Raw genomic sequence first — 70,491 nt, 5'->3', positions numbered from 1 at the left:
CTGGGTGTGGTGGTGCGCACCTGTAATCCCAGCTACTAGGGAGGCTGAGGAAGGAGAATGGCTTGAACCAAGGAGGTGGAGGTTGCAGTGAGCCAAGATCCCTCCACTGCACTCCAGCCTGGGCGACAGAGCAAGACTCCATCTCAAAAGAAAAAAAGAAAAGAAAATAGACAATGTCTAGCACTGCAATTGTAGAAGAGAATTATTGCAATAAAAATACTATTTGGAGTTTTGACATGATGAAGTTAGCAGATCCACAAATCTTCTCCCCACAAAGTACCTATGATCTGTAGAAAACCATCAAGGCAGCCGGGCACGGTGGCTCACGCCTGTAATCCCAGCACTTTGGGAGGCCAAGGTGGGTGGATCACGAGGTCAGGAGATCAAGACCATCCTGGCTAACATGGTGAAAACCCGTCTCTACTAAAAATACAAAAAATTAGCTGGGCGTCGTGGTGGGCGCCTGTAGTCCCAGGTACTCGGGAGGCTGAGGCAGGAGAATGGCTTGAACCCGGGAGGCGGAGCTTGCAGTGAGCAGAGATCGCGCCACCGCACTCCAGCCTGGGCAACAAAGCGAGATTCCATCTCAAAAAAAAAAAAAAAGGAAAAAAAAAAGAAAACCATCAAGGCAGCTAAAAAAAAGTTTCAGTGCTCTGGAAATTTGCCAAATGTGTATATAAAACTGAGAAGCGTTCATTCATGAAAATTTCTTAGGCTGGACGCAGTGGCTCATGCCTGTAATCTCAATACTTTGGGAGGGCTAGGTGGGCAGATTGCTTGAGCTAGGAGTTGGAGACCAGCTGGGGCAGCATGGTGAAACCCTGTCTCTACAAAAAATACAAAATTAGCCGGGTCTGGTGGTGTGCACCTGTAGTTCAGCACTTGGGAGACTGAGGCTAGAGAATCACTTGAGCCCAGGAGGTGGAGGTTACAGTGAGCCAATATCATGCCACTGCACTCCAGCCTGGGCAAAAGAGTGAAACTCCGTCGCAAAGCAAAGCAAGAAAAAAGGAAGGAAGGGAGGGAGGGAGGGAGGAAGGAAGAATTGCTTAAATGTGGGTGCAAATAGCAGAAGTCTGTGATGTTCCTACCTGGGGAAACTGTCATAACTTCCCAACACTGTTTAATTTGATGAATGTAGGGGCAGATTAAGAAACTATTACCTTTGATTATACTACCAGAAGGATGTCAGTTGATTTTTTTTTTTTTTTTTTTTTTAATAGACGGAGTCTTGCTCTGTCGCCCAGGCTGGAGTGCAGTGGCGCAATCTTGGCTCACTGGCCCACTGGCTCACTGCAAGCTCCGCCTCCTGGGTTCACCCGCCATGCTCCTGCCTCAGCCTCCCGAGTAGCTGGGACTACAGGCGCCCAACTTGATTTAAATACTGTCAGCTAAATTGGATCTCACTGACAAGTGATCAGGGATGTCCAGCAGCTCTGCTAACCTGAAGTCTGACCCTTTTTGTTTGTTTGTTTGCTTGAGACACAGTCTCACTCTGTTGCCCAGGCTGGAGCACAGTGGTGCCATCTCTACTCACTGCAACCTCCACCTCCCAGGTTCAAGCAATTCTGTCTCAGCCTCTCCAGTAGCTAGGATTACAGGCATGCACCACCACACCCAGTTAATTTTTGTATTTTTAGTAGAGACAGGGTTTCGCCATATTGGCCAGGCTGGTCACGATCTCTTGACTTGAAGTAACCTGCCCACCTCAGCATCCCAAAGTGCTGGGATTACAGGCATGAGCCACTGTACCTGGCCAAAACTCAGACCTTTTTGGAACAAGACATGGAACAAAATGATAGATAAGGTTTTGCTAAGGAGGCCCAGGTGGTGAGACAGCAATAGGGGGCTTGATAAACTCTCACATATGCCACATTGAGCAGAGGATGAGCACATCTGTAACAAAGATTGGATTGAGCTGAAGCCACTCATGCATCTCTGGCCAACTGAATATGACCATATATGCAGAGAAGATGCAAGAGATCCTAGTGGAATCTAACAGCTAGAGTAGACTTGAATGTGGCCTGTGGTTGGAAGGTGCTCCTCCGCAAAATTGCAGATCCAGCAGCACAGTGTGGGAGCCTAATTGGCTGTGAGCATAGTCTGACTAACCTCCAGCTGAATGCTAATGTATGAAGTCACAGTGGCAAAACCTAGGAAGCAGGGCTTAAACATAAAATAAGAAGAAAGCAGCCACATATTGCTGAGGAGACAGAGTTCACAAACAAAACAAAAACAATAGTGCACAAGAGGGCGAACTGGAATCCAGAGTTGCTTCAATACATTATCTCAAATGTCAAGTATTCAATAAAACATTATAAGACATACAAAAACCCATCCTCAGAAAAAAGATAACTTAATAGAAATTGTGTCTGATTGTCCTCAGATATTAGATTTAGCAGACAGAGGCTTCAAAGCAAAGCAGCTGTTACAAATAAGTTCAAAAAGCTAAAGAAACCCCTATTTAAATAAGCAAAAGAATGGATTATGGCAATGAATCAACAAATAGAAAACCCCAGTAAAGACAGAGGTTATGAAAAGTACCCTTCATCCAGTTTCCCACATATTTTCTTCAAAGAAGAAACACAAATGGCAAATAAGCACCTGAAAAGATGCTCAATATCAGTTGATCATTAGGGAAATGTAATGATTCCAAACCATACAAATCAAAACCATAATGAGATACCACTTCTCACTCACTGGGACAGTTTTTATTTTGTTTGCTTGTTTTTTTTTTGTTTGTTTTTTTGAGACAGAGTCTCGCTCTATCGCTCAGGCTGGAGTGCAATGGCAGTATCTCGGCTTACTGCAAGCTCCACCTCCCAGGTCCCCACCATTCTCCTGCCTCAGCCTCCCGAGTAGCTGGGACTGCAGGCATGCGCCACCACACCTGGCTAATTTTTTGTATTTTTAGTAGAGACAGAGTTTCACCATGGTAGCCAGGATGGTCTTGATCTCCTGACCTCGTGATCCACCCGCCTCTGCCTCCCAAAGTGCTGGGATTGAGACCATCCTGGCTAACATGGTGAAACCCCGTCTCCACTAAAAATACAAAATATTAGCCGGGCGTGGTGGCGGGTGCCTGTAGTCCCAGCTACTCAGGAGGCTGAGGCAGGAGAATGGTGTGAACCCAGGAGGCAGAGCTTGCAGTGAGCGGAGATCGGGCCACTGCACTCCATCCTGGGTGACAGAGTGAGACTCTGTCTCAAAAAAAAAAAAAAAATCAAAGGGGTAGAAACAACCAGCCTATACTAACAGACAAATGGATTAAGAAAATGTGCTACATTCATACAAATGGAACAATATTCAGCCACAATGGAATGAATTTCTGATACAACATGGCTGAGCCTTGAAAACACTGTGCTAAGATGTAACAATCGCTTCTCCTGAACCTATCTGCGCTGAGCCAACTGCAGCCCCACACAGCATGGAGCTCCCTGCAGGGCTGTGAGACACCAGCAGCTCTTTCTCACTTCTCCATGCAAGTGTGCATGTGTGTGTGTGCGGACACACACACTCTGTCTTGCTCCTCTTCCCTGAATTTACCCCCGGGCCACACTCATCCATGATTCCACATCTTTGTGTCTCTGGGGCCTTCTCTCTGGAGCATATTTTCCATGACTGGCAAAAACCTGCTCTCTCGAGATGCAACCCACTGTCACCCATTCTATGCCATCTTCTGAGTCCTGCAGATGGAGTGTTGCCTCTCCCAGGCTCCCAAGTGCAGCAGAGTCAGCCACTGAAGTCTGTTCTATCTGCAACATGAACCCCTGAGGGTTGGGCTGTGTCCTGCTGCACCCAGGGAAGGCTGGCGGGCAGGGAGCTCGGATCCGGAGTCACATGGACCAGGGTTCAGATCCTGGGCTTCTCCAGTTATACCCTATGATATCTTGGACAAGTCATCCACCTTATTGTGCTTCAGTTTCCTGGTCTATAAAATGAAAACAGTGGTACCTGCCTTGTAACTTGTTTGTGAGGCTTAAGAAAGATAGTGAATATTTGCATTGTGCTAGACATAGGACTTGGAGCAGGGTAAATGCTCAGCACATATGTTAGGGTCCTCACCACTATCATTGTTCCCGGACTGAACCGAGGGTCAGGCTGCTTGTTCTCACGGTACAGTAATGAGATGCAGATGACCTGGGAAAGAAGAGTTTATTTCTGTAAACAGGTACAGGGAGAAGGGCAGGGGCAATTCACCAGACCAACCCAAAGTTACAAAGCTTTTCCAGTGCTTATACACCTTCTAAGCTATATGTCTACTTGCTAGTGTGCATTCATTTAAAGACCCAAGTGATGGATTCCATGTAATCTATAACTAAGGTGTGGGTCAGCCGGGCACGGTGGCTTACGCCTATAATCCCAGCACTTTGGGAGGCTGAGGTGGGTGGATCACCTGAGGTCAGGAGTTCGAGATCAGCCTGACCAATATGGTGAAACCCTGTCTCTACTAAAAATACAAAAATTAGCTAGACGTGGTGGCGTGCGCCTGTAGTCCCAGCTACTCTGGAGGATGAGAAAGAAGAATTGCTTGAACCCAGGAGGCGGAAGTTACCGTGAGCCGAGATCACGCCGCTACACTCCAGCCTGGGCGACAGGGTGAGACTTTGTCTCAAACAAACAAACAAACAAACAAACAAAAGGTGTGGGTCCTGGAGACCTTTCTCCAGAGCCTCATCTACTTGATCTAGATAGGTGCTGGCACCCAGGGGGTCATTACCCTTATCTTGTCTCCAGCTAAGGTATGGAGGTCTGGGGAGTTTCTTTAGACCCCCAATAAAACTTGCTTAATCCTAAACGGGTCCTGGTATGAGGAATGTAAGAATTCCTTCATTGTCTTGACATGTTTCAAGGCCCAGGAGAGGCCCAGGCAACACTCTTGGAGGGCGTCTGTTACATTCTAGCCATTGTGCATGAGCACTGGCTCTTTCAGCCTTTAATATCTAACCATTCAGTCAGTGCTGAAGCAGTTGTTATGGAGGCCTACCTGTTCAACTGTTAGTGAGACCTGGCCTGCCACATCATCATTACTGTCTAAACTCCTAGCACAGAGGAGTTTATCAAATGCATGGCATCTGGGCCAAAGATCTTTTTTTTTTTTTTCTTTGAGACAGAGTCTCGCTCTGTCGACCAGGCTGGAGTGCAGTGGCGCGATCTCAGCTCACTGCAATCTGCGCCTCCCAGGTTCAAGTGATTCTCCTGCCTCAGCCTAGCGGGGAATAGTCCCAGAGTAGCTGGGACTACAGGTGCCCGCCACCACGCCCAGCTCATTTTTGTATTTTTAGTATAGACAGGGCTTCACCATGTTGGCCAGGCTGACCTTGAACCCCTGACCTCAGGTGATTCACCCACCTTGGCGTCTCAGAGTGCTGGGATTACAGGCATGAGCCACCATGCCCAACCTGGGCCAAAGATCCTTTGACATCATACAGCATTAAAGTGTGGGGGCTGCTGTGTGACTCACCATGCGGGTGGCCCAAGCCACATACATCTGGCAGGCCATCACCTGTTGGGGAGATGGCTTTACTCCTCAGCCAGTGAGGGGCAGAGAGGAGACAGGGGAAGGGGCTTACGTGGGTAGGCAGAGCTCTCCAGGGAACAGTGAGGAAGGAGGGGAGGCTGAGCTGCCAGAGTGACCACACACCAGGTTAGGTTTGAGCCTGGGCATGTCTGTGTGTGAGGACACTGGCAGCCTTTGCCTGGGCCCCTGGGGAGTCTTTGTTTATGCACAAAGGCAGAGCAGCTTGGTTGGGAGAACATCACTTCCTGTTTTGTTGCCAGGCCCCGGCTAAGCGGTCCAGTTCTCCTAGAGGGAGCCACCGGGCTGTTCCCTGACACCCCTCAAGCCCCTCTCCCTCCCACCTCTGCCGAGGCTGCCTCTCTTATCTTGTGTATCCTGCCTTCCTGGTGGAGGGTTTTTGTGTCCAGGAAGTGGTGCATGGTGAGCCCAGCCTGATCTGTATCTGCTGACCCCTGACCCCTAAGGGACCTTGGTTGGTGTCCCTGATATGGGCCCCAAGACTCACTAGGCATCGTCAAATCTCCTGCCCTCCTAGAGCTGACATTCTAGGGGGACATAAGTGCACAAAGGTGAATATGCACAACATACAGTATGCAACAGAGAGAGGAAAATAGAACCGGGGAAGGGAGTCTACAGCCTACAGCCATGAGGGTGTAACCAAAAATAAAATTTGAAGGCCCGCCCAACCATCTGAATGAACTTCCTCCTCAGCCAGGGCATTCTAAAATTTAACCTGAAAGACTAACCTGTTCAGGCCATGACAGGAAGTGGGGGTTGGACGTGTCCAGGGTTTACATCAACACAAACTTTAAGTCTGATAAGAAACATTTACAGTCTATTATCTCTACAGCCGGCTATTTAAAGGTTTCATATGCATGATAAAACCTCAGCCTTTACAACCCCTGATGATAAACCAGATATTCCTTTCTACTGATAATAAATAACTCTTTCAACAAATTGCAGTCAAAGTATGTTTAAATCTACCTAAGACCGGCCGGGCGCGGTGGCTCAAGCCTGTAATCCCAGCACTTTGGGAGGCCGAGGGGGGCGGATCACGAGGTCAGGAGATCGAGACCATCCTGGCTCTACTAAAAATACAAAAAGTAACCGGGCGTGGTGGCGGGCGCCTGTAATCCCAGCTACTCGGGAGGCTGAGGCAGGAGAATGGCGTTAACCCGGGAGGCGGAGCTTGCAGTGAGCCGAGATCGCGCCAGTGCACTCCAGCCTGGGGGACAGAGAAAGACTCCGTCTCAAAAAAATAAATAAATAAATAAATCTACCTAAGACCTGGAAGACCCCCCACCCCTTGTACACTTCAAGTTGTCCCGCCCTTCTAGATGGAACCAGTGTAAATCTTACATGTATTGATTGATGTATCACTGTTACTGGAAAGGGGTTCTGATCCAGACCCCAAAAGAGGGTTCCTGGACTTCGTGCAAAAAAGAATTCTGGGTGAGTCCATAGAGTAAAGTGAAAGCAAGTTTATTAGGAAAGTAAAGGAATAAAGAGTGGCTACTCCATAGGCAGAGCAGAGTCATGGGCTGCTTGACTAAGGATACTTAGTCATTTCTTGATGATATGCTAAAGAAGCGTGGATTATTCATGAGTTTTCTGGGGAAGCAGTAGGCACTTTGCAGAACTGAGGGTTCATCCCCTTGTTAGACCATACAGGGTAACTTCCTGACATTGCCATGGCATTTGTAAATTGTCATGGCGCTGGTGGGAGTGTCTTTTAGCATGCTAATGCATTATAACTAGCACAAAATGAGCAGTGAGGATGACTAGAGGTCACTTTTATTGCCATCTTGGTTTTGGTGGGTTTTGTCTGGCTTCTCTCTTTTTTTTTTTAAATAGAGTCTCGTTCTGTCACCCAGGCTGGAGTGTGGCGGCGTGATCTCGGCTCACTGCAAACTCTGCCTCTCGGGTTCAAGCAATTCTCCTGCCTCAGCCTCCTGAGTAGCTGGGATTACAGGCACCTGCCACCACTCCCGGCTAATATTTGTATTTTTTTAGTAGAGACGGGGTTTCACCATAGTGGCCAGGTTGGTCTCGCACTCCTGACTTCAGGTCATCTGCCTGCCTCAGCCTCCCAAAGTGCTGGGATTAAAGGCATTGAGCCACCGCGCCCGGCCTTGTCTGGCTTCTTTACTGCAATCTGTTTTATCAGCAAGGTCTTTGTGACCTGTATCTTGTGCCGACCTCCTATGTCATCCTGTGACTTAGAATGCCTAACTTCCTGGGAATGCTGCCCAGTAGGTCTCAGCCTTATTTTACTCAGCCCCTATTTGAGATGGAGTTGCTCTGGTTCAAATGTCTCTGACATTATGTCTCCCAAAAATGTATAAAAGCAAGCGGTACCTTGACCACCTTGGGCACATGTCATTAGGACCTCCTAAGGCTGTGTCATGGATGCATCCTTAACCTTGGCAAAATAAACTTTCTGAGTTGATTAAGACTTGTCTCAGATACTTTTTGGTTTACAAGAGCTACACAAGAGGAGAGGGGAAGGAAGAGGTTGAGAAAGGGCCACACTTGAGCGTGCAGGGCCTTGGAGGTAGCTGTGATGATGTGGCTTTGACTCTCGTTGGGTTTTGAGCAGAGTGGGAATGGGACCTGACTTGGGTCTAAGGAAACTCTTGGCTGCCCTGCTGTGAGAGAAGCCTAGGGGAAGGAGGAGGCAAGGAGGCAGTGAGGTGGTGACGGTAATGGTCCAGGTGATAGGGACTGGGGCAGAGAAATTCCAGGTAGAAAAGGGCGGGTCCCTGGTGGAGCCTCAGCGTCAAGCTGAAAGGCCTGAAACCGCAGCCCAAAATGAGAACTGATATCCCTGTTTCCCACTCAAATGTCGCCGTTTCCTAAACCACCCATGTCCCTGCCCTGCCCCATCCTGTGCCTATAAGGACCCCAGGCTCAGTCAGCAGAGAGGAGAAGCAGCTGGATGTCGGGGACTATGGCTGGATGTTGGAGAGAAGCGGCTTGACTTCAGAGTGACAGCTTGATGGTGTAACTTTGGAGAAGAGTCTGGCCAGAGACAGACAGACTTGAGGAGAAGAAGGTGGCATCATTTCTACCCCTCAGGGTATTGTGAAGATTGAATGAGAAGATGTATGTCAGGTACCTGGCAATGTTGGGGACACATGCAGAGCTCAGTAAGAGGTGGCTCATTATCTGCTGCCAGGATCACCCCGCTTCTCTTATCTTTGCAAGCCCCATATTCCTGCAGCCTTGGGCTGGCCAATTCCTGTGCATCCTCTGGGTCTCCCTCAGGTGTCTTCTCAGGGAAGCCTTTCCCGATCCACCCCACCCCGTCACACATTGCGACTCTCACCCAGAGCTGTCCCTCCTGCCAGAAGGAAGCCCACAAGGGTAGTGACAGACCCTCTGCCCCCAGCACCTAGGAGAGTCCCTACCTGTAACATAATGTTCCTGAAGCCTTCCCTGGCCTCCCTTCCACCACCACCTGTCTCCAAGTTCAAAGCGCCATGGTCAGTCCCTGCCTGGGGCTCCCATGGTCTTTCTCCCTCCCTCCTCAGACCTGCCCCACGGCAAGGTATGGGTGGGGCTGGGGAGGTTCGAGTCAGATCAGCCTGGATCAGGTGCAGGTGTTGCCCTGAGGCTGTGTGACCTTGGGCAAGTCACTGTGGGGCATCAGTCCCTCCCTTGCTAAGTACACACTCAAACAAGGCTTGTTCCTTCTTTACACTGGGAGCTCTACCACTTATAGTTAACAATTTGCCCAGCCCAAGAGCCCCAGGCAAGCCAGGCCGGTTGGTCTTCCTATTCCTACTACAACTGAACTCCTTAAAATTAGTTAATTTCACAAGCCAAACTATGACACATTCTCCTCAGACAAACAAAACACTAAAAAGAATCAGGGCTCCTTGGGTAAATGACTGATTTCAGGTCTGGGACATGGAGAGCACAAGATGATCTTGGAACAATTTGCATCAGACATCAAGGAAGTAATAACAATAATAACAAATTACGATGTTTTGAAGACATGGAGCCAGCTTGGAGGAGCGCCCACGGGCTAAATCTGCTACCATTTGAGCATCAAAGCAAGTAAAGGAAGTAATGGATTGTAACCCACGGAGTAAAATAAGAATCCATGGATCCATACTGCTAATGAATCAGAGAGAAGGGAATAAATGAGAAAGTATAGCTGCCTCACAGTACAAAGGCAACTCATAAATGGAGAAGGACTAATGGAAATAGAAAAGCAGCCAGTATGGCCGGTTGCGCTTGCTCATGCCTGTAATCTCAACACTTTGGGAGGCCGAGGCAGGCAGATCACGAGGTCAAGAGATCGAGACCATCCTGGCCTCGATCTAAAAAAAAAAAAAATTAGCTGTGCCATGGTGGCATGCGCCTGTAGTCCCAGGTACTCGGGAGGCTGAGGCAGAATCACTTGAACCCGGGAAGCAGAGGTTGCAGTGAGCCGAAATTGCATCACTGCACTCCAGCCTGGGGACAGAGCCAGACTCCGGCTAAAAAAAAAAAAGCAGCCAGTATGGTAATAATTATTTCAGGCAAGAAGTAGTCATGAATGCCAAAACTAGTGGGTCAAGGTTTGAGGAGTGATAGGCTATATCTATGGTTGCAAAGTCTTCATTCATGACATTAATTACCAAAGAAAAACCCAGCATCGATCAGAGAAATGCAAATCGACATCATGTGCCTCCTAGCTGGTGCTCTGAAAACTCAGCATCACCTCAGTGACAGTCCTGCCAGAAACGCATCACCTCATCTCCCCATGAGCATATACCAGTGTGCACTGCACTCCTCAGAAAGGTCAATCAAAGGAGACTCAGGAAACCTGACGACTGAATGCAACTGGATCCTGGACCACAAGAACAATACTGAAGCTCTCCAGTATGGTGTTGGGCCCTTGTGCAATTAGAGCGTGGACTGTGCATTAGATAGTGTCAGTACCCTGTGTGCTGTGATTTCTGCTGTCATGGCTTCTTTCTAATTTGGTCTTGAGGGACAGTGACCATAAGCCAAGATAACCACTCTCTAGGAGAACCGAATGGGTTCTCTGGGTGGGGGTCAGGTGAGATACAATGAGAAAGTAAAATTAAAAGGTACAAAACAGAAGAAATTTATTATTCTTGGGTCGCAGAGAGGTTAGGGATGCCTAAGGGAGGCGGACAAGCAGATGGGGAGCGGCAGTGAGAGACGGTGGGAAGGAAGGGACTATGCCTGTGCTAGGGTCCATGGGAATCATCCTTTAGGATTTCCCTTGGGGCCTGTGGACTGGCTAAAGAAAATACGAGGGAAGGGTTAACTCATTTGCACTACTCTGATACTGGCCATTAGGTGCTATGGCGGTCAGCGGCTGTGGGGTGTGTTGCGCTTTAGGTCAATGAGATAAAGAATAAACGAGTTATCTCACACACTACCATATACAGAGAAGTGTTACCTACGCCAAGGCGAAGGGTACGACTGACTCTCAAACAAGTCAGGCCTAAAAACAGATGCGGAGACAACAATTATATTTACCACGTTTATGACCCTGTATTAATGGAAATGTCTTTATTCCCAAGAAACAGACCTTGAAGGACTGAGGGGCGGCGCTGAGGTTCCCGCTGGCCCCTGGGCGCCCCCTGCTGGCCCGTCCTCCTCCCGCCCCCAGACGTCTGTACAGAGCATGCGTCACACCGTCCCTGGGTTTCCAGCGGTAGCCGTTCACCCGCGCTCTCGGATGCGCTTCTCGCTCGTGGCCTCCCGGGCTTTGTCTGCGTTGTTCGTCCCACGGTCGGGAGCCCAGTTCCGCCGCCCCGCACCCGTCTCCCCCTGGGGGTTCTCCCGGCAGCCGTCTTGCCACCCCGCGTGGCCGCCGGCTGCCAGACGCACAAGGGAGCGCGAGGCGCGGCGACCGAACGGTGTCCCCGGCTCTGAGCGTGGGGAAGGCCGCGGGGCCGCGCCCACTCGACCGCCGTCCAGGGGACTGCAAGGCGCCGCTACATCCGGCTTGACGCTGGCGGCGCAGGCCAATCACGGCCGGGGACGGGTGGGCGCGGGGCTGGACGGGTTTTGTAGTCGGTGCGCTAGCGGGACTACTGTCTCCACAGTCCCCTGGGCGACATTGGCGTCAGTGGCTGCGCCCGAGGCCCCGCCCCTCACAGAGCATGGGCCAATCATAGCCGGGGGCCGGGCGGGCGCCGGGCATGATGGACCTTGTGGTCGGAGCGCGGGCAGGACTCCAGCCCCCAGCGGGCCCCGCGCGCCGGAGGGGAGGAGCCGTGCGGCGGCGCGGGCGGGCGGGCGGCCGTCGGGGCAGGGCGGCGGCGGCGGCTGAGGAGGGCCCGGCCTGCGAGATCCTCGGTGGGAGCCGGCTCAGCCCTCGGCCACCATGTCGGCGCCGTCGGAGGAGGAGGAGTACGCGCGGCTGGTGATGGAGGCGCAGCCCGAGTGGCTGCGCGCCGAGGTGAAGCGGCTGTCCCACGAGCTGGCCGAGACCACGCGTGAGAAGATCCAGGCGGCCGAGTACGGGCTGGCGGTGCTCGAGGAGAAGCACCAGCTCAAGCTGCAGTTCGAGGAGCTGGAGGTGGACTATGAGGCTATCCGCAGCGAGATGGAGCAGCTCAAGGAGGTGAGCCGAGCCGCCCTGCCCCGCGACCCCCACCCGGCGCCAGGGCCTGTGGGCGTCGTCCCTGGCACCAGGGCGGCCAAGGTCAGCTTGCCAAGCGGGGGCCGGCAGGGGTGGGCTGCGGGGGCGGAGGGGGCACGGGCCCAGAGCCGGGGACCTGGGCAGTATGTGGGAGTGGGCCCGGCCTTGGCTAGCAGGCCGGTGCCGCGACCGTTGCAGACGCCGCTAATGCAGGAGTCCGGGCGCCCTGTCGCCTCCTGCAGCTGCCTGCCTGCTTCTGTGCGGACCTGGGCGGCCCGGGCGGGGCGGGGCTTCGTAACGGCTGATGCTCTGCGGTGGTCGCTGTTCCGGGTGTGTCTGAGTGTGGGGTGGGGTTGGGAGGGCAGTGGCTGAGCCGAGAGCTGAGGCCACGGATGCTGGTGACCCGCTGGGAGAGGCCGAGGGTGGGCCTGGGTCTGGGTGGCTGCGGCTCTGTCACCTTCAGAGAAATCACTTCCCCTCTCTGGGCGCAGCTACTTTCGGAGCGTTTCTGCTTCTTTCATGAGTGCCTCCGAGGTGGGGAAGGGTCATGGACAGCGGCCTAAGTGAGTAGGGGCTCGGGGTTGCATGTGGAGGTTGCCCCTGGCATGGGTCCCCCAGTACCCTTGCCCCAGGCCCAGCGCTCTGTCCTCATTGCCGGGATTGCGGTCCCACCAGTTAGCTGACTTCCCTGGCCGACTTCCTGTCCAGCCCCCACTCTCGGGCTCGTCCCCTCGCTGTGGCTGGCTGTGTTCCTCTTGGACGGAGACCTCAGTGGTCTGTGCCATTCCCACTGTGGGGAGAGGAGGTTAGACCACCAGGCTGGTCGAGGGTCTCCAGGCGGCAGGGCAGCGGGAGTCTTGGACAGTCGTTCCCCAGCTTCTCTTCTCCCCTTCCCTGACTCCATAGCGTTGTTTGCAGGAATTGCTTTCTGGGAGGATACACCAGGGTTTGAATCCAGGCTGTGCCCCTTGCTAGTGATGTGGCTTTGGGTAGAGGCCCTCCGTGAGTCTTAGCTTCCCCCTCTGCAAAATGTGAGTGCAGTACTGCGTGCCCAGAAATGATTGTTGTGAGGGTCATGTATTTGGAAAGGACTGGTGTGGGGTCAGGAGTATAGCCTGGTGGTGTGCTCCCTTCCCCCACTTGAGTGTGTCCTGGTGAGCCCTTGGCTTTTGGTTTCCAGGCTTATCCCCTGGCACCTCTGCTCCAAGTCAGCCCAGACAGGTGCCTAAACCATTTGCAGCCTTCCTTGCCTCCCCCTTGTCTGAGGAGACCCGTCTGTGGAGAGCAGAGAATGAATCCAACCAGATGCTTGGATGTCTGGGCAGAGCAAGTGCTCAGTTAGTACCAGTCAGTGGCTGACCCTGGGCCAGCAGGAGCTGGGTCCTCCCCCATCGCCCTCAGGACTCGATTCTGTTGTCTGTCAACAGGTGTTGGCACCTTCTGCAATCCATGCTCCCGTGGTGCTGGAGCTATAAGAGGGGTGAGATGCAGCTGCTCTTGGAGTCCCCATCTTAGGGTGGGGCGTGTTATCGATAGGGAGGCTGGGGGCTCTGAGAATATGGAGTGGGAGTGGACTCAGCCAGTTTCTGGTCTCCTGTAGTGGGGCTCACCCTCTCCAGCAGGCAGCACTATCTGTTGGAGCGCTTTTCCCTCTGCACACACAGAAGCAGCCCTCTTCCTCCTACCAGGTGCATCGTGAGCCGCTCCTGGGCAGCCTCTACAGTCCCTGTCTCTGTCCACAGCTTGGGTTTGGCAGTGTCCTCTGTGAGAAGGAATTGTCGCTGACCTAACTTGTCCCCACTTTGGTGCCCTTCATTTGTCAGGACTTTGCTATTCTGACACAAACGTTTTGGCACAGTGAAGAATCTTGGCATTTTCATGGCATGTATCTGGAGGGTGAGTCCCTAGCGGAATCAGGAAGAGGGTATATCTGTTTCTGTGGGTACTCTTTAGGCGTCTGCTTGCTTGTTTTTTGTTACCACCAGGTTTCCCCATGTACTGGCCACATGGCCTTGGACAAATTACTGCTCTGTTCAGAATCTAGTTCTCCTTTGTAAGGTGGGATAAGAATGTTTCTGCTCAGTCTCTAGCAGAGCCTAGAGGAATGTGCATCAGCGTTTCAGTTTCAGTAGATGTTGCCAGAAAGTTTCTACCAGTTCATCCCCCATCAACAGCATGCCTGTTCCTCACACCCATGCCAACACAGGCTGTTGCTAACCTATTTAATTATGGCCAGTATTATAGTTGAAAATATTAACTCTTTATTTAAAAAAAAAAAAACAGAAGATTTAAGGTTTTTCTCCTGTAGAGCGGTGTACTGCCTTAATTCTTTTTTTTTTTTTTTTTTTGAGACGGAGTCTCGCTCTGTCGCCCAGGCTGGAGTGCAGTGGCGCAAACTCGGCTCACTGCAAGCTCCGCCTCCCAGGTTCACGCCATTCTCCTGCCTCAGCCTCTCCGAGTAGCTGGGACTACAGGCGCCCGCCACCACGCCCGGCTAATTTTTTGTATTTTTAGTAGAGACGGGGTTTCACCGTGGTCTCGATCTCCTGACCTCGTGATCCGCCCGCCTCGGCCTCCCAAAGTGCTGGGATTACAAGCGTGAGCCACCGTGCCCGGCCGCCTTAATTCTTTAAAAAACTTTATTTCTTGAACTAAAGTGCATTTAGTTACTAATAAATTGTGCTCCAAATGGAGTTGCTTGTACTCCTGCCCTGCATTTGTAGATAATAGGATCGTTGAAGGAAGGATGCTGGCCTGCTGGTCCCAGTGTGTGGGTTTCTGATCAGAGCTGAGGAGGGTCTTGTGGTGATGAATGGGAGACAGTGCCAGTCCTGTTGCCTTTCTCATGGGATGGGGGAAGTGTCTGTGTCCTGCTGACATCATAGCGTGGTGCTGGCTGAGGCCGCAAGTGAGGTGGGTGCCCCCTGGTTGTTTTTGCCTAATCATTCTGCTAGTGATTTCTTGAGCCTGACTCAGTAAGGGCCATATCTGTCCCAGTTCCCAGTGTGCCTTTTCTCTTCCTCTCTCTGGAATGGTGGGGAAGAGAATTAGATGGGCTTTGGTCAGCAACCTGGTGTTCCTGGTCCTGCGTGGCCGTGAGACACTTTGCTCTGTGTTCTCAGCTGCAGCTTTAAGAAGACAGGTGTGCTGAGGTGGCAGCTCCTGCCTTCAGGGCACAGGCAGGGACTGTAGCTAGGTGGGCTGAGGCTAAGTGCCCATGTGGTCCTCATGGTCAGGGGAGGGTAATGGGGGTGGTCTGAGAACAGTCTTGACTCCACCTGAGCTCAGGCTCAGAGAGGAGGTCTGGACACCCTCACTGCCTTGGTGTGCCACCTCGGGGCCAAAGTGCCAAGCTCTGGAGCATCATTGTCCTTGTCTGAGAGGTGCACGTGGGTGAAATTGGATGTTGGACTGGGCACAGCACCCAACACGCAGCAAGTGCTTCGTAGGTCTTCGGACTGAATCTCGTGCCTCACTCAGGTCTGTCTCCTTGCTGCCGCACCTGCAGCTTCTCCCTGTTCTTGTCTGATAACCCCTGAGAACACTCTTGTGTCCATTTCTGAACAGAAGGCTGTTGAGAGCAGGGAGGCTCTGGGAGACCCAAGGGCCTTTCAGGGGGCTGGGTGGTGGCAGTGGTCTGCTGTTGTATGAAGAAGCCTGGCTTGGGTGGGAACTGGGGCCCTGTGAATACCTGAAGCACAGATGGGTCTGACAGTTGGGGAGAGGCAGCTATAGGCATCCAAAGATGATGACCATGTGGCCACACTGTTGTCACTAATTGTTGGGCAACTCTCTCCCCACCACGCCTCTCTTTCCCCATTTTTAGAATATGGGGCAGGGGGTCATGAAGGAATCTTTAGGGACCTTTACACTTTTAAAAATGTCTGAAACTCCCATGTCGAGCCCTGGTGCTGTTTCTTCCTGTAGGGCCTGGCGACTGGGTGCTTGTATATCTCAGTCATCCTGGGACCTGGCCAGGGAATCTGCCCAGCCCTAGCCATGCGGATGGTGTGCTCCAGGCCAGCCCTGCCAGCATGTGGAGGCGTGGACCTGGCCACCCTCCACGGGATTCAAGGCAGGCACAGCTGTGATGGAGCAGCTCGTCTTTGGGGACGCCAGGCGAGCATGCTTTGTGGCTTAGCAGGTAGATCCAGAGGAAGGCCAGGCCCAGTGCTGGGAGCCTCTGGACCCCTGGGGGTGCCTGGCACCACCTGAGCAGGACCAACTGTATATGATGTCTGTCCCTGTGGACTCCATACTGACTCCACAGGAGGAGTCTGGGCCCTGCCTGGTCTCCCAGGAGCTTGCGGCCCTGGATGAGCCACTGCCTGTCTGGGCCATGATGGGTTAATAATGATGCCTGTTACCTTGGCCCAGTGCTCTGTGAGCCCCCAAAGTCAGGGAGGGGTGTCCCTGTGCCCTTGTGTCTGAGCATCCGGCCCAGGTCCATATAGGATTCTTGCTAGGTCTCCCTTGTCACTTAGGGACCACAGTCCCTTCCTTTGAGGGAGGAGATCAGTTTCTTCTTTGTCAGTTTTGGGCATCCCCCAGTCAGTCAGACCTGCTTCACCACATAGGTGGACCAGATAGAACTGTTACACACATCGGGGGTAAGAAAGATTTGGTTTCGTCTCAGACAATATACCAGCTGTTTGAGGTGGTGGTGGCTGGTGGCCAGAGCTGGCCAGGACTATGCAGGCTTTGACAGGTAAAGCATTGGCCTTAGACCCTGTGTTGTCCAGTGTTCAGAATGTGACCTCTGAAGCCGAACTCTGGAGCAGGAGAGGGCCCAATGTGGCTGCCTAGCTGCCTCCTTGGGCTCAAACCCTGCTGTCCCAAGCTGGGCTCTGCTCTGCTGTGGGAGGTGGATGGAGAGATGGGGACTGAGTGGCAGGCAGGCGTCCCTTGCCACCCTCAGAGCATTGCAGGCCAGGGTTAGGGTTAGGAGGATGCCACTGGGGGCCCAGCTTCTTTTTTAGAAGTTACTGTGTTTTAAAAAATCATACATTCACTTCAAGAACAGCAGAAAGTGGAGAGAACAGTGTCAATAGGACCTGTGTAGACCGCGCAGGACAAATGTGGGGAGCACTGGGTGTTTCTCCCTGCCAGCTCTTCTTCCCTTGTGAGTGTGTGATGTGTACAAGACACCATCAAACAGGGGAAAGGCTTTGTGCATCTGTAATAGTTGTTTTTTATTAAAGTTAGTTTGTTGCTACTCTGAGATACAGAAAAGCAGGTTTAATTCAAGTGGATAAAGACAGGAAGGTTTCTGTGGATGCAGAGGTTCTGTGGCACTTCTAACTTATACTGTTGTGTTATTATATGAAATAATTGTCATGGTTTGCTTTTTATAGTTGGCTTTTTAATTTATTATTATTATTTATTTATTTTGGTAGAGTCAGGGTCTCACTATGTTGCCCAGGCTGGTCTTGAACTCCTGGGCTTGAGCGATCCTCCCACCTTGGCCTCGCAAAGTGTTGGGATTAGAGATGTGAGCTACCACACCTGATCTATAGTTTGCTTTTTTTTTTCTTTTTGAGACGGAGTCTTGCTCTGTTGCCCAAGCTGGAGTACAGTAGCTCGATCTCAGCTCACTGTAACCTCTGCTTCCCGAGTTCAAGTGATTCTCAATGCCTCAGCCTCCTGAGTAGCTGGGATTACAGGTGCACGCCACCACGCCTGGCTAATTTTTGTATTTTTAGTAGAGGCGGAGTTTCTCCATGTTAGCCAGGCTGGTCTCGAACTCCTGACCTCGGGTGATCTGCCTGCCTCAGCCTCCCAAAGTGCTGGGATTACAGGCGTGAGCCACCGTGCCTGGCTGCTTTACTCATTATTTACTTATTTATTTATTCATATTATTATCATTATTATTATTATTATTATTTGAGACAGAGTCTAGCTCTGTTGCCCAGCATGGACTGCAGTGGCACGGTCTCGACTCACTGCAAACCCTGCCTCCTAGGTTCAAGCAATTCTCCTGCCTCAGCCTCCCGAGTAACTGGGATTACAGGAGCCCACCACCACGCCCGGCTAATTTTTGTGTTTTTAATAGAGACGAGGTTTCACCATGTTGGTCAGGCTGATCTCAAACTGCTGACCTCAGATGATCCACTCGCCTCGGCCTCCCAAAGTGCTGGGGTTACAGGCGTGAGCCACCACACCCGGCCTTTACTAATTTTTTAAAGCCACCTTCTTTGTTGGACATTTCGACATAACCAAAGGTGGAGAGAGTAATAGGGTGAGTCCATGTATGCTCCTGCCCTGCACCTGCAGTTTGCAGCTGTGGCCAGTCTTGTTTCTTTACCGCAGTTCATCCTGTGTAGCTGTGTCTGTAAGTACACCAGTTGTTTTGCTGAGAAAATAGAATCTTTTCTTTTGTTTTGAGACGGAATCTCACTCTGTCACCCAGGCTAAAGCACAATGGCACAGTCTCGGCTTACTGCAAGTTCTGCCTCCCAAGTTCACGCCATTCTCCTGCCTCAGCCCCCCGAGTAGCTGGGACTATAGGCACCTGCCACCATGCCCAGCTAATAGAAAATAGAATCTTTTTTTTTTACAAAACTTAACCATTGTTGAATTTTCACACCTAAGAAACTAACAAAAATTCTTTAGTGTCATCTGTTGTCCAGTCAGTGTTTGGATTTCCCCAGTTTGGCTCATAAATTTCATTTTATAGTTACTTTGTTTGCTTCAGAAGCCAAGCAGGATCTGCAGGTTGCATTTGGTTGAAGGCCTTGTCAATTTTTTTTTTGGAGACAGTCTCGCTCTGTCACCCAGGCTGGAGTGCAGTGGCCTGATCTTGGCTCACTGCAATCTCTGCCTCCTGTGTTCAAGCAATTCTCCTACCTCAGCCTCCTGAGTAGCTGGGACTATAGGTGCACACCGCCACACCCGGCCAATTTTTTGTATTTTAGTAGAGGTGGGGTTTCACCATGTTGTCCAGGCTGGTCTTGAACTCCTGAGTTCAGGCAATCAGTCCTCCTTGGCCCAGCAAGGTGCTAGGATTACAGACCTTGTCATTTTATTTTATTTATTTATTTATTTATTTATTTATTTATTTATTTATTTATTTATTTTGAGACGGAGTCTCGCTCTGTCGCCCAGACTGGAGTGCAGTGGCGCAATCTCGGCTCACTGCAAGCTCCGCCTCCCAGGTTCACGCCATTCTCCTGCCTCAGCCTCTCCGAGTAGCTGGGACTACAGGTCCCCGCCACCACACCCGGCCAATTTTTTTGTATTTTTAGTAGAGATGGGGTTTCACCGTGGTCTCGATCTCCTGACCTCGTGGTCCGCCCGCCTTGGCCTCCCAAAGTGCTGGGATTACAAGCGTGAGCCACTGCGCCCGGCCCCAGACCTTGTCATTTTAAAGACAGCACCATGTGTGGCCTGTCCTGTCCCCTTTCATACTGCGCTGGCATTAGCCCTGGCTACTCTATTTTATGCTGTGGAGCGTGCCGGTAGGCGGAGATTCCCACTTTATCTGCCCCTGCCAGACACCTTACTTTTGTCCTTCTCTTTTATTTCCTTTTTTTTTTTTTTTGAGACAGAATCTCACTCTGTTGCCCAGGCTGGAGTGCAGTGGTGTGATTTCTGCTCACTGCAACCTCTGCCTCCCAGGTTCAAGGGATTCTCCTGCCTGAGCCTCCTGAGTAGCTGGGATTACAGGCGTGCACCACCACGTCTGGCTAACTTTTGTATTTTTAGTAGAGACAGGGTTTCATCCTGTTGGTCAGACAGGTCTTGAACTCCTGATCTCATGATCTGCCTGCCTCGGCCTCCCAAAGTGCTGGGATTACAGGCGTGAGCCACTGTGCCTGGCCTCTCTTTTCTTTTTTAAAATATTAGCCAGGGGCTGGGCGTGGTGGCTTACGCCTGTAATCCCAGCACTTTGGGAGGCTGAGGCAGGCAGATCACGAGGTCAGGAGATCAAGATCATTCTGGCTAACACGGTGAAACCCCGCCGGGCGTGGTGGCGGGCGCCTGTAGTCCCAGCTACTTGGGAGGCTGAGGCAGGAGAATGGCATGAACCTGGGAGGCAGAGCTTGCAGTGAGCCGAGATCGTGCCACTGCACTCCAGCCTGGGCAACAGAGCAAGACTCCGTCTCAAAAAAAAAAAAAAAAAAAAAATAGTAGCCAGGGTGCCTCCTTCAGCTGATGCATCATGGCTTGGCTCTTGTATTGCTGCATTGTCATCACCTATTCTGGTTCATCTGTCGCCCCAGCCTTTACTGTGGAGCTCTGCCCACCTGAGGTGATGTTGTCATCTAGTGAGTGTAGATGCCAAGCACTTCTAAACCAGAAGGGAGGAACTAGTATTGTCACTGTCCTACCACTGGGGGCGCTGAGGTCATAGTGAGGACCACTCATACTCTTACTAGCATGGCAGTGGACTCAGACATTCTTGGCTTGACTTCTGTGACCTGGAGCCGGTCTCTCCCTTCTCTTGGCCTCAGTTTCCTTGTTTTAGGCCAGTACATTCCTGACGCCCTTAGAGGTGGATCAGCTTCTCCCTCTAGTGACAGCATCATGGCGGGCTCGGGCCCAGGACGCAGCTGCTTTGCAGGCATGTGTTGCCTGCTGCCTGGGCTCCCCAACTGCTTTGCTCTGCCCTTCCTCCTCACACCCATGTTCCCTCAGTACCACCCTCACAACATGCAGGGGTGTAGGGCTGGTTGATGACAAGCATGTCCATGAGCCCAGGAGATTCCTTGGGTGTCCTAAAATGTGACCTAAGATAATTATCGGGGAACCTGCCCCGATATTCATGTAGGTTCTTTTCTATTTTCCTTAAGCATCGGCCAGCTTGAGACATAAAGGGACAGAGTACAAAAGAGAGAAATTTTAAATTTGGGCGTCCGGGGGAGACATCACATGTCGGTAGGTTCCGTGATACCCCACAAGCCGCAAAAACCAGCAAGTTTTTATTAGGGAGTTTCAAAAGGGGAGGGAGTGTGCGAATAGGTGTGGGTCACAGACATCAAGTACTTTACATGGTAATAGAATATCACAAGGCAAGTGGAGGCAGGGCAAGATCACTGGACCACAGGACCGAGGCGAAATTAAAATTGCTAATGAAGTTTCCGGCACCATTGTCATTGATAACATCTTATCAGGAGACAGGGTTTTGAGATCAACCGGTCTGACCAAAATTTATTAGGTGGGAATTTCCTCTTCCTAATAAGCCTGGGAGCGCTATGGGAGACTGGAGTCTAGTTCACCTCCGCAGTCTCCACCGCAGTCTCCACCGTAAGAGACGACCATGCCCGGGGGGCCAATTCAGAGACCTACCCCCAGGTGCACATTCTCTTTCTCAGGGAGGTTCCATGCTGAGAAAAACAATTCAGCGATATTTCTTCCATTTGCTTTTGAAAGAAGAGAAATATGGCTCTGTTCCACCCGGCTCACCCGCGGTCAGAGTTTAAGGTTATCTCTCTTATTCCCTGAACAATTGCTGTTATCCTGTGCTTTTTTCAAGGTGCCCACATTTCATATTGCTCAAACACACATGCTGTACAATTTATGCAGTTAATGCAATTATTACAGGGTTCTGAGGCGATATACATCCTCCTCAGCTCACAGGATTAAGAGATTAAAGACAGGCATAGGAAATCACAAGGGTATCGATTGGGGAAGTGATAAGTGTCCATGAAATCTTTACAATTTATGTTTAGAGATTGCAGTAAAGACAGGCATAAGAAATTACAAAATATTAATTTGGGGAACTAATAAATGTCCATGAAATCTTCACAATCCAGGTTCTTCTGCCATGCTTCAGCCGGTCCCTCCGTTTGGGGTCCCTGACTTCCCGAAACAGATAATGGCATCTCATTGTGGTTTAAGTTGCACTTCCCTGTTCACTGATTGGATCGGGCCAATTTTATTACTTCTGTGAAGCACAGTTCTGCTATAACACATCTTTTGAAAATGTAAATTTGTTCCAGACTGATTGATGTATGAGGGAACAGTTTGAACATGATGAGAATTTTGATATATGAGGGAACAGTTTGAACATGATGAGAATTTTGTATTTGCCTACGTACAGTTTTCTCCTCAGAAAACACTAGTGTACACAGCCCTGCACCCGGCCTACCTGAGCCATGTGAGGATACACAGGATACACACACCTACAGCTTCCCATTCCATTTCAGAACACCCACCTACTGCCTCAGGTGGGTAGCTCATGAGTTGCCAGCCGTGACACCACACCCACTAGCAAACCTCAGGGCTTCTTAAGATAAAGTGTCATGTGTATTGTAGCATTTATGTGTCTTTTTTTTGTTTTTTTGAGATGTAGTCTCGCTCTCTCGCCCAGGCTAGAGTACAGTGGCGCGATCTCGGCTTACTGCAAGCCCCGCCTCCCAGGTTCACGCCATTCTCCTGCCTCAGCCTCCCGAATAGCTGGGACTACACGCACCTGCCACCACGCCTGGTTAATACTTTGTATTTAGTAGAGATGGGGTTTCACTGTGTTAACCAGGATGGTCTCGATCTCCTGACCTCGTGATCTGCCCGTCTCAGCCTCCCAAAGTGCTGGGATTACAGACTTATGTGTCTTTAAGCCATTGAACATGTATACAACTGTGCTACCAGCCGGGCGTGGTGGCTCACGCCTGTAATCCCAGCACTTCAGAAGGATGAGGCAGGCGGATTATGAGATCAGGAGATCGAGACCATCCTGGCTAAAACGGTGAAACCCCATCTCCATTAAAAATACAAAAAAATTAGCTGGGTGTGGTGGCAGGTGCCTGTAGTCCCAGCTACTCAGGAGGCTGAGGCAGGAGAATGATGTGAACCCGGAAGGCCTGTGGTGAGCCGAGATTGCGCCACTGCGCTCCAGCCTGGGTGACAGAGCAAGACTCCGTCTCAAAAAAAAAAAAAAAAAAAAAAAACTGTGCTGCCTTTTTATCATTAATTTTAAAAAATGAACTACTGTAAAAAACTTAGATTTATAGAAAAATTTGAAAAATAGTAGAGTTGCTGTATTCCCCACACCCAGCTGCCCCCTTATTATAACATTGTACATTAGTGTGATATATTTGTTACAATGGATGAACCAATATCATGGCATTATTATGAATACTTTATTCAGATTGCCTTAGTTTTTACCCGATGTCCTTTTTCTGTCCCAAGTATTGTCTAGGATATCACATTACATTTAGTTGTTGTGTCTCCTTAGGCTCCAGTTGACTGTGACAGTTTCTCAGACCTTCCCTGTTTTTGATGACCTTGACAGTTTTCAAGAAGATTGGTCAGGTGTTTAGTAGAATGTTTTCCACTTGGAATTTGTCTGATGTTTTTTCTCGTGGTTAGATTGGGATTATGGGTTTGAGGGAGGAAGATCACAGAAGTAAATGCCCTTCTCATCACATATCAAGAGTGTGTATTGTCAGCATGACCTGTCACTGCTGCTGTTGACCTTGATCACCTGACCGCCACTCTAAAGTTTTTCTTTCTCTTCCTGTCCATACTGTATTCTCGGGAAGGAAATTACTGTGCATAGCCCATACTTGAGTAGGGAGTTTGCACCACCTCTTTGAGGGCAGAGTGGTATCTATATAAATTATTTGCAATTTTTCTGCATGGCAGACTTTTCCCTCCCTCCCACTCTTGTTAATTATATCAATGTAGACTCATGAAAGTTCGTTTTATTTATTTTATTTGGGATGGAGTCTTACTCTGTCGCTCAGGCTGGAGTGTAGTGGTGTGATCGTGACTCACTGCAACTTTGACCTCCTGGGCTCAAGTGATCTTTCCACCTCAGTCTCCCCAGTAGCCAAGGCTATAGGCATGTGCCACCACCCCCAGCTAATTTTTTAATTTTTTTAGTAGGTACATGGTCTCACTATGTTGCCCAGGCTCGTCTTTAATTCCTTGGCTTACATACTTCTCCTATCTTGGCCTTCCAAAGTGCTGGGATTGCAGGCATGAGCCACTGTGCCCAGCCCATAAAAGTTTATTTTATACTTTGGGTTATAATCCAACATTACCTCATTTTGTTGCTCAAATTGCTCCAGCTTTGGCTCTTGAGAGCTCTTTCAGATGGCTCTTATACCCCCTTTAACATACCACATCGTGGTGCCTCTTTTTTTTTTAAAGTGCTTCCTTCCTTTCTGGCACTACAAGACGTTTCAGGCTTATCTGTTTCCTGCCTGAGTCCTAGAATCAGCTATTTACCCCAAGAAGCCCTGGTTTCTTTAGTTGAGAGAGATGTTAGAAACCAAGATCTGGTTGCTATGTGTGCTCAGTGCTATTAGGGTGTCTTTGATTTAAGGCCTGTCGGCTACAGAACAAGGAGATTGTTTTGAACATGCAGTTAGTGGCTGGGCGCAGTGGCTCATGCCTGTAATCCCAGCACTTTGGGAGGCCGAGGCGGGTGGATCACCTGAGGTCAGGAGTTCGAGACCAGCCTGGCCAACATGGGGAAACCTCGTCTCTACTAAAAATACAAAAATTAGCTGTTCGTGGTGGTGGGCGCCTGTAATCCCAGCTACCCAGGAGGCTGAGGCAGGAGAATCACTTGAACCCAGGAGGCGGAGGTTGCAGTGAGCCAAGATTGCATCATTACACTCCAGCCTGGACGACAGGAGCAAAACTCCATCTCAAAAAAAAAAAAAAAAAGAAAAAAATGCAGTTAGTGTACACTAACCCATGTATATACACATGTCAATAAATATACCTGTATGTATATTTAGTTAACCATGAGTTCATACTGATGTAAGAACTCTAATCCATTACCACATGGATCGTTCTTACCACCTTCCCTTGCTTATCTGTAACCTCCCACTCCAACAGTGAGACACCTGGCTCCCACCATCCAGCATCCAGTAACTTAATTGTTTCATTCCAGTTCACATGTACAGCAGTAACAGAATTGTTAACCTGGGTCCCCATGGGAAACAATTTTATCAACTAGAGTTACAGTGCTTTTGTGTAATTCTTTTGCCTTTAGTCTTATAGACTCTACTTATTTCCAAAGTTACTTAAGTTAGGGCTGGGCTCAGTGGCTCACACCTGTAATCCCAGCACTTTGGGAGGCCAAGGAGGTTGGATCACCTGAGGTCAAGAGTTCGAGACCAGCCTGGCCAAGATGACAAAAACCCGTCTCTACTAAAAATGCAAAAATTAGCTGGGTATGGTCCTGGGTGTCTGCAGTCCCAGCTACTTGGAAGGCTGAGGCCGGAGAATCACTTGAACCCAGGAAGCCGAGGTTGCAGTGAGCCGAGATTGTACCACTGCATTCCAACCTGGGGGACAGAGTGAGACTCTGTCTCAAAAACAACAACAACAACAACAAAAAACCAACCACCCCGGCCAACATGGTGAAACCCCATCTCTACTAAAAATACAAAAATTAGCCAGGCTTGGTGGTGTGTGCCTGTAGTCCCACCTACTTGGGAGGCTGAGGCAGGAGAATTGCTTGAACCCAAGAGGCAGAGGTTGCAGTGAGCTGAGATCTCGCCACTGCACTCCAGCCTGGGCAACAGAGCCAGACTCTGTCTCAAAAAAACAAATAAATAAAAAAAAAAAAGTTACTTTAGTACTTTATTCCCCCATCCCCTTCAGTGAGGTTGTTTGATACATTTGTAATACAATTAGATTATTTTGTCACATTCTACATTCCAGCCCAGGATCCCTTGATCTCTCAAATGATTTTTTAAAACAATTCACATACTAATATTAAGGTTCACTTTTTGTTTTTATAAATGCAGTGGCATTTATCTGCCATTACAGGATCATACAGAATAGTTTCACTGCCTTAAAAAAAACCCCTGTGCTTCACCTGTTTAAATCCACCCCCTGTCAACCTCTGGCAACCACTGATCTTTTTACCATAATTACGGTTTTGCCTTTTCCAGAATGTCACATAATTGGAATCATACAGTATATAGCCCTTTTCAGACTGGCTTCTTTCACTTAGCATTATGCACTTAAGATTTATCCATGTTTTTTCGTGGCTTGATTGCTCTTTTTTTTTTTTCTTAAATCACAATAATATTATATGGGTGAACCACAATTTATCTGTTCACCTATTGAAAGACATCTTAGTTGCTTCTACTTTTTGGCAAATATGAATAAAGCTGCTTTAAACATTCACGTACAAGTTCTAGTGCAGACCTAAGTTTTCAAACCATTTGGGTAAATACCTGAAAAGTCTGATCGCTGGATTGTATAATAAGACTGTATTTAGCTTTGTGAGAAACTGCCAGACTCTTCCAAATGCGAATACCATTTTGTATTTCCACCAGCATTGAATGAGAGTTCCCTCTCCTCAGGCTCCACCCTCATAGTTCGTCCTGTGGTGGGAAGAACTCTGGGTATTGCAAGGAGATGGCATAAGATTCTCCTGCCACTTGCTGACTGTGAACCTTACCGGCGTCTCTTTCTAAAACAGTGCTATTAAGGTGAAGAAGTGTGATGAGGGTTAGAGATGAAGTGAGGAGAAAACCCGGGCTGCAGCCACGCTCTCCTGTGGCTTTCAGCCCAGCCTGGCCCAGGCTGCTGTGCCCACTGTGCCATCCTCCCCTCGCTTGGAACAGATGCAGTCTGGACAGCTGCTTGGCAGGGCCCCCAAGCTGTCCCCTCCTTCCCTGACTACAAGCTGTTGAATGGAGATTTGTGTCAGGGCAGCCAGCTGCCATGGAAGATGAGGGCTGGTCCCCAGGCCCCAGGACTGGCTTCTGTGTCCTTGGGTGGAGTAGCTAGGGTCTGTGGGGATCTTTGCCAGCCCTGGGCGCAGCTGGCCAGAAGCCTGTCTGCTGACACTGGGGCAATTAGGGTGTAATCTTCTCTAAATGGCACCCAATTCTGGCTAAATCCCTCCTGCCCAGGGATGAATTCCCAGTTTTCTAAAAGCAGCTTAGCATTTGGACGTTGCCCAGGGCAGCTGGGGTTCGCGGTTGGCGATGGGATGGCTGCTTCTGATTGATGTGGGCCTCAAAGAGGAGGGGCCATGGGTGGGCAGAGGCTGGTGACAAGCACCACAGCCCTACAGTGTTCCCTGTGTGGGTGCCTCTCAGCCCTGAGTCCTAGCAATCCCCACATCCACAAGTGTAAATCCTCCTTGGGGAAATGCAGTTCCAAAGCCACACAGTAGGAAGGGTGAGCCAGCACCCCTCAGCCTCCTGTGGTGTGACGGACAGATGGGCCTGCAGAGGGTCTTGGGGCTGGGCTGGTCCTGCAGCGTACAGCTTGATAGATATAGGCTGGCAGAGGTGGGCGGGCGCTGCCTCCTGGCCTGGACCCCAGTTCCCAGGAGGCCCCACCCTCTCTTCCTGGCCTGGACCCCAGTCCTCAAGAGGCCCCACCCTGTCTTGCAGGGACTCCTGCAGCCTTCCCAGGCTCCTGCTTGAGTGCTCCTGGGCCTCCTCCCTCCTCCCTGTCTACCTGCCAGGTGAGGCTGTCTGAGTTCCTCAGGGACCACCTCCACCTCCTGCCCTGTCTCCTGTTACCCCCTTGCCCCTCCCTGTACCACCTCCTCTGGGAACCACCCTGCTGCAAAGAAGAAAAATGGATTTTGGAATGAGAAGGCTTATGGTCCCACTCAGATGAATCCTCTCACCTTGTTGATCCTCAGTTTGTTCACCCATGAAAGGGAGCAATAAAAGTTTTTACTTTGCAAGGCTTGTGTGAAGACACATGATTCACACCCACCTCTGTCCGCTCCTGGGGGCCCTGGACCCCACATCCTTTGTTGCCTGTATCTGCTTAGGAAGTACCTTTTGAATAAAGAGAGGAGGGAGTTGATTTAGTGATGCTGGAGCATCCCCACCCAGCTGGGGATGGATGGGAAGAGCTGGCTGAGGGGTTGGTGAGGTAGAGTCTCCCACATAACACTCATGGGATCCCATTGGGTGGGTCATTGGGTCTGTGAGGGGCCCAGGTAGTCAACAGGTCTATTTCTGGCTTCTTAGCTGACTTGGGTTCCAGTAGAAGCATGTGGAGCTGGCTAGTCTGCTTGTACCCCAGGGTCACTGGGGGACTTTCAAAAATTCTGAAGCTCAGGGGCCACACTCAGACCTATTAAATCAGTCTCAAGAGTGTTTACACTTCCAGAATGATCCGAGGGGAAAGATGAGTGTGGGAACACCATCCTGTCATTGCAGTTTACACCCAGGGGTCTGAGTCCTCCCTGCTCTGCACATCTTGTGTGATTCAGCCCTGGAGGGGGGTACAACTCCCCAAGTGGAGAACCTGGGATGCCTCTCTGTCCCTCTCTGGAATGTGCATGAGCTAAGGAAGACCCAGGACAGGGGCAAGCCTGGGAGCCATTCCTGCTGCTGAGTCATAGGGGTGTGTCCCCTCCACCGGCTGGAGAGAGAATGATAAAAGAGGAGATGCCCCAAAAGAACCTGCAAGGCCTGCCCACCCTGTACCCCTGGAGTTCCCTGCAGTCCTAGCCTCACTCAGCCATATTCATACATATGGCATACATATTCATACATATGCAGCCATATTCATATTCTGCACTCTCAGTACCCTAGCATCTGGCTATTCCCTTGACCTGCCATGCTGTCTACCCACTTCAGGTGTGGGGCCTGCCACCTCCCAGCTGTTTCCATAGGTTCCCCCTGTCTTTCCTCCATTCATGCCACAGATGCTTCCTGGGCCTTGCCACTTGCTGGGCTTGGGCTCCTTACTCCGTTCCTGCACTCACCAAGGAGGTGCAGATGTGTGGTGGACGTGGGCATCCATCTGCCCACAAAGACAGGCCCGAACCCTTCCCGTGTAAGAGGCCTTGCCCCACCCACACTGTGTGTATATCTGGATGGTCAGCCCTGCCTTCTGCCTGAGCTATTTCTCAGTATCAGTGAGCTAAAGCGATGGGGGTGCTGGCTGAAGTGAGGGTAATGTTGGGCTGGAGGGAATTCTGCTGTCCTGGGTCAGCTGCTGGACTTTTCCATCCTGCCCAGTGGGTCTGGCCCTCCTCACTTCCTGGTGACCCCCCTGTCCTGAGCCATACCCCTGGAGCTGTTGCCTACACATGTGGCCATGAAAGAGATGCAGGTCAGGACCTCACGCAGGAGCCTGGTGGGGACTTTGGAAGAAAGCATACCAGCATGCAGACCTGCTTCCCAGTGTAGCCAGGGGCCTGGGCAAAGTGCTTCTCCACAGAGCTGCCCAGCCTCTCGCACTAGGCCGAGATGCCAAGGGTCAGCACCTAAGAGGGGGTCAGGCCTGTGGCTGCTGTTGTTGGTGGGGCAGATGGTGGACAGGTCCATTTACCCTCTTGGCCCCCAGCGACATACTGGCTCTGAGATTTGGCCTACTGGGAACCCACCAGGGAATTCATCTGGAAGGTCTGTGTGGGAGCTTGATGGGCCACCAGTTTGGTGGCCTTTCCCTAGAAGCTGCTGGGAGACCTCTTCCACCCACCTTCCACATTGGTGTGGTTCACTGTGAGACAGAGCTGAGCCCCATTTCGGTCCAGGCTGCGTTTTTTAGGGCGACCTTTGACCTCAACAGGCAGACATTTCCGGAGCAGCTCTGGCTGCTGACTAGATGATTGTTTTGTGCAGCTCTCATTTTTAAATTGAGGTATGATTTGCCTGTAAGACCACACGCAGTTGTGCAGTTGTGTGCTCTCGTGTGGCTGCGCCATGGTGAAGGTTACCCTGAAGTGCTCAGACTCTTCTGTCCACCCAGCAGCGCACTGCCTGCCTTCTACAGCGATTAGGTTTCTTCATACTTGGTGTGTGGTCTTCTGGGTCTGGCTTCTCTAAGAGCCATCACGACGGTTACTTGTATGAGGAGTGAGTTCTCTTGCTGCTGAGCATCATCAACTGTGTCATCATACTAGAGTTACTGCCGTCCACCTGTTGTTGGGTGCTGGGCATTGTGAATGTACCATACTTGGTGTGGACATGTGGCATGTGCTTCCATGTTTCTTTATTTTTTTGTGTTTGTTTGTTTGTTTGTTTTGGAGACGGAGTCTCACTCTGTCGTCCAGGCTGGAGTGCAGTGGCGCGATCTTGGCTCACTGCAACCTTTGCTCCCGGGTTCAAGCAATTCTTCTTGCCTCAGCCTCCCGAGTAGTTGAGATTACAGGTGCCCGCCACCATGCCCAGCTAATTTTTGTATTGTTTAGTAGAGACAGGGTTTCGCCATGTTGGCCAGACTGGTCTTGAACTCCTGACCTCAGGTGATCTGCCTGCCTCGGCCTCCCGAAGTGCTGGGATTACAGGCATGAGCCAACGTGCCCGGCCAATGCTTCCATCTTTCTTGGGTGGTGCCTTCAGCAAGCCCCTCTCCCTACTGTATTCACATATCAACATGTCCGAGCAGGAAGGCCAGTCCTTTCACTCGCGCTTTGCCACCTCAGGTAACCTGCTTCTAGGGAGGGAGGGACCATGTGTCAGGAGGGAAATGATCTCCATAAATTGTGGGAAGTGGGGCCCAGGGACCACCATGACTGGCTTTAGCCAGATCTCAGTTGTTAGGCAGTCCCCACAGTGAGTCCAAGCTTTCTAGGTTCCAGGCCAAGACCAGGAAGGGCTGAGTCCTAGATGTTCATGCACCTGGGAATGGGAGTTTGCAGTTCTCCAGGTGATTCTGAGGCGCAGGTGTGGTTGGGGCACTGGTCAGACAATTGAGCACTGTGGGCAGGGGTCCAGGCCCAGGCCCAGGCCCAGCCACTTCTAGATCATCAGCCTCCTCTTTCTTGCTTTCTCTTCAGACCCTCTTGGGGAAACGTTTGTGGAGATGTGTGTTCTCGGAGTTCAGTTTCTCACCCGGGAGAGGAACTAATACCTCCTATGAGAGAAGCTAATGAGCTTACATTGGTGCAAACTGGGAAGTGCAGTGATGCCTTGGGATAATTGCGCTCCCTCCCCTGGGCACCCAGAGTCCCCTTGCTTATCTGTTAACAGCTGTGTTGTCCTCTGTCTTCCTCCTTCTGGGCCCACATCAAAGCTGGGAGGGTGCTGACGGCCGCCCAAGGCTGGGAAGACCTGGGGGTGGAGAGGGATCATCTGGACAGAGCAGGCCCAGTGAAGATGCCTCAGGACAGGGGACCCCCCCTCCCCTGTCCCCGCCCTTAGTTAGGTGGATCCCCTTCTCCCCTCGCCGCACTGCCTTTACACCATCTTGGATCTGGGTCATTACTGGACTGAACAACAGGCAGAGGTTCCAGCTCATCTCACATCCATCTCCCAACTTATACCTCCCTCCTGGCCCTGGAGCCCTCCCATCCCCCATCCCAGTGTGCCCTGTGACTCTGTTTCTGCTGGTGTTTGTAGCTACTGTAAGTTGTTTTCCTGAATTGCTAACAAGGCTGTACATCTGTTTGTGGGGTGATCTGAAGCATCTGGCCCTGTGTAAATCTGAAGTCCATTTCTTGCCACCATTTCCTGACCTGACACTGTGTTCCTATATCAAGTTTTTGCTGAAGTTCATTGATGAAAATTTGATCTTTCATCTTGTTTCTGATACTATCCATTTTATGAATAACAAGTAATTTAACTCCCGATGATATGTTTGGTTTACTAATCTTTTAAACTAGAATTACATATAGTAAAATGTATAGATTTTAAGTGCATGCGTGTATGTTGGCAAATATGTCATCCCTTGGGTACATCATCTGCTATTCTGCAGCTTTTCGTTTTCCTTTTTTTTTTTTTTGAGACGGAGTCTCGCTCTGTCATCCAGGCTGGAGTGCAGTGATGCAATCTTGGCTCACTGCTACCTCCACCTCCTGGGTTCAAGCGATTCTTCTGCCTCAGCCTCCTGAGTAGCTGGGACTACAGGCGCGTGCCACCATACCCGGCTAATTTTTTGTATTTTTTTTTTTTTTTTTTGAGACAGAGTCTCGCTCTGTCGCCCAGGCTGGAGTGCAGTGGCACGATCTCGGCTCACTGCAAGCTCCGCATCCCGGGTTCACGCCATTCTCCTGCCTCAGCCTCTCCGAGTAGCTGGGACTACAGGCGCCCGCCACCACGCCCGGCTAATTTTTTTTTGTATTTTTAGTAGAGACGGGGTTTCACTGTGGTCTCGATCTCCTGACCTCGTGATCCGCCCGCCTCGGCCTCCCAAAGTGCTGGGATTACAAGCGTGAGCCACCGCGCCCAATTTTTTGTATTTTTAGTAGAGATGGGGTTTCACCATGTTAGCCAGGATGGTCTTCATCTCTTGACTTCATGATCCGCCCGCCTCGGCCTCCCGAAGTGCTGGGATTACAGATGTGAGCCACCTCGCCGGGCCACAGCTTTTCTTTTTAATGCGCAGTAGTAATAGTAGCTAAGGCCCTGAGCTCATCTCTCTAGTGCTATGCATTCAGATAACATTTCAGATACTGTGTCCTTATTGCTGGATTACTTCAGGATTTTTAAAAATAGGTTGATTCTATTTCAGTATTGAATTTCAGAGATCATTTTGTTTCTCCTTTTTTTTAATCAAGATATAATTTACCTTATTTTTAAACCCCATTCATAATGCTTTTGATAGTTTTCATATTTCTTTTTCTTTTTTTTTGAGACGGAGTCTTGCTATATTGCCCAGGCTGGAGTGCAGTGGCTCAATCTCGGCTCACTGCAAGCTCCGCCTCCTGGGTTCACGCCATTTTCCTGCCTCAGCCTCCTGAGTAGCTGGGACCACAGGTGCCTGCCACCACACCTGGCTAATTTTTTGTATTTTTAGTAGAGACTGGGTTTTACCATGTTAGCTAGGATGGTCTCGATCTCCTGACCTTGTGATCTGCCTGTCTCGGCCTCCCAAAGTGCTGGGATTACAGGCTTGAGCCACCACGCCCGGCCCAATAGTTTTCATATTTCACTAGTTTTTAATAAAAATCAGCTTTTACTGGAGTGTAAGGTAAATATGGAAACTATAAAAATCATAATTGTATAGTTTGACAAATTATCAAAGTAAGTGCACCCATGTAACTACCAACAGATCCAGAAGTTGCATGTTGTCAGCTTCCCAGAGCTGCTCTCTGAGACCTGTCAAGGTGTGATCATTCTGGCTTTTGACACCAAAGATTATATCTTGCTTGGTTTTGACTTCTTATAGATGGAGTTGCACTGTACTTTTTTGTGTGTTCACTCAGCATCGTGAGACTGATCCTCATTGCTGCTTGTATTTGTAGGTTATTGGCACTCATTGCCACATGGGATTCATTTGTGTGGATATACCACGCCTTCCTCACCCACTGTCAGGTAGACCAACCTTAGTAGGGTTGTTTTCAGCTTGGGGCTGTTAGAACGCTCATGGGGTGGCCGATGCCTGTGTCTGTTGGATGGACTGGCTAGGGTGACATAGGGCAGGCTTTCTTCTAGAGGAGCACAGCAGTGTGTGGCGAGCTCCTGTCCTCTCCATCCTCATCACGGGCACTTGTTGTGTTACCGATTTACATACTAGCCATTCTGATCAATGTGTCACAGTAGCTCTTTCTTGTGTAAGTTATATTCCCCATGGACCTTTTCCTGTGTTTACTGGCCATTTGGAGAGCCTCTTTTGTAAAGAGCCTTTTCAAGACCTTCTTCTAGTGTTCTTATTGGGTGTCTGCCTTTTTCTCATGTATGTATAGGAGATCTTTATATATTCAGGATATGGAGCCCTTTGCCATCAGGCAGTAGTTCTGACCCAGCGATGCAGCAGAAGGACCCAGCATGGAGCAGGCAGAGATGGCTGTCTTCCATCTGTGCCTCTGCCCTGTCACAATTTTGGCCTCTTGGAGCCTTAGTTTCTTCCTTCATAAAATGGGAACATGGGTTCTGAGAACTTTGAGATAGGCATTAAGTGAAATACTATACTTAAGGAGACTTATAGAGTGGTGGCTATTATTGTTACTAATACTTTTTGAATAAAATGGAAAGAGGCTGAGCACGGTATCTTGTGTGTATAATCCCAGCACTTTTGGAGGCCACAGTGGGAGGCATACTTGAGCCCAGGAGTTCAAGACTAGCATGGGCAACATAGTGAGACCCCCATCTCTTAAAAAAAAAAAAAAAAGCTGGCATGGTGGCACGTGCCTATAGTCCCAGCCACTCAGGAGGCTGAGGCAGGAGGATAGCTTGGGCCCAGGAGGTCAAGGCTGAAGGGAGCCATGATCTCACCACTACACTCCAGTCTGGGTGACAGAGTGAGACCCTGTCTTCCAAAAAAAGAAAGAAAGTGGGAAGAGATCTCATATCCGCTGGGATGGCTGTAACCAAAAAATAGACAACAAGAAGTCCTGGAGAGGAGTGGCAAAATCGGAATCCTCCTATGTTGCAAGTAGGAACATATAAAATGGGATAGCCCTTGTGGAAAATTTGGCAGTTCCTTAAAAAAAGTTAGAGATACCATATGACCTAGCAGTTCCACTCATAATAGCCTAAAAGTGGAAACAACCCAAGTGTCCATCAAATGATGAATGGATAAACAAATGTGATCTGTTCATACAATGGAATATTATTTGACCATGAAAGGGAAGGGAATTCTTATACATACTACAACATGGGCGAACCTTGAAAACATTATGCTAAGTGAAGAGGCCAGTCACAAAAGACTGAAATGTCCAGAATAGACACATTCATAGAGATGGAAAATAGATTGGTTTTCAGGATGGCAGTGGGGAGAGCTGAAGAGTGACTGCTAATGGAGACAGAGTTTCTTTGGGGGGTGATAGAAATGTGGAATTAGGCCGGGCGCAGTGGCTCATGCCTGTAATCCCAGCACTTTGGGAGGCCGAGGCAGGCGGATCACGAGGTCAGGAGATCGAGACCATCCTGGCCAACATGGTGAAACCCCATCTCTACTAAACATACAAAAACTTAGCCAGGCGTGGTGGCAGGCGCCTGTAGTCCCAGCTACTCAGGAGGCCGAGGCAGGAGTATATTGTGAACCCGGGAGGCGGAGCTTGCAGTGAGCTGAGATTGTGCCACTGCACTCCAGTCTGGGCGACAGAGCGAGACTCCATCTCAAAAAAAAAGAAAAAAAAAAAAAGAAATGTGGAATTAATGGTGATGTTCACCCAACTCTGTGAATGTACTAAAAACCACTGAATGGTACACTTTAAAAGGGTGGATATTATGACATGGATTATGTCTTTTTAACATTTTTTAATGGAGGTAACCAGGGAGAGTCCTTTTGCTTGCTAAATCTTTGAGATAAATTTCACTATTATTCTGAAGTAATCCCCAGAAGACTTGAGGCAGCTTCCTTCCAGGTTGGTAGCTGTGATACCCATATCACATGAATCTACTTGACCACTTGAGGAATCTTACCTTCCAACTTACATTCTGTCTTTCTCATTAGTATTTTTATAATTTTCTTTGGATAAATTTTCTGTTTCTAGTTAAGTTAATATCTGGGGGTTAATTTTTTAGGTCAAGATTATAAATGTAATTGCTCTTTTTTGTGTTCGTAACTCAACAGTTTAATTTGGGAGGATTTTATGAGTATCTTGGTGTATTTGAAACCTCTGACCTTTTTGAGGATGTTTCTTAGTGCATTTTCTAGACAAAATCATCACCTGCAAAAAATAGGAATTTAGCGGTACACTTTTTTCTCTTCTGATGTCTTTTAAGTATGGTGAGAGTGTAGTCCTGCCTTCTCCTTTTAAGGGGAGTGTGGGTAACTCAAATGCATCTTCATTTACCAATGCTTCTCCATTATTTATTAATGCATTCCATTATTTGTTATGTTTGCTTTTGTTGATCTATCCAGGTAAGATTTACTCTATTGATGCTCTTTTTATGACATTTAGAAAGAAAAAAAAAGAAAATTACCACATTCAGTTTTCAAGTGCTTCAGTTGAGAAGAGTTCAGGCTGAATTATGGTAAAAGCATCTTAGCATAGATGACATTTTAAATTCCTTTTAAAATATTATTTTGTGGCAGAAATATTGGTAGTTTGCCTTCAGGCAATCTATATGGTTAACTTACTTGTTGGCCTATCTTGTTTCATAGCAGATGCTGAATATAGATTTTTAAAATTGAATTGGTTTACCCTGGTTTTATGTTCCTGGGCAAGGTCTTCTGATCACAGTGAATAACTCTTAAGGTAAGTTGTTACTTCTGTTTGCTGAGATTTTGTCAGGTTTTTGCATCCATGTTTGGCTTGGAGTTGGTCCATGAGTCCCTGCCCTTTGGAAGGGAAGATCTGTTGAAACCAGCAGATAAGTTCATGACATACCTGTTGAACATTCCCATTGAGTTTGTAATGTCTCTTCTCCCTTAGAGAGGACATTACAAACTCAGCAAACTCAACGGGAGTGTTCACCAGATACATCAGGAACTGACAGGGCATGTCTTTCTGTTTTCCTTTCTCATTATTTGTTTGAGTGGATATGGTTGTGGACAGGGACACTTTAGGCCGAGACCTGAGCTCAAGACCTGCTGTGCTACACAGCACCCAGACTCCCTCCTGGGCATGCACTCCCTGGGTCAGTTCTCCTGTGAGGCAGGCCTGCTGGTGCCGATGCCCATCTTGCCAATGGCTGTTGGGTGGAACCAGCAATGTGGTAGCTCAGTCCTCACATTGCCTGTGGGGACTGGACAGGTTGGTAAGTGTTCAGTTCCCTGGTTTTGGGGTATGTACTTTGCACAGACTTGCCAACCTGAATACAGTCATTAGCGGGTTAAAAAAATACACGAACATGGTTGCTTTGTTTTTTCTTTTGTTTGTGGGTTTTTGTTGTATCACTTCCCCTTTGTGAGACTTTTGCTTGTTACTTTATTCAGTTTTTGCAGTCCCAGTCTAGAGAGACTGTTTCTTTTTATCATTATTTATTTTTAGTGCAATCCGCCACAACCCCCAGCACAGTACTGCTTTGGCCATGATCTTGAAGTTTTGATATGATTTGTTTCTATTTTTTGTTTATTTGGTTTCCCGTTGTTTTGTTCTGTATACCTTCTCTAATACAGATATATTTAAGAGATCATTTTTCAATTTTCACATGTTTGAGTGTATGCTAACATTTTTACAGCATATATTTTTTAGAACAGTTTCAGATTTACAGAAAACTTATGTAAAATACTGTCTTTTACTTTGTTCTCCTGTGGTACACCAACACATAAATGGAATTTCTTCCTTTTTTAGATTGCTCTGATGTCATTCTGCATCCTCTTGTGATATCATTTGCTTATGCCCTGAGTCCTGGTATGGAGCCTTCGTGTCTGTGCCAGTTCTGATTTTCCGGCTATTGCAGAGCCCCCGATCTCTCCCTCTGCGTGGTTGACACTTTGATGTATTTTGTACTAGGCTGTTTGGGTCACGATAGGTTTGATTAACCTATGAGTGAGTTTAATGTCATAATGCTATAAATTCTTTATCTCATAATATTGTTGAGCTTGTATTTATGTCAGCTTAATAGGCCTGAGCACCTTGGTGACTGTAATAAGGCTTGATGCCACTTGGTCTCCTGTGGAGTCCTGGCTGTGCAGGGCAGGACTCTGAACAGCACATGCAGAGCTGCCCGGAGTGGAGCAAGGTGTCTGAGGCCTCCAGTTCCTCTCCTGTCCTGCAGACCACCCCAGCTCCTTTTAAGGCCTCGGAAACACCTGATTTCCCTTTGACTCCATCAAGTGTTGAAGCCCTGTGGCTTGTGGCAGTTTTTGGGGGGCAAGTCCGCCATTCGATCAGTGTTTACTGACCGCATGATTGTGAAGGAGGTGGGTGCTGGACTTGAACTGCTGTTTCCTGGCTATGCAGATTTCTTTGCCTATCGTGGTCAGGGGTCGAGTCTTGCTCCAAAGGCTATGCCTCCCTGTCTGCCAAGTGCGAACTTCTGATAGGAATACTGCTTCAAAACAGTAAAGAGTCGACCAAGCCTTCAGGGGCTCCTCACTGGGGGGAATAGAGAGCCTGGGATACTGACAATCCATAATCAAGTGAGTTTTATCATCCTGTGATTCCCCAGGATGGGAGGATTTGTGGTCTCAGCTGACTGTCTGGGCTACAGGCCCTCGGACTTGGGTCTTGGGAGGCCTGATAGTCTGTTTTCCTGGTATCATTGGTATCTACCAGACACAAGGCATGCAGTAAGTGCTAATAAGTGCTATTAGTAAACATTGAGAGGATGGTGATGCCAGTCCCTGGGATTTTTCAGCAAGCCTGGGTGGAAAGATGGGTGCTGAGCAGAGGGTATTCACAGCCTGTCGAGCGGATGAGGATCAGACCTTCCCTCTGCTTGGACCACCCCTGACAAGGAGCCCAGCAGTGTCTCCACCTTAGCAGGTGGTGGGAGGGCCCAACTGAGGCAGCCAGGCTAGGACTAGTGGGATTCCTGGGATGCCCAGGCCCGGCCATTCCCAGGAGGCTGGGCCCACCCTGGGGCAGGCATCATGGCCCTTCAGGGACAAGTGTGGGACCAGCTGGCTATGAGTGGGTGGTGCTGGATCAGCCTAGCAGACGAAGGAATTGAGGCTCCCAGTTTTGTTGTGGAAACTGTATCCTGGAACAAGTCCTGCCTCATTGGAATGCTGAGGCTGGCTCTCCTGGCTTGGCAAGTGTTGTTCCTGTTGTATCAGATGACCAAACTGGTTTAGGATGAAAGAGAATTCCCTGGGACAGCCCTGCCTGGAGGCCTGGTTCCCCTGCCCTGGTGGTGCAGGCCTTCTCCAGGGAGCCAGACCCCAGTGGAAGGTCAGCAAGTGGGGTTGGTTCTCAGTCTTCTGTGCAGACCTGTTTCCACACCCTGTACAAGTTTGTCCGGAGACTGAAGGGGCAACCTCTACTAGCTAGGGCTGATGGCCAGCTCTTATTGTGGAGATATCCACATTCTCTCTTGAGAGTGGGGAGGGAGTGGAGTGACTTTCCTTTGTAGCTGCGGAAACTGTAATTAGGTAGTTGCCACAGAGCCAGGCAGCCCCACTGGCTGACTACAAAGTAAGGACATCTTTCACATGCAGAAGGACAGTGAGGCCACTTTGGAACCAGCACCTAGCCTTGGGGGGACCATCAGGGACCAATCTTGTGGCAGGTGGGAGGGGGCAGGCACTGGCCTGGGGCTGCTCTTCAAGCCCTGCCACTTCTCATAAATGGGCTGATTGTGGATGACCCTGACCTGGTGCCCATGCTGCCTTGGCATCAGGGTGGGCTTACACACGCCCAACCATGGGAACTTGGCCCCGTAGCCCCATTGACAAACAGGCACAGTGAGAGAGGAGCTTACCAAGTCATAGCTGACCAGTGGCAGAGCCAGGACGTGGGCCCAGGCAGCCTGGCTTCAGGTGTGCACAAACCCGTTGGCTCTCCTGCTGTGCCTCTGGGAAGTGGGCAGGGCAGTGGGTGCCTCTTGCACAGTGGGGCACCTCGGCAAAGCTGGAGGCCTATGTAGCTGAGGAGGGAGGGAAAGAGATTCTTGTCCAGGGGTTCAGAGGCCCTGGTGTGAGGACCTAGTTCTCCTTCTGGCCCCGCCTTGTCCTACCTTTTGCTTTTCTGTTCCTTCCACCTGGCACACTTACTCGTCCTCCCAGGCTCTGATCACCTGCCACTGTTTCCTCCTCTGCACTAGGCACAGGTCAGGGTTTCAGCCCTTCCAGCATATATGTATAGTTTTACTTTCACAGAAAGTAACACTTGAAGAGTTGTTCTAAGGTGGTGGGGGTGCCCAGGTGATAATCAGGAGCTTTGCTGGTACTGGCGTCAGGAAAGAATGAAAACTGCAAAGGTAACTGTAACCTGTTGTTGGTTGTAATCTTTTACTCTTCCTTCATCGTCCAGCTTCTGTTTCTGGATCTCAGCCTCTGTTTGGGGTGATGGGGGCCTAAGCGTCTGGTATGGGCTCATTCTAAAGCCACCCAGCCTCCCACGTGCTGCCCCCACACTGCTGTTGTCAGGATCTCAGCATGTTAACACTGGTCCATTGACAATAGCCTCAGCCACATTCTGAGTCAGAGATATGCTGACTCTGGAGGAGCTGCCTCCTTCTTGGGCATCCGAAAGGCAGTGGGAGCCCTGGAGAGGCGAACAAGGAGTAACTCCCTGAACCTGTATTTTAAAGCTCCTATCGTCAGGGGATGGGTGGAGTAGGAGGCCACATAGGCTCTGGTAAGTGAATTATGTTAACTGACTAAATCCCCACAGCACTAAGCTCAGATTGGTGACATTATTAACCCAGGTTTCATATGAGGAAATCGAGGCACATTGTGATTGGCGCCCACCACAGTCACATAGCCCTGCCCCTGCAGCTTATTTCAGAGGTGCTAGCAGGGGATGTTGACTGTGTTTCCCTGAGATGGGGGTGGTAGGCATAGATGGGCCCGTGCTCACAGGTACCCCTGGGACCTGACCCGCCTTCTTTTATCTCCTAGGGGTTAGGGTGAGGTGGGGCACTGGGCTCATCTGTTGGACAGGATCCTTACTGCCGTTTTCCATCCTGAGGCCTGTTCTGCCAGCCTTCTGTCTCCAGCCCTGCACCATCCCACGCTACAGCCAGACTGTGCACCCTTGGCAAGCATTGAGCTCTGTTGTGCCTCAGTTTCTCTGTGTGTGTATGTAAAGGGGGAACATGTTCAGGGCTCTGGTCATGGAGCTGCTAAAACAATCTAACAGGGTGTGCTCAGTTTGAGGCAGCTGAAGATATTAATGGAAAGTGGTGCTGATCCAGATCCCAAGAGAGGGTTCTTGAGTCTCGCGCAAGAAAGAATTCAAGGCGAGTCCATAGAGTAAAGCGAAAGCAAGTTTATTAAGAAAGTAAAGGAATAAAGAATTGCTACTCCATAGGCAGAACAGTGACTTGAGCTGCTGGCCTAAGGATACTTATAGTTATTTCTTGATTATATGCTAAACAAGGGATGGATTATTCACGAGTTTTCTTTTTCTTTTTTTTCTTTTTTGAGACGGAGTCTTGCTCTGTCGTCCAGGCTGGAGTGCAGTGGCGCAATCTTGGCTCACTGCAAGCTCTGCCTCCCGGGTTCACGCCATTCTCCTGCCTCAGCCTCTCTGAGTAGCTGGGACTACAGGCGCCCGCCACCACGCCCGGCTAATTTTTTTGTATTTTTAGTAGAGACGGGGTTTCACCGTGGTCTCGATCTCCTGACCTTATTCACGAGTTTTCTGGGAAAGGGGTGCACAGTTCCCAGAGCTGAGGGTCCCTCCCATTTTTTAGACCATATAGATAACTTCTAGACATTGCACAGTGGGTACCTCGGGCTGTGGCATCTGTAAACTGTTGGGCCATCACAGGGCCATGGCATCTGTAAACTGTCATGGTCCTGATGGGAGTGTCTTTTAACATGCTAATGTATTATAATTAGCATATAATGAGCAATGAGGACAACTGGAGATCACTCTCCTCGCCATCTTGGTTTTGGTGGGTTTTGGCCGGTTTCTAGTAATTACTGCAACCTGTTTTATCAGCAGTTAGTGTTTTATCAGTAATTACTGCAGCCTGTTTTATATCTTTATAACCTGTATCTTGTGCCAACCTCCTATCACATCCTGTGACTAAGAATGCCTGTCTTCCTGGAATGCAGCCCAGTAGATCTCAGCCTCATTTTACCCAGCCCCTATTCAAGATAGAGTTTTTCTGGTTCAAACGCCTCTGACAAAGTCACATGATCAGTTCCACAGGTAATGGGTGCCGCTGTCCTTTAAGGATGGAGTCTGGATGTGGGCAGTTCACCTGAGCCCTTAGGGTGAATGAAGAGGGGCCACCCAGAGCCTGCACTGCCCGGACAGGGACCGGCAGCCTCTTGTCCCCATGGGACTCTTAGAGTGAGACTTAGGGCCTGAGTGAGCAAGGTCCCAGACCCAGTGTGCTGTGTGCCCGTGAACAGCAGGCCATTACTATTTCTGCCATGCTCGTGGATGAGGGCAGAGAGGTAACAGAGATGAGGCACTCGCAGAGGTCAGGTGCTGTTTGCTTCACAGGCCCCCAGGCCTTCCCCTCCCGGCCCGACTTGCCCTCAACTCCCCATTTGGTCCTCTGCTTGACAAAGCCCTGGGGTCTGGTTGCAGCTGCCCTTCCTCCCCAAGCCCTCTCCATTGTCTTCAAACTCCCCGCTGCCCTCAGGGTGGCTCCTAATGCTTCACAGAGAGTCCCTGGGACCTCCTGCCCCCATGTCATTGCTCGTGCTGTTCCCTCAGATGAGGCCGGCCTTCCCACCCCATGTGGTTTTTGAAATCCTTTCCCTGAGCCCGAGTGATTTCTCCCTCCTTGCCAGAGCTTACCTCACCCATCCCCACTTTTGATAGACCCAGCCTCTGTCCTGCAGCCTGTCCCGAGGCCATGCCACTGCCGCAGGACCCGGCCTCCCTAATGATGTCTGGTCCTGGCTCCCCTTAGGCACAGATGATTGTGCTATAGTCACATGGGTGTGGACAAACCTGAAGCCAGCATTCTTGGGGGTCATGTGTTGGCCAAAAGCAAGGATTCTCCCCAAGGCGCCTGGCTGATCGTGACCTCACGCCTGGGCTCACCCAGTGTGTTAGATCTTGCTGGGCCTAGGCAGCTTCAGAGCAGTGGGTAGAGAGTGAGCCGGGAGCCTGTGTCAAGCACAGTGTTTGCCCATAGCCAGGGCAGCCCCTTGGGGGTTATCACCAAGGTGCTGCTTCCTCCTCAAAGCCCAATGAGCCTAGTCTTACGGTCCAGGAGGGTAGGAGCTTGGGCCTTCCACCTATGTGTCCCTTTTGTTCCCCAGAGCAGCTGAAGTTTGTGGTCACGGGTGGGATGGAGGGCACATCTGGGATCCCCTTCCCAGGCTGGATCCTGATGGTAGGTTGGGCAGAGAGCCCTCCTGTGGGTGGGCAGGGGATCATACCCTGCAGGGCACCAGCCTGGGAGGCCCACAGTGAGGCAGGGGAAGGAAGCTGCAAGGACAAGCCCACAGCTGGCGACCCCTTAATCAGGTGGTGAACTCCAGTGCTCTTCATAGTGCTTAATTGCACTCCTGGACCAGTGCTTCCTCCTGAGGGGACAAGAGGGGGCAAACAGCCTGTGGGAGGGGGAGGAGGGAGTGACTCCAGGTGTCCTGGGTTGGGGGTGGGGGAGGTGGATTTTGTCTTCTCTCTCTTTTTTTTTTTTGAGACAGGGTCTAGCTCTATCACCCAGGCTGGAGTACAGTGGTGCGATCATGACTCACTGCAACCTCCGCTTCCCAGGTTCAAAGGATTCTTGTACATCAGTCTCCCAAGTAGCTTGGGAATTACAGGTGCATGCCACCACACCTGGCTAATTTTTGTATTTTTAGTAGAGACGGGTTTTCACCATGTTGGCCAGGATGGTCTCGAACTCCTGGCCTCAAGTGATCTGCTTGCCTTGGCCTCCCACGTTGCTGGGATTATAGGCGTGAGCCACTGTGCCCAGCTGCCAACTAAGCTAACTTCTAACAGCATAGATTACTTATTCATGGAACTTTATATATAAACAGAATCATACAACATATACTCTTTTGTGTGTGGCTTTTTTCACTCAACATTATGTTAGATTCGTCTCTGTTATCTGTATAGCAGTAGTTTATTCATTTTTCATTTCTATATAGTATTATGTAAATAGTTACATAGTCACTGTTTATCTTTCTCCTGATGACAGATACTTGGGAACTCTGGTTTGAGCTTTTATTTTTTTTTAGACGGAGTCTCGCTCTGTTGCCCAGGCTGGAGTGCAGTGGCGTGATCTCAGCTCACTGCAAGCTCCGCTTCCCGGGTTCATGCCATTCTCCTGCCTTAGCCTCCCGAGTAGCTGGGACTACAGGCACTCACCACCATGCCCGGCTAATTTTTTGTATTTTTTAGTAGAGACGGGGTTTCACCGTGTTAGCCAGGATGGTCTCGATCTCCTGACCTTGTGATCTGCCCGCCTCGGCCTTCCAAAGTGCTGGGATTACAGGAGTGAGCCACTGCGCCCAGCCTGTTGATTTTTTTAATTAGGTTGTGTATCTTTTTTTTTTTTTTTTGAGATGGAGTTTCGCTGTTGTTGCCCAGGCTGGAGTGCAGTGGCATGATCTCGGCTCACTGCAGTCTCTACCTCCTGGGTTCAAGTGATTGTCCTGCCTCAGCCTCCTGAGTAGCTGGGATTACAGGCGCGCACCACCACACCCAACTGATTTTTTTGTATTTTTAGTAGAGATGGGGTTTTATCATGTTGGCCAGACTGGTCTCGAACTCCTGAACTCAGGTGATCTACCTGCCTCAGCCTCACAAAGTGCGGGGATTATAGGCGTGAGCCACCGCGCCCAGCCAGTTGTTTATCTTTTTATTGAGTTGTAAGAGTTTTTTATATGGTCTGGATACTATATCCTTATCAGATATGTAATCTGAAAACATTTCTTTTATGGTGTAGGTTGTCTTTTCACTTGATTATGTCTTTTGACATATGAGGTTTTTAATTTTGATGAAGTTCAAGTGACTTATTTTTTGCTGTTGTTAGTTACGTTTTTGGTGTCATATCTGAGAATTCATGGCCAAATCCCAGGTCATGAAGATTAATCCCTACATTATCTTCTGAAAGTTGTGGGGTTTTTTTTGTTTTTTGAGACGGAGTCTTGCCCTGTCACCCGGGCTAGAGGGCAGTGGTGCGATCTCGGCTCACTGCAAGCTCTGCCTCCCTGGTTCACACCATTCTCCTGCCTCAGCCTCCCCAGTAGCTGGGACTACAGGCGCCCGCCACAATTTTTTGTATTTTTAGTAGAGACGGCATTTCACTGTGTTAGCCAGGATGGTCTCAATCTCCTGACCTCGTGATCCGCCCGCTTCGGCCTCCCAAAGTGCTGGGATTACAAGTGTGAGCCACCACGCCCAGCCTATCTTCTGAAAGTTTAATAGTTTTAGTTCTTATATTTAAGTATTTGATTCATTTTGAGTTAATTTTTGTGTATAATGTGAGATCTGGGTTCCGCTTCATTATTTTGCATATATATATCTACTTGCCCCAGCATCATTTGTTGAAAAACTTTTTTTTTCGTCTGTTGCCCAGGTTGGAATACAGTGGCGTGATCTCGGTTCACTGCAACCTCTGCCTCCCGGGTTCAAACCATTCTCCTGCCTCAGCCTGCCAAGAAGCTGGGATTACAGGCAGCCGCCACCACGCCCAGCTAATTTTTTTATTTTTAGTAGATATGAGATTTCACTGTGTTGGCCAGGCTGGTATCGAACTCCTGACCTCGTGATCTGCCCACCTCGGCCTTCCAAAGTGCTAGGATTACAAGCATGAGCCACCGTGCCTGGCCGAAAAACTATTCTTTAACATCAAATTATTTTTGTACCCTTGCCAAAAATCAATTGACCATATATATGAGGTTTTATTTCTGGACTCTATTCTATCCCAGTGGTCTCTATATCTATCTTTACAGTAGTACCACATTGTTTTGATCACTGTAGCTTTGTATTAAGTTTTAAAATTGTGAGTTCTCTCCCTTTGTTATTCCCTTTCAATATTGTTTTAGCTCTTCTAGGCCCTTTGCAATTCCATATGAATTTGAAAATCAGCTTTTCCATTTCTGCTAAAAAGGCTTTGGAATTTTGGTAGGGATTGCATTGAATTTCAAGTTAATTATCTTTTAAAGAGATTTAAATAAGAAAAATAAGTACTTTATATTTGCCTATTTAATTATCATTTCTTCCATGTAGATATAGATTTCCATATGGTATTATTTTTCTTCTGCCTGAAGGATTTTATTTAGCATATCTTTAAATACCAATGCAGATCTGCTGTTGATAAATTCTTTCAGCTTTTGTATCTCTAAAGTATTTCACCTCTATTTGTGAACAGTTTTCAGCGAGTATAGCATTCTAATTAAGTTTTTTTGTTTTGTTGTTTAAAAGATGTTGTTCCACTGTCTCCTGGCTTGTTAGAGAAATCAGCTGTCATTTATCTTTGCTCCTCTTGAGTCATGTATCCTTTTTCTTCTGGCTGATTTTAATATTTTTATGGTATAATTGGTTTTAAACAATTTTATATTATGCCTCGGTGTAGTTTTCTTCATATTTCTTGTGCTTGGGGTTGACAAGCTGCTAATATCTGTGAGTTTATAATTTTCATCAAATTAGGAAAATTTTCAGCTATGATTTCTTCAATTATTTTTTTCTCCTTTGGGTACTCCAATTACTCCTTATATAAGGCTTCTTGAAATTGTGTCATACTTCATGCTTCACCAATGCTCTGTTCAAGTTTTGCTTTTGTCTTTTAGCCTTTTTTTTCTCTGTGTTTCATTTTGGATAGTTTGCTGTGGTTTTTCAAGTTGACTAATCTTTTCTTCTGCATCGTTTTATCTGCTGTGAATCCCATCCACTGTACTTTTCGTTTCTAGAAGTTCTGTCTGGATCTTTTTCTGTCTTCCTCATTTGTGCGCCTTTGCCTGCTCAGTGGTTAGTGACGAGATGCCGGGCAGTGGACCTCACCTGTTGGGAGATGGATGTTTTTGTATTCCTTCATGTGTTCTTGAGCTTTGTTCTGGGATGTAGTTAAGTGACTTGGAATCAGATTGATCCTTTCAGGTTTTGTCTTTATGCTTTGCTCTGTGGTATCAGAGCAGATTTAATCCAGACTAATTTTGTCAGGCCCTGGGAATGCTCCCCCGCTGCCTGTGCATCAGGAGGGCTCTCCTCTGCTGTTGGGAGCAAGTACTGTTTTTGGCTGGTGTAAATGGTGGGGATTGCTTTCTCTGCCCCTCTCAGTGGTCCTTCAGTGACTTCCTCAGCTCTGTGCTGCCTGGTCCTCAGTGGAGATTCTGGCCCTCTGTGTGCAGGTCTGCCGAGCTTGGCTGCCCTGCTGCCATCTTCCGCCATCTTCCAGTCCCTCCTTGACAGGGTCTGCCACGCCTTTCCTCAGTCTCCCATTTTACCGTGGCTGGGAAGTTCTTTTGGTGGAGGGGGTTCCTGGAACTCCCCTCATCCTGTCTCTCAGTATCTAGTGCCCATGATGTGAAAACCACTGCTTATTATTTATTTATATTCTATCATTGTCTGGCTTTTTCTTTTTCTTTCTTGTTTTTTTTTTTAAGTTTTCACACAGAAGGTAGTTCTAATTTCTGCAACAATCTCATTTTGGCTGTAGGCGGAAGTCTGTATCTCAGTGTGTTTGAAAAGCTGCCCAGGAGTGTTCGTGGGCCCCGGGCTGGGAGCTTAAGCAGAGGAAAAGATCCAGGGCTCAGGCCAGGAGGCTAGGACTTGAATGTTGTGTCATGGCATTTAGCTGTCATACCTGGAGAAAGCTTCTGAGGTGATGTCTGCATCCCCAGCTCCAGGCTCGTGGGTGTGTTCAGTTGGGTCCCGCCTGCTTGTCAGGAGGCCCAGATGGTCTGGCGCTGCCCATGCCACCTGCAGCCAGCGAGCCCTTCACCCAGTGAGGGACTTGGGGCCTGGCTGCCACTTGGGTGAGGAGCCCGCGGTTGGGGCCAGTTCCATGTCTGGTTTCTCTTCTTGTGGCCTGGGGTGGCTGGCCAGGGTGGATCAGGTGCTGTGTAGACATTATGATTTGGTCCTTCCTTGGGACTAGGATAAGGAAGAACAGAGCAGAAATCACAGAGCTGACCCGATTGCCTTGAAGAAAAACTGACATCTTCCACGTAGTGGGTGTTGTGTTGATGGGTGGGGGCAGGTGAGCAAGACCCAGCCTCCTCAGGAGTGTGGGTGCCATGGATGTCTGTGCACCCACAGCAGGAGTGTCCATGTCAATCCTGAGTCCCCACATGCAGTCCCAGTGCCAGCACCAGTCTTCCTGCTGGACCGTGTTGTCCTGTTAGCCTTGTTTAGGGGGGTCCCCCGCAACACCACGAGACACACAACACATACATCACAGCACATGTCACCACACCTGCCACAGCACATATGTGCTCTCCCAGGCAGGATCCTGTGATCCTCACAGTGCTGTAAGATCAGTCTGTCTTCCCCTTGATTCCCCTGTTGGTCCCATGAGACTCTATACTCAGACTAGACCCTGGTTTCTTTTGCCAGTCTCCTGTTGGGAGGAAATGAGTTACTGTTTGTTTTGATTTCTTGAAATTAGAAACTGTCCTGCTCAGTAACATCGTTATTCATGGTTTTCTGCGTTTTCCCTATTTTCTTGGACTGAATTCTTAGATTTAATATTAAATAGTAAATGAGTAAAAAATGCTTCTTTTTCTCTTTTAGGAAAACAAAGTCATCCACTTTCAGTCGCCTCTCTCTTGATCTTGTTTTCTGCCATGAGCCAGGATTACTGTAAAAAGATAGGGTCTTCTGTAAGAGCTCTGTGGTGGAGTGGCCAGCGAGACAGGGGCTGCTGGGGGTGACACACTGTGGCCCCTCTGCCCTCTACCCATGGAAGCCCTGTCCTGCCATGCCAGCTATGTGGGGGTAGTGAGCAGTGGAGGGAGGGATGGCACCTGCTTGGAGTCTGGGCCACTCACCTGGGGTGTACACGATGGGAGGCTGGCTGGCGTGGATTTTGGGGCATGGACATGACACAGCTGTCGACTCTCGGGTGTGTGGGCAGGTGGGCGTCCTGGGCTAGGTGAGCACCCCTTTCTGGTCGATCTCACCCATAAGGTCTCCTCCCTGAGCCCCAAGGCCCTGCACTTCTTTGCCATATGCAGCCCCCGCCCCCCTTGTTCCTCACCCCTGTGGAACATGCTGGTATGTTGGCCTCTGAGCCAGGAACTGGGCAGAGTGGGTGGCACACTGTGCTGGCCTCTGTCTGGTTCTTGCCATCACTGCTGTCCTCGGGCCTGGGGCTTGACTGCTCAGCCCAAGTCTCTCCCAGAAGGAGTGAAGGATGAGCCAGCATCAGGCAGCAGGATGGACAGACTCCTTCTGCCTTTCATATGTGGTGGCCGGCGTGCCATCTGGAGTGGGGAGGAGGTGGGGGCTGTGTGGGAGCTCCCTCCGCCGGCCCCCAACTGCTGTCACACATGCCCACTGTGGCTCCCTGACTCCAGCACTTGTCTTGCCAGTGCAGACACTGTTCCTCAGAGACCAGGCTTTCTCTTATTTTGGTGAAGCAGATGAACCTTGGGTGCAGCTTGTTGCATTTGCGTATGTGCACACCACAGATGCACCTCCCAGGTCAGGGGCCCTCCCTTCAGGCCCACAGTCCCCGTTGTTGTTGCTGTTGTTCTGCAGCATGAATGTCACCTGTGAGCTGGGTCTCTATCCTTCGGCACCCCTAGGAGGCCCACCTCACGAGTGTCTTGTCTTCTGATGCAGGCCTTTGGACAAGCACACACAAACCACAAGAAGGTGGCTGCTGATGGAGAGAGCCGAGAGGAGAGCCTGATCCAGGAGTCGGCCTCCAAGGAGCAGTACTATGTGCGGAAGGTGCTAGAGCTGCAGACGGAGCTGAAGCAGTTGCGCAACGTCCTCACCAACACGCAGTCAGAGAATGAGCGCCTGGCCTCTGTGGCCCAGGAGCTGAAGGAGGTGAGGGGGTGAGGAGGGGCCTAGTCTGTGGCTGCACCAGTGCCACCAGTGTCACATAGCAGGTGTGCCTGGTTGGTGGCTGAGCTGGGCTGGCCTCTGGGGACGCTGCAGCTGGCTGGTCTGTCTTGCTTTCCTGGTCTCCTCCTCCACTGCCCACGTGGCAGAAGGGAGAGAGATGGACCCACAAGTTCCGCTGCCTCTGGCTTGCTTCTGTCTCAGTCATGAAGTGAGTCCCATGAGCAAGTCCAGAGCAGAGGAGTGGTCAGTCAGGGAGGGGTGCGGTTAGCCCCTCGTGGAGGCTAAGGGCTGATGCCCATGGGGCACTCCTCGTCATTAGACTCCCCCCTGCCCTGGGAATGTTTTGTGTCACTCAGGGCCTGCACTGTGCCCAGCTGTAATAACATAAACCCCAAATGTTCCATGGAGACTTGACATAGGATGTGCGTGTCTGAGAATTTGGGGTGGAGACCACCGCCAGTAGCCCCAGCTGCCACACCCCTGCCTTGTTCACAGCAGAGTGCCCACAGGGAGGGTCTGGGTGGGTGGTCCCTGGCACTAGAGCCTGTTGGAGTCATGGATACCCATGGACAGCCATTGGTACATGGCACAGGCTCTACATCTGGAAATGGGACTGTGGTGTCCGTCCATGAGCTTGTGAACGTGAAGTCAGAGGAACCAACTTGGCTCTTGGGCCCTGACAGGGCCCTGACACTAAGGCCCTGGAGTCGTGGAGGACTGGGGAGCCCAGGGGAACGATGTGGCCAAAGCAGGATTTGGAAAGGTTGCTGTGGTGCGTGGAGCCTGTGTAGTTTGAGCCCAGCAGGAGGAGGAGAGCCAGGAGTCTCCATCTACTGGGGCAGGTGGGAAGAGAGTCTCGCTGGCTTGAACAGGAGGCTCAGGGAAGGTTGAGTGAGCACCTGAGTGTCTTTTCTCACTGACTGGCACATATTTTAATTGAGCCCTGCCAGGACCTCGGTGTCTGTGGAACCTGAGGACACAACATGAGCAAAGCCTCATTCTCCTAGAAGGCATGTGGCAGATATCAGGGGAGAGCAGTACCCCGTGCCTGTCCCTGGGGCAGGGGCATGTTCACTGTGGGGCTGAGCCAAGGGCAGAAGGAGTGTCGGGAGAGTCCTGCAGGCCTGGGTGGGGCCCTGAAGGAGGCAGGGTCCAGCTTGGGTTTGGTGGCTACACGGGGAGTGGGCTGTGGGGACAAAAGTGGGGCTGACACGACTGTCTTGGGGGCAAGAGGGCCAGTGCCCTCTGAGGAAGGATGAGGCCCCATCACCAAGATGGAGGTGGGATGGTCCCTGGGGACTGCAAGTGGAGCTGGAAGTTGGAATGTGAGCTGCAGTCCTCCTGGCCATGGCCTTTGAGGGTCAGCCCCAGGTTCTCATTGGGAATGGCTGGAGGAGTGGAGCATGGGTCGGTTGGGAATGGGCTGATACTGGCTTTGCCTTTCACTGAGCCTTGGGGCCTGGGCAAGGCCTTATCTTTAGTCCTGGCCTCAGTTTCCCCATCTGTAAACCAGCAGTCTCTGAAGCCCCTTGTAGAGGATGCCCCACAGCTCTTTCACCCCACATTGTCGGAGCACTTGTGAACCCTTGTTCTTGCCACAGGAGCCCCACCCTCTGCAGCAGATAATCTTACGGGAGGTCAGCAGGGCATAGGCCCTGAGGGTATGCAGTGATTAGGGCTGCTGCTGTTGGCTTAGCATGCCAGTACTGAAGGATGCTGCCCTCGGGACCAGTAGCGGTGGGAGTGAGGGGTCAGAGATCGCTGAGGCCCTAGGGGCCCAGGGAGGAGCTTGGCTTAGACTCAGGGTGGGGAGTCTCAGATCCTGAAGCGGCAGTAGATGATCTCATTTCCTCCCACAAGGAGCCCTCTGGTCGGTGGGAGGAGGGGCTGTATGTATGGAGAGATGTATCCTTGGCTGCCCCAGCTGCCATCTGTCTGGCCTGTCTATTCCTGAAAAGCGTGTGCAGGTGCTCTCTCCCCAGCCCAGCACATTCTGCCCCTTCTCTCTTCCAAGAGGCCTATCTCTGGTGGCAGAGGCCAAAGAGGGCTGGGTGACCCTGCTGGCTTCAGGTAAGACTGGAAGTGAGCACAGCAAGTTAAAGATGCTGCAGGTCTTGTAGGGAAGAGAGGCTTTCTGTGGTTCCTGTTTGTGATTCAGGAGGAAATCTTGACACCCCTGCACACCCCTCAGCCTTCCCTCTTTCTCCTGAGGGTCCCCACCTTGGTCCCTGGGCCTGCTGTGTCCCCCATGCCTGTATCCCTGCCCTGGGTTGCTGCAGAGCTGTAGGAACCATCCCAGGTCTTCGCCTTGGGTACCTGGTTCGGGTGGAGCATCTCTAGGACTGACCTTGTCTCACCACCACCAGTCCCAGCCATGCATAGCTCTTGTCTTCTGCTGCCTGCTGTTCTGCTGGTCTGAGCCGCTGTGCCAAGCTCCTCCGTGCCCACCCCCAGCATGGCTTTCCCCAGTCACTGCCCAAGGCTCACACCCCATGGGTCAGAAAGGGTACATTTGAACGATAAAACAGCCTTCATTGTATCCTTTGACCCACCACCCTGCTACCCACAACAGCCCCTTCCCTTTTTTCCTCCCTTGTGTCAACTGGTTGTCTGTCCCCCTCCACACCCCAACACACCATGAGGACCCGTGAAGCTTTACAGTAACAAACATACTTGGCATGTGTTGGACAGTTCTGATTGCCTCAGACCTGGTCCTTCTAGTGACCCTACTGGTATCTTGTCGGATGTGAAGGAACAGGTTTGCAAGGTTCCATCATGTGCCTAAGGTGTCCCGGCTGGTAGGGGGTGAGGTGCTTCTCAGATCCTGACTCTAACTGCTGCGTATGTATGGGCCCTACATGTGGGCAGCCCCTCCAGCTTCTCTCCTGCTAGTGAGAGCATCTTTCCTGCCCGGGCCTCTGGCAGGTGGGTGAGCTTCTGAGGACTGGCCTGGATTGGGCCTTGGTGGGGATGTGGCTCCATTTCCCAGATGGGGAATCAGAGGCCCAGAGAGCCACAGGAGGCCTGGGGTCAGAGCTGCATCTCATACGCACACCAAGATCTTTCTTCATATTTATCCACAAGAAGGAGTAGGGTGAAGGGGCTGGCCTAGGCCATCAAGGCAGAGATGAGAGTTTCCTGGGGTTGAGATTGTCTGGTGGGGACAGGAGAGAGGGCGGCCGACCCCCTGCACAGTGGCTCCTTGAAACAGGCAATTGTCACACCCTGCTTGCTGATGAGCAGTCTGAGGTGTGGGGATCCCACAGAAAGAGAGCTGAGATGGGACCCTGGTGGTCAGCTACAGGCCTGTGCTCCCACCCCCTTCATCTGGGCTGCCCGGTCACACGCAGCAGAGCTTGTCCCCTGTACTTCTTTGGGCTGACATCAGACAGGCTCACTGGGAGAAGGTGCTTACTTGAGAGAAAACTAAACCCCATGGCGACCAGTCAGCCTGTTTGAGCCCTTGGCAATTGGGTGTGTGCTGGATGGAGGTGCAAGGTGGCAGGCCACATGAGCCTGGCTGCCTACGCCCAATAGTGTGGGCATGGAAGCACAGTGTTTGTGTCCTACAGCATCAGCAGAGATGGTGCCATCATCACCCATGGCATGGTATGGCCAGGCCAGCATTTGACCTGGGTGTGCCTCTGTGTTCTGGGTTTGGCAATGGTGCAAGGACAGAACTCCTAGTATACCTTGCCTGGGCCAGGTGATGAAGGACCCTGAGGACTCACATGAGCACTGCCAAGGGAACAGCAGTCTCGTGTGTGCCTCTGGGGGACCCTAATGCTATGAGGCATCCAGCCGGGCTCTCTGCTTCCGTCTTTAGTTGAGCATGTCACTATCTCTCTGCCCAGGCACATGGAAGCTTCTGGGCCCTCGCTTCCCACTGCCTGGAGCACTTTCTAGGTTTGTTGATCTTGACTGGCAGGCCTGGGAGAGTTGGTGGGACTCAGACCTTCCCCTCAGCTTCCACTCTGCCTGAGGAGCCGGCTGGGTGGCCGTATTGAATCAAGTGGCACCTGTTTGCAAACCTGCTGCAGACCACTTGCTTGCCAGTTAGTAAGGAATAAGCAGGAATTGGGCAAACCTTTCTGGCAGAGAGGTACCCAAGTATCCAGCTGGGGTGTGGAGATCCTGGATGTGACTTGGCTTGTGCACCTCCCCTAAGCACACTCGGGGGGGTGCTGCACTCTCACTGGCAGGAGAGAGGCTGGAGAGCCTGCCCACTCCCTATCCACCCCTTGTGTAGCCACTGTGGGGGGTGATGGCTGTGCTGGTGCTGCTTTTCTCCCTCTTCGTCCTAGCATGCACCTCGCTCGCTTTCTCCTCTGGTACGAGGCTTTGCCAGGCCTTCTCTTCCTCCCTGTATGGTATCTCTGTTTCTTTTGGTGTCAGCTTTCTGTCACTTCCTTGGGTCACTTAAAATGAGAGGGCCATATCTGCGTCCAGTTGCTGCAGGTTTTAAATGTAATCTTCATTGTAAATAGTAAACATTTGTCAGTAGTACTTGCTGTATATCGTTGACTCTCCTCCCCTCTCTGTTGCATTCCTTTTTTCCTTTGTTTTGGGAGGGATTTCCTATTTCATTTTGCCAGTATGACTGTTTTGTGTGTACTTGCATGGGATCTTGGAATCTTGTCTATAAAGCATATTCCATTCAGATGAGCACACACATGTGACCAAGAGAAACCATAGCATAAGCCAAGAGAACAGTGCAAGAGGTGGACGAAGCCATTGGGCCAGCAAGATGGACAGGGCTTCTGGCCGAGAGTCCAAGAGGGCTTTGGAGCAGAGGTGGTGGTGGTCTGGGGAGCCAGGCCTTCGCAGATACACAGGGAGGCAGCTGGGTCAGCAGAGTACAGGGAGGGGATAGAGAGTTTGTCAAGGGGATGATTTTGCCCCTGGGGGACATTGGCAATGTCTGGAGAGATTTTTCAGTTGTCATAGTGGAGGAGGCAGCCGTGTCTGGTGGGCAGAGGTCAGGGAGCTGCTAGACATATGATGTACAGGCCAGCTCCTACCACAAAGAAGAAGCATCCCTGAATGTTGCTAGGGCTGCGGCTGAGGGGCCCAGGTCCCTGGCACATGGCAGCAAGTTGGGAATTCTGTCTTGATTGCATCCTGTTCGCCCCAACCCTGCACTAGCCTCTCCCATGACATCTCTTGGCTCCTTCTGGGCAACTTAGAGCCCAAACTAATTTTTAACAGCTTTATTGAGGTAATTTACATCTCATATAGTTCACCCACATAAGGTGTACAACTCAGTGTATTTTATTATAGTCACATATATGTGCCCCATTCCACAATCTTAGAACAGTTCATTGCTCCAAAAAGAAAACCCATTTCAGTCACTCCCCATCCCCCTCCCCAGCTCCTGGCAGCCACTAACCTACTTTCTGTCTCTATGAATTTGCCTATTCTGGACATTTCATGGAAATGGAATCGTACAATGCATGGCCTCTCGTGACAGGCCTTCTTTCACTCAGCAGGATGTGTTCACGGGGCATTCATGTTGTAGCATGTGTCAGTACGTCACTCCTTATTGTGGCTGAACAACATTCCATTGTGTGGAGAGACCACATTTTGTTTATTCATTCATCAGTCGATGGACACTTGGGCTGCTTCCACCTTTTGGCAAAATGAACGCTGCTGCTGTGAACATGTGTGGACCGGTTTCTGTGTGGGCATGTGTGCATTTCTCTGGGGTAGACCCTCTGTGTTTAACAGTTTCAGCACCTGCAGGCTGTTTGCCAGAGCACTATACCATTTATATGCCCACCTGTGCACTACTGTGTACGTGCCCAATAATAGAAGGCAGGAACTACTTTTAACCCCATTTTAATTTAAAGATGAAGAAACCAAGGGTTGGAGCAGGCAGTCACTTGTCAGGCGTTCCCAGGTGAGAAAGGCTGAGGGGATTTACTCTGGAACCTCTGCAGTCCGCCGTGCACTCTGGCACACTGCTCTGGGCTCCCTCTCGTCTCCAGGCAGTCACACTGGCACCTGCAGGCCGGGGCTCTTGAGTTCTGGCCGTGTGGCTGGCCATGGCATGCCTGGCTGCACTGAGCCCCTCTTGTGCCCTGTGGAGGCTGCTCATACCTGCCTTTCCCTCTTCCCCAACAGATCAACCAGAATGTGGAGATCCAGCGTGGCCGCCTGCGGGATGACATCAAGGAGTACAAATTCCGGGAAGCTCGCCTGTTGCAGGACTACTCAGAACTGGAGGAGGAGAACATCAGCCTGCAGAAGCAAGTGTCTGTGCTCAGACAGAACCAGGCGAGTCTTGGGCCTGTGGGGTGGAGGTGGCACGTGGGTTAACTGGGCCTCGAGGCCCTCTTGCTCAGCCGCTCTCCCTGTTGAGAAGGGGTTCCTGTCTTATTCCACACACCAGAGGCCCAGGGCCAGCTTTACCACTGTGGAGGCAGAGGGTACACTTGGTGGGACCCAGACCCTCCAAAAGATGAAACTCTGGCTGCAGTGTTTGCTGACATTGGCCAGACTGAGGTGTCCCAGCCAACAAAAATGAAAACAGAAATCTGAGAGGTGATGAAGAGGTTATACCAGAAAACCCCAGATTCGACTTTGAGACTCCCCCATCAGGTGCTGACCGTGAGGCCTGCAATATTCCTTTGTCTCTGCCTGTGACAGGGACGAGGAAGGTCCTCTCTGTCTGTGATGGGGATGAACAGGAACCCCTCAGTCTCTAATGGGGTCTCAGAGGGACCCCGCTCTGACAGGGACGAGCAGGGTCTCTGCCTGTGACAGAGATAAATGAGGAGGATCCCTTCTCTTTGTGATGTGACTAAATTATCATATGCTCTGCTGTTCTGCCACTCAAGGCCTGAACTTGCTCTTCTCTCTCCAAGAGCCACACTCCTGCATGGTGAGGAATGGGAGTCTTTTCTCTCAGGAAACCCCAAAACTTCCCCCAGAATGCCATGGATGTCTTCCTTGCTTTCCTCAAATCCTCTACCACCAAAATCCTCTGAGTCTCACCGTCAGGGAACGTGGTATTTATGCCCGGAGGAGGAAGCTCATGTGTTTATGCAGAGCTCCTAGCCTGGTCCCTCTGTGACAGCTCGAGCTCATTAACAGTCTTAGCCACTGTCTACACTGTAAGTACCATTTGGTCATTGGTGCTGCTGTTGGCAGAGCCCAGCGCACAGTGGCCTTAGGAGAAGGGAAACTGAGGCTTGAGGCGACCCTGTCCTCAGGTTGGCGCTCAGTGGAGTCTCACGCTCTCTCCCTCTCTGGGATTCCTCACCTCTGCATTTGTGGTGCTGGGACTGAGGGCTCCATGCCCACCTCCTGTGAGCACACCTTGGATGTGGTAATGGGTGTTCCTTCCGACCCAAGACCCACAGAGATGTGCTCAGCACTTCCTGTTGCTGGTTTGTTTCTTATTTTTTTGTCCAAATATTACAGAAAAATAAGAAATAGTTTTAGCAATTGCCCACAAATTCTGAGCCTCCACATCAGGCATCAGTTTCTATCTGCTTTTTCCTTGTCCACCTGCAAATACAATTTTCATGTAGACAAGACTTTGATGTTGCTTTTCCCACCTACCTTCGAGCTCCTCCAGGTCTGGGTGTCATGTGCATGTGGAGATTTAGTGGTTGAGACGTTCTGCCTTGGGGGGAGTTTCTGTTCCTTCAGTTTGAAATATGATTAGAAGTCATGATCACAGCACACATTGAAATGTATTTTTATGTATCTTAAGATATTTAGTTAACTGTTAATGTTAATTAAATAACTATAGAATTTTAAATCAGCATGCACTTGGTAATATTTGTGAATGACTTAATACAAGGTTGGCAGCCTTCTATGGGTGGATGTGTGTTGTTCTTGGTGCATCTCCACACGTACAGTCCTGGCTTGGGGCTACCTGAGACATTTGTGTTCCCGTCCCTGTGTCTGCTGGTCCCAACGGTGGGTGGGCTGGGCTGAGTGTTTCATTGCATTCTCATCTCATGCCCTGGAACCTTCTTAGCATCCACATCTCTGAGCAGAGGAAGCAGTCTTGGCCTGGACGGGCTGCCACCCTTCCCAGGATGGCACCTCACCTGGTGCTTCACCTTGTGCTTCATGGTGGCCGGAGTTGGTGTGCTGGTGTGTTTTCTTCATTTATGGGGCCTAAAAGGAGCTTCCACATTGCATTGATGCAAGAGCGTTGACTTCTCTTCCCAGGTGGAGTTTGAGGGCCTCAAGCATGAGATCAAGCGTCTGGAGGAGGAGACCGAGTACCTCAACAGCCAGCTGGAGGATGCCATCCGCCTCAAGGAGATCTCAGAGCGGCAGCTGGAGGAGGCACTGGAGACGCTGAAGACGGAGCGTGAGCAGAAGAACAGCCTGCGCAAGGAGCTGTCACACTACATGAGCATTAACGACTCCTTCTACACCAGCCACCTGCATGTCTCACTGGATGGCCTCAAGTTCAGTGACGATGCTGCCGAGCCCAACAACGATGCCGAGGCCCTGGTCAATGGCTTTGAGCACGGCGGCCTGGCCAAGCTGCCACTGGACAACAAGACCTCCACGCCCAAGAAGGAGGGCCTCGCGCCGCCCTCCCCTAGCCTCGTCTCCGACCTACTCAGTGAGCTCAACATCTCCGAGATCCAGAAGCTGAAGCAGCAGCTGATGCAGGTGAGCAGGCAGTGGGGCCTTCGGCACGCTGTCCCCACTCCAGCTCTGCAGGGCTCCCCGAGCAGTGCTTACCTGACACTCTGCTGATGTTAACTTTCCCTTTTCCTTACGTTGATTTTATCTCCTGCATCATTACCGTAAATGGAACTCCAGGAGCACACATAGAAGAGTCCCAGAGTAGTGGTTTCCTGGCACTACAGCACCCACATTGCTCCCCTGTTACCTACGTGGTATCAGGGTGAAGTGATGAGACACTGGCCCCACATGTGATCCCTGCACGCAGGCCAGGTGTCAGAGGGGCCCACCAGGGTCATGCTTGGGCTCATCCCCTGGGACATGGATCCCTGTTGATCCAAGGCAACAGAGTCCTGTCCTCCGAAGCAGAGGGCTAGGGCGATAATATTCCCGACTACACACCCAGCCAGTCTAGAGCTCCACTTTCTTAGCCCAGATCCCCTGTAGCGTGGTTGGGGAAAGAGCCTGCGTTGAGGGCGACCACCATTACTGGTGACGGGTAGTGTTCTGAGGGCCCAGCATGAATTCCATTCTTTCCACACCCTGTGTGTCTTTGTCCACCTCACTGACAGCATGGCCAAGGAACCTGGGGCTCACAGCCTGCCCTGACACGGGGTGGGATGTCACTGGGCCATCTTGGGGGTCCTCCAAGCTCTTGGGGTCCGTAGCAACTGACATGGTGTGCTGCTGCCTGTGCCTTTGCAGATGGAGCGGGAAAAGGCGGGCCTGCTGGTGACGCTGCAGGACACACAGAAGCAGCTGGAGCACACGCGGGGCTCCCTGTCAGAACAGCAGGAGAAGGTGACCCGCCTCACAGAGAATCTGAGTGCCCTGCGGCGCCTGCAGGCCAGCAAGGAGCGGCAGACGGCCCTGGACAACGAGAAGGATCGTGACAGCCATGAGGATGGGGACTACTATGAGGTGGACATCAATGGGCCCGAGATCTTGGCCTGCAAGTACCATGTGGCTGTGGCTGAGGCTGGCGAGCTCCGCGAGCAGCTCAAGGCACTGCGCAGCACGCACGAGGCTCGTGAGGCCCAGCACGCCGAGGAGAAGGGCCGCTACGAGGCTGAGGGCCAGGCGCTCACGGAGAAGGTCTCCCTGCTGGAGAAGGCCAGCCGCCAGGACCGCGAGCTGCTGGCCCGGCTGGAGAAGGAGCTGAAGAAGGTGAGCGACGTCGCCGGCGAGACACAGGGCAGCCTGAGTGTGGCCCAGGATGAGCTGGTGACCTTCAGTGAGGAGCTGGCCAATCTCTACCACCACGTGTGCATGTGCAACAATGAGACGCCCAACCGTGTCATGCTGGACTACTACCGCGAGGGCCAGGGCGGGGCCGGCCGCACCAGCCCCGGGGGCCGCACCAGCCCCGAGGGGCGCGGCCGCCGCTCACCCATCCTCCTACCCAAGGGGCTGCTGGCTCCTGAGGCGGGCCGAGCAGATGGCGGGACTGGGGACAGCAGCCCCTCGCCTGGCTCCTCACTGCCATCACCCCTGAGTGACCCACGCCGGGAGCCCATGAACATCTACAACCTGATTGCTATCATCCGCGACCAGATCAAGCACCTGCAGGCAGCCGTGGACCGCACCACGGAGCTGTCACGCCAGCGCATCGCCTCGCAGGAGCTGGGTCCCGCCGTGGACAAGGACAAGGAGGCGCTTATGGAGGAGATCCTCAAGCTGAAGTCACTGCTCAGCACCAAGCGGGAGCAGATCACCACGCTGCGCACTGTGCTCAAGGCCAACAAGCAGGTGAGGCGCCAGGCGGCAGGGGCACATGTCACCTACTACTGGCCTAAGGGTGTTTCCCCTTGGCCTCCTTCCTCCCCCTGCCATGGGGCCCCCAGGCCTGTGTCACCACCAGACAGAGCCAGCCCCATAGTAGCTCGACTGCCTGCCCTCCCCTGCTCAGGGCCCCCAGCTGGGAGGGTGGAGCAGGCAGGTGGGTGTGAGGGCCCTTCAGCAGAGCTGCTCAGCCAGTGAGAAATGCCGCTGCCATTCACTCACTGTGACTGCCTTATAGTGCTTCCTGATACTGGAGGGAAAACGTGTGAGAGCCATAGTCTGAGCCGTGGAGAGCGATTATGGGGCTTCGTGGAGGTCCTGTTGGCAGGTTTGGGGGCAGTCCCTCTTCTGCCAGTCAGAATCAGCAGGTGGGACTCCCCATGGCGTAGCTGCTGGAGTCCATCCCCAGGGTTTGTCACAGGGAGGGGCCTCCCAGGAGCTTTCTTCCCAGGCACCGCCACCACTTCAGACCGGGGCTCCTGATCCTGCTCCCAGAGCACCTCTAGGCTGACTTCATGCTTTTCACTTTTCCACCCTACACGTCTGTCCCCCAGACGGCCGAGGTGGCCCTTGCCAACCTGAAGAGCAAGTATGAAAATGAGAAGGCCATGGTTACCGAGACCATGATGAAGCTGCGCAATGAGCTCAAGGCCCTCAAGGAGGACGCAGCCACCTTCTCCTCGCTGCGTGCTATGTTTGCCACCAGGTAACCGTGCTGCTGTCGGGCCCTCCCTTTCCACGAGGCCAGCTGTCCTCAGCACTTGCTTCTGGAACCCTTAGCCTCTCACTGCCTCATGCTGAGGCCTGCAGCCCTGCCTAGTCAGTGGCTGTGCCCAGCTCCATCAGGGCCAGCATGGTACGAGGTTGGGGAAGCATGGCCCCTGGCACATCTCTGGCACACTGGTGCTCAAGTTGGTGACAAGAAAGAGTGAGGCGATATGGGGGCCACATGGGGTTGGGGGCCCCCAGCTGCTGCACCTCAGCTTCCTCCGAGGTCACGCAAGCAGGTGCTGGAGCGTAGGGCATGCTTGACAGGTGCCCACATGTGGCTGGGGATAGCAGAGCGTGTGTGATCCTTTTAATGTTCCTCTCGCACCTAGCCCAGCCCCCAGGAGCCTTGTTCTGTGGCGCCAGTTCCATTTTGCTGTGAATGAAACCGCAGCAGGCCCAGGCTTGTCTCTGCTTTGCATATATGGAGACTGAGGGCAGAAGGGCTGAGGAGACCAGATCCTGGAGTGGATGGGCCAGAGTTGCAGAGCTTCAGGGGGCGCTTGGGCTCCCACCCCTTGGATCCAACATTTACAGGGACTTAACTTGGGGCCAACAGGTGACAGAGGAGTCCTGGCCTTTTCTCTCACGAGGTATTTGCCCCCAAGAACTTGGCCATACGGCACAAGTGTGCATTTATGTTTGTAGATTCAGAAGGACGATTATCCTCCTGGCTGGAGCAGGTCACTGCTGGGGTCCACAGTTCGGGTCCCACCTCTGTGCATAGCCCTGTACCTCTGCGTCATTGTGACCGCTGGGTACTCACCACCCATCCTCCACTTTGCCAATCTGGGGAGGGTGAGGAGAGGGCCTTGGGGCTTGGAGGAGACCAGCTTTCTTTCCTCCTCTGTAGCGGGCTCTTAGTAATGGGCTCTGGGGTGGGCTGCCCCTGGTGGGTGCACACCCCTCCCTGGCTGGGAGTCAGACCCCAAGGCTGGGAATCGAGGCTCCCTAAATGTTCACAGGCCTCTGTGGGGCAGGTCCTGGTTTCAGCATCTTCCCAGGTGCCCCCTGACAGGTACCTCTGTCTTTTACCTTCCAAAGATGGGTAGCGCCACCTGCTGGGTCATGTTGGGATAGCACCATGGGGTCAGCCCTGCATGGGGGACAGCCAGGCCCACCATGGGCCCAGCAGATAACCTAGATGTTTCCTTTTTATGGGTGAGCAAGCTGAAAATCTGAGCTGGACAGGATGGGAACTGCACGTAGGGCCTGCTTCTCTCAAGCCTGGTGCCGGGCACTCCCAGTTTCTCAGTATCCCTGCAGGACCTGCCAGAGCGGGGTACAGACAAGGAAGAGTCCCAGGATTTCTCTGGAAGCGTCCTGTCTTCCTGGGGCTTGGGGAAAAATCCCACAGTTTCTCAGCATCTGGCATGTAAACCCGACCTTTTAAAATTTGTTTTATTTAAAAACTTAACTTTTCAGATGGAGCCAAGATTTTGAACCTGCAGGGATCACAGCTCTGTGTGTCCTCAAAAGGGTGGGCAGCAGAGTCCTTGGAGAGGGTGCTATCCAAGGGCTGGCTCCTGGCAGGTGGGGACAGGCAGAGCGGGGTGCGTGTGGGCAGGGTGGGGCTGTGCTGAGTGCCTGCACAGCCTCACCGCCCTGGGAGCCCTGGGATTTAACCCGCCCTATGTCTCTACCAAGCCCCACCCATATGGGACATGCGGAAGAAGGGCATCCAGGGACAGACCACACCCTCCCACAGCTCTGCACCCGGGTTTCGGGATGAAGCTGTTGATGGCGTCCACACACATGGTTCCTTGGCTCCGGTCAGTGCTCAGCACAGACTGATGAAGCATCGACCTTGGGAACAAGCCCAGTCCTGCTTAGGTTTACATCCACACCCTAGAAGCCATGGCTTCTCCATGTCTCGATGCCCCAGGCCATCTCGAGGCCTTTAAGCAGGGAGAGCGCCTCCTAGAAGAAGCCCAGTCGCTGAGGGGCATAGCCTGTTTGTAAGCACTGCATGCAGCTGTAAGAGCAAAGCAGCCCCTCCCCCACAAAACCATAAAACTCAAGCCAGCCTCACAGGGCTGCCCTGCCTGGGCCCAAGCCTCCCTCTCACTCTTATCAGGGATTTGTCCGAGCAAAGCCTGTGCTAAAATAAGCCAGAATAATTCTTCCCCAGCCACACCCTCCAGTCCAGAGGCCACACTGAAGGATGGCTCTGGTGCAGGGCTGTCAGAGGGCCGCGCAGCCTAGCCCTACCCTGCCCTGCCCTCCTCTGCTCGGCTCTGCCCGCCCCTCAGTCTTGTTTTTGGTACCCACAGGTGTGATGAGTACATAACACAGCTGGATGAGATGCAGCGGCAGCTGGCGGCCGCTGAGGACGAGAAGAAGACTCTGAACTCGCTGCTGCGCATGGCCATCCAGCAGAAGCTGGCACTGACCCAGCGGCTGGAACTGCTCGAGCTGGACCATGAGCAGACCCGGCGTGGCCGCACCAAAGCCGCCCCGAAGACCAAGCCAGCCACCCCGAGCGTAAGTCACACCTGTGCCTGCGCCAGCGACAGGGCCGAGGGCACCGGGCTGACCAACCAGGTGTTCTGCAGCGAGAAGCACAGCATTTACTGTGATTAGGGGCTGTGGGGCGCCGCACGCTGCAGCTAACATCTGCTTCACCTCAACTAACCCAGCAGCAGCGGGACGGCGGCGCTAGGTCAATCTTAACGTGACTAATGCACAGAGGGTAGGAGTCTAGCCGAGGCGCCATGGGGCGTTACATCAACAGGACACTTGTGAGAGCTTTGTATCGCTTCTCACTCCTCAAAGCCCCCTCAGGAGCACCCAGTCCTCAGCTGCTCTCTTAGGTGGGGGTCAGAGGTGGGGATAGAGCTGCACATTCTTGCAGCAGATGTGTGATGAAAGCATCTTCCAAGCCCTGGGCACCCGTGGGGAAACCCAAGGGAAGGAGTCCTGGTCCTGCTCCCTCAACACCGAAAAGGGGCAGAACCTGAGTTGAAACTTGCATGTTCCTCGCATGTGTCTAATGTCAGCACTAGAAAGCAGTTTTAGGAGGTTCCAGCCTGCAGTATAGGTACAGCCTCAGAGGATGGCTCTGCACTTGGCATAGTTTCATGGAAAGGATTACGTTGTAGTGTATGCAGTATCTCTCTGCAAATCATATTCAGGAAAGAAGTGCAGAATTTCTTCCCCAAGCCCAGAGAAGAGCAGCCCTGAGTCCCTGTATTCTGCTGGCCAGACACACATGGCACAGACACAACTGACCATAACCCAGGAATCCAGAGCTCGGTTTCTCATTTCTGAGATCAGGATGCTTGTCTAGTGGCCTGTGAGGTGACAAATTGGCAGGGCCCAAGGCCCCAGGTTTTCATTTTTTTATGAGAAAAGCTTTCCAAGTGCCTGGCCAGACCTTGGTCCTCAGTGCAGAGCCCGTCCTTTTGTACTTGGGGTGACCCCAGCAGCCAATTATCCGGCCTTCCATAGGGGGTTCAGTCCCAAAGACATGGGGCTTTGAAAACCCTAGCCTGAAGTCTGAGCCACCAGGGGCTTGGCTGGGTTGGACACCCACAGGTGTAGCCAGAGCCCAGCCTGGTGCTGGGAAAGCTTTGCATGGGGCCAGGGCCACTTGTCAGGATTCACAGGTAGGAGATGTTTAGGTCTCTTTATTTAGTGCAATTTGGGGGATGGCAACAGAGAAAGAGGAAAGGTAGCTGTAGGGCTCTCCCGTTTCTAGAGGCTCCATCCACGCCTGCTTTCCCACATTCTGAGCAGAACTTTTCTCAGTACGTTTCTCCCGATCACCCCATGGGACCAGCTGGACCTGAGGCTGCAGTCTTCTCTCCTGCAGGCTGCTTGCCTTGTCTCTCATGCGGAAGAGGCATTCGAGTTACCTGGTGAGAGACCGTGTTGCCCCCTCCCACAGCTCTCTGCCCTGCGTGCTCTTCCCTTTGGTGCCGAGTATGTTTCAGTCCCCTCCAGACTCCAGGACAGGCCCATGTATGTCCCCTGCGTGTTCATCCTGTGCCCAGATCCCCCTGCCCCAGCAAGACTCGCAGTGGGATGGCTGCTGGCATGCCCACCCTGCACGCGCTTTGCCCTCTCCTTGCAAGCCTGGCACACAGCTTCTCTCCATACTCCTAACGGGCTTTGCAGACACTCAAGCCACTGGGACCCCCCCTAACACATGCAGGTCTTCTTTTCTGCCAACTAACGTGCTCGTGCCCTCCCAGCACGTGGAGAGCTTCAATTGTCAGATAAACAGGAAGCGACAGATGACCGCTTTCTAACGCTCTCTTTTCTCCCGTTTTCAGCTGTAGAGTAGCTGCCAGGAGGACTTGGCCACCCGGCCCTGTCACACTGCAGCCCCCTCTCCTTCCCTCTCGTGGCCCACAAGGAGGAAGGAAGGGCAACCTAAAAGCCCACTTAGAAACTTTTTGGATATGCCACTGCAATTCTTTTCAAAATAGCATTCCCCAGGTTTTTAATGGGAGGAAAAAAAGCTTTAATGTTGAGCATGCTGCGAGCTGCTGTGTGGAAAGGCCACTGTACGGGCCGAAGACCCTTCCTCCCTGGCTGCCAGGCTCGCCAGGAGCCCGCTGGAAACGCCCACCACGGGGGCTCCTTGTTACACATGTTCTTTTTTTATCCGATCAACCTGTGCACTTTTGATATTTTGATATTATATTTGCTTCCTTAATTCCTCGTGTAGAGACGGTCTCAGGTGCCGTGGTCTATGCTCGTGATCCTGTAGCTGTCCGCCTCAGCTCCCACCGTGTTTGTCTGGTGTCAGCACGAGGCAGAGCTGTGTGCTCCATAGCATGTAGCTTTAGACTTGGAGATGAGTGCTTTGACCCAGCGAGGAGCTCAGCTAAATGTATCCACGCTGTGGTTCAGCAGCCTTTAGATCATACGGCATTGTGGTTCATGTTTGAAATTACAGATTTTAAATGCCATGTTCATTAAGAAATCCAGGGTATTCAGATTCTGGGGTTTTTCATATTGTATTATTATTATTCTTAGGAATAGTTCAATGTAACAAGAAGAAAACTTGACCTTTGCTCTGGTTAAAACAGTAATAGGCACTTGAAAAAAAAAGATAAATTATTGAATGAGTAGTATTACCTACAAATTCCAGAATTTTCTGGGTTTTAGGACGTTGTGAAGCATGACTGATTAACAGAATTTTATACAACTGTACCAATAAAATTCCAAATTGGAATTGTTTTGTTATTCTGGTTGTTGTGCCAAATTGTGGTACACTTAGAAAATTCTACAGTCGTCGATTTTTAGGGTGTTCTCTTTCAACACCTTTTTGTTAGTAATCATTGCCAGTAGTGCCTTCATCAGTTAAGGGAGGTGTCCCAGCGCAGATCATTCTCGAAAGCGAGCAGGGAAGAGCTAGTGGGCATGCTGAAGGCCAGCGTGGACAGCAGGTGAGGCAGGCGCTCCTCATACCCGGACCTGGGCATCTTCATTGAGGGAAAGAAAACAGTCATTGTGCAAAATTCTGTTAGTCAGTGATTCTTTACTTGCAAATTCAGGGGCTTAGAAAATGAAAGCAAACACAAAACCTTGAGTGTGCTTTGGGAACCAAATGGACCTTCTGGGACAAGCTGAGCAAGCTGTATGAACGCCACGTTTGTGAAGAGCTGAGGGTATCAGGAGGGCTGACGCTGTGTTGGCATGCGCAGTAGGGGACGAGGGTTAGCCATAGTATTCTTTGCAAATGTGAAAGCGAGACATTATATCTTCTCTTGCTTGGTGTAACTAATCACTGTTAATTTCAGGAAACAGAACTCGTTAAAACTCCTTAGCAAACCAGGTCTACATCCTGTTTTGTTTGCTGAGTGAGGTTTGTGGGAGTGGTCAAATTGGTACTCTTGGAGGAAGAAAAACTGTCCTTCCTTCTTCAAAAAAGGAAAAATTATAATAATATAAATGACAAAAATAAAAGAATTCTGTTTCCTGGAATAAGCATTTCTTATTCCTAGTTGTAGGGACTCTTATTTTTACCTTCCGTTACCGTGTTGATTCATAAGAAATATTGTTACATTTGAGATAACTTCATCTGTATGGGGTATTTATTTGCAATGATGTCTGAGTACTGTATTTTTTCTGTGCATTACCTTAGTGTCAGAATGTTGGTCTTTATTTTAAAGTCATATGCATGTTCTCCTGCCAAGGAACCTTTACACAGACCCAAACAAAAAAATAATAATCAAATGCCTTCAATTTCTGAGAAAATGAGGCAGAGCATGGAAAAGGAATAGGAAGGAGAAATTAATTGAGATTTTCAGGACACAGACATATGATGTGAATGCCCACAAAGCCAGTGCGCATAGGAACAGTGGGCCTGGGTAAAGAGTCACATTGGTAGGACCAATAAAGAATAATAAAAAGACAAAGCACATGTTTGTTCTCTGTGGTTGTTCTGACTCCATGCTCCAGATAACTGTGGTTTAAGCAAGGCACAATAAATCCACTGCCTCAAACAACAAGAGCAACAAAGGCAGCCTGTCAGGTAACCCTGGTAGTGGGAGCTGGAAGCAGCCTGGGGTCCACCTTCAGGAGAGTGGGGAGGCTGTCACTCCATCCCTGAAACAAGAATGTGTTCATGGACCCAGAAGATGAGGGTAGGAAAAGGGTAGAGTTGGTGTCTGGGTGCCTGTGCCAATCAAATACACCAACAGGCAGAAATGAGCCAGGCCACACTGGGCCACGCACATGAGTGGGAGTGGAGGGCACAGACAATGCCCCCCCCGCCCCCCGGAAAGATGCCTGCCCCCCAGAGCCCTGACACCTTATAACTCTGTCCTCAAGGGTCTTCTGAGGTGCAGCATCAGGTTTGAAGCCACAGCAGCATGTTGGTAAGAACACATTGTGTATACATAGACTAAAACTAGGAGTAGCCCATGCTATCCTGATGAGGAGGCAGGGATTCAGATGATGTAGAATCCTTTGCTGTCTAAACTCTCACTCTCTGAACCCAGGAATCACATTTGTCTGTAGGAATATGTACAGATATACAGTGGGCATGTTCATATGATTGCTTGTGGATGTGAGAAAAGGGGACAGTGTCTAGTCAAGGGGACAGTAAATACCAGGACACACTCCTGCCACCTCCTCGTCCGACAGCCTCAGGCCTGTGTGGCTTCACTCATGTAGGGCTTCCCTCTGGAAAGCCATCTCAGGCTAGGGTCTCGCTGCCATGCCCCTTCCCCAGGACCCCTCCATCTGACTGGAGTCTCACTGCCATACCACCTTTCCTAGTTTCACTGTCACTGCAGAACCTCCAGCCTTTGATGATACTATTCTGCTTTAGTAGCAGCTGTTGGGACTTGTTTTCTGTTTAAACCATTCTTTCTGATGGAGTAAAAGAGGCAGTTGTCCAACTCCTGGAAAAGGTTGAAAAGAAAGTCCTGAACTGATCTAGAAGACCCTCAAGGAGAAGGGAGGTGTAAAGTGTCAGGGCCCTGTGGGGCAGGCTTCTTTCCAGGGACAGTGTCTGTGCCTTCCACTCCCACACTTGTGCATGGCCCAGTGTGGCCTGGCTCACTTCTGCCTGGTGGCGTATTTGATTGGCACAGGCATCCATACACTGAGTCTGCCTTCCCGCATCCTCATCTTCTGGGTTCTTGAACACAGTCTTCAGTTTCGAGGATGGAGCGGCAGCCTCTTGAGTGGGTGGGATCTCAGGAGCTTGCAGAGGGGGACAGTCCATGCTGAAAGGCCTTCTGCTCAGCCTTCCCTCTGGGAGAGGGTGGTCTCTATTTCCTCTGCGTCTTCCATCTCCCTGCAGTGTTTTCACCCCTACTTCCCGGCAGATTACTAGAGCTGGAAACAACAGCATGGGCTTGAGAGCCGGACTGATGATTGAATCACTACCATTTCGTAGCTGGCTGCCTTAGCTCTCTGAGCCTCAACTTCCCTGTTAGGTGGGGACAAAATAGTGCCTCTTGTATAGGTGGTTGTGAAGCTTCATCAAGCCCTTGGTACTAGCATGCAGCAGGTACTCAATTGATGCTTGGTGCTAATATGGTTCTTACTGTCATCATCATCACCAGTGCTTTGGACACAAGGCCATGGATCTAGGTCTTTGTCCTATGGGGAATATAATTTTAAGTCACCTTATTAACAGAGTGTAATTTGCATCCAGGAAAGCGTGCACATCCTAGTATACAGGCCAGATTTGCACACAGTGAACACAGCTATGTAACTAGTAACCCCAAGGTTCTCCACCCCACCCCTACCCTCAGGTATGCTTTTTGGGGAGTATTTATCCTTCACCAGCACAAATTAATAGGGTGTCTGCTAGTCCTGGTGAGTCACTGGGCTGCCTTCTTCCCACAAAGCCTCCCAGGAGAACAGACAAGCCACATCAGGTTTGCTTCGTCAAAGTTTTTGTGAAATTTAGCACACATACATTAAAGTGCAAATGAAAGTGTCCACTGGCCGACTGGATTTTTGCAAACTAAATACTGTCACACTGTGTAGCCAGCACTCAGAGGAAAGGCAGGTGAGGATATCCCCCCAGAAGTCCTGATGTTTTCTGCACCCGCTCCTCCCAGGGCTAACTCCCTGTCTGTGTCAATGCAGGCCACTTTTGCCTATTTCTGTACTTGTAAGTGGAAGCATACAATAGATACATGGAGCTTTGATAGATTTTCTTAACAAAAAACTGCATTGATTTAGCACACCATGATCCAACTGTATGTTTAGAGGTGTCTCGTTTTAGATTCAAAGACACAAGAGTAAAAGGATGGGAAAAGATACCCCATACAACAGTAACCAAAGAAGAGCACAGGTGGTGGCTATGCTAATGTTGGACCAAATTGACTTTAAGCAAACATTATTATGCAAGGCAAAGGAGGACATCATGTAATGATAAGAGTCAATTCACCAGGAAGATACAACAGCCATAAACATATATGCACCAAACAGGAACCCCAAAATATATGAAGCAAAACTCGGCCATATTAAAGGGAAAAATAGTTCAACAATAGTGGGTGGGAGTTTCAATACCCCACTTTTAATAAGGGCTAGAAAAACAAGATCAGAAAAGAAATACAATACTTGAACAGGGCTATAAGACAGCTAGAGCTGACAGACATCTATAGAACACTCCAGACAGAATACATATTAAATGCATATGTAACATTCTCCAGTCTAGAACCCGTTTTAAGCAACAAAACAAGTCTCAATAAATGTAAGAAGATTGGAATTACACAAGTTATATTCTCCAGTGACAGTGGAATAAAGTTAGAAATAACAATGAAATTTGGGGAATTTACAAATATGTGGAAATAAAACAACATACTTCCTAATAAACAATGAGTCAAAGAAGGTATCATACAAAAGGTAGAGAGATCTGAAATAATAACCTAACCTCCCAACCTTAAAAAACTAGAAAAAGAGAAACAGCCCAAAGCAAGCAGTAAGAAGGAAATAGTAAAGATTACAACAGCGATAAATGAAATAGGGAATGGGGGAAAATGGCAAAAGATAAACAAAACTGACAAACCTTTAGGTAGAACAAGAAAAAGAGTTACTAAAATAAAAAATGAAATTGTAACATTACTACTGATTTTACAGAAATATTAAGGAGTACAAGCATACAATGAACAATTACGTAGCAACAATATCGGATCATCTAAACCCAAAGCAAGCAGAGGGGAGGAACTAGTCAAGATTAGAGTGGATATAAATGAAATAGAAAATCAGGAGAGAAAACCAACAAACCCAAAAGTTGTTTCCTTAAAAAGATAAACAGCCAATGGCAAACCTTTATCTAGACTGTTCAACAAAAACAGATGATCAAATTACTAAATCAAGAATGAGAGTGGGGACATTAATAATGACCTTACAGAAAGAAAAAGGATTATGAGAAAATATAACAATGCTAAAAAA

At 50.5% G+C, this 70,491-nt stretch overlaps 1 protein-coding gene across 2 annotated transcripts; it reads left to right on the top strand.

The window, feature by feature from the left end:
- The first annotated feature begins 11,786 nt into the window (after window positions 1-11,786).
- On the top strand, window positions 11,787-66,994 carry BICD2 (BICD cargo adaptor 2). Of its 2 annotated transcripts, XM_032164533.1 has the most exons (8): window positions 11,787-12,116; window positions 49,180-49,392; window positions 55,534-55,686; window positions 57,598-58,053; window positions 58,774-59,817; window positions 60,405-60,556; window positions 62,892-63,102; window positions 64,896-66,994. In XM_032164533.1, exons 1-8 carry the CDS (start codon window positions 11,877-11,879, stop codon window positions 64,899-64,901), a joined length of 2,475 nt encoding a protein of 824 aa, XP_032020424.1. In that variant the 5' UTR covers window positions 11,787-11,876; the 3' UTR covers window positions 64,902-66,994. The 2 variants fall into 2 exon arrangements, with proteins under 2 accessions (XP_032020424.1, XP_032020423.1); XM_032164532.1 differs by having other exon boundaries at window positions 62,892-66,994.
- The last annotated feature ends 3,497 nt before the right edge of the window (window positions 66,995-70,491 follow it).

The sequence above is a fragment of the Hylobates moloch genome, unplaced genomic scaffold (genome assembly GCF_009828535.3).
Source record: "Hylobates moloch isolate HMO894 unplaced genomic scaffold, HMol_V3 SCAFFOLD_10, whole genome shotgun sequence".
Classification (NCBI taxonomy): Eukaryota; Metazoa; Chordata; class Mammalia; order Primates; family Hylobatidae; genus Hylobates; species Hylobates moloch.
The sequence above is the reverse complement of the archived record's forward strand: the minus strand, read 5'-3'. Positions and strand labels throughout refer to the sequence as shown.

Excerpts from the sequence above, each read along its gene's own strand:
- BICD2 (XM_032164532.1), top strand. The coding sequence starts at position 11,877 with ATGTCGGCGCCGTCGGAGGAGGAGGAGTACGCGCGGCTGGTGATGGAG. Across the intron at positions 49,393-55,533 it reads TGGCCCAGGAGCTGAAGGAG|ATCAACCAGAATGTGGAGAT; the intron begins GTGAGGGGGTGA and ends CTTCCCCAACAG. Across the intron at positions 59,818-60,404 it reads TGCTCAAGGCCAACAAGCAG|ACGGCCGAGGTGGCCCTTGC; the intron begins GTGAGGCGCCAG and ends TCTGTCCCCCAG.